Below are 70987 nucleotides of genomic sequence, written 5' to 3'. Positions count from 1 at the left end.
CCCTCCATTGCAAAATGGCCAGACTCACTGCCTTCATTTACCAGAAGATCTATACATCCCAGGCTGTGAGGGCCTTTAATGGAATTACCCCTCCTGTCTGCCTACCATGCAAAGCTATTGGAGGGCATGGGCCAACAGCTAGTCTTGGGTACCACTAACCCTGCTGTATGGAAGGAGCTTTGCATCACAACCGATCTCATCCATGCCTCTTGGGGGGCCGTCCAGGGCTTGGGCCACACCATGGGCCTCCTCGTAGTGGCAGGGGAGAGGTTGTTGTGGCTGAACCTATCCAGCCTGGCTGATAAGGTGAAATAGGTCATCATGGACTCTGAATTCAACGTGAACAAGGGCCTGTTCTTATCCCCCTGGGACACTTTCACCCCTCCGTCCCCCGGCGGACAGAGGAGAGCGCCTATTGTTTCACACTGTCCTCAAGACTACTGTGTGGCAGCCCATTGTGTTCCCCCATCCCACAGTCGTTCAAGCACAAGTTCCCCCAGTGCTCTCTGTCCCACCCCCTCCCCAGCCCTGTCTAGGCCTGGGAGGAGCAGGCTATTCTCCACTCCCATGTGGCCAGCAAGTACAGTCCGCACACTGTGCCTCACCATGCCATTCTCTTACAAGAAATAAAATGTCAACTGTTGAATCCACGCAACCTGCCGAGGGCACAGTTTTTATGAAACCAAAAGAAAGTCCCACATCGGCACTATAGGGCGCCATAACTCCATTAATCTCCCTTGCCAGCTGAGTGGAGTACTATACTGAGCAAAGGGACAATCAGAGTCGTACCAGGACAAAAACTCCAAGATGGGTCTACAGTATTTTCAGTATTTCATGGTTTCAAAAAGGGGAGAGGGCTGCACCCTGTCCCACACTTACATGTCCTGAATAGTTACTTCAGAAGGTCTGCCTCCACAGTCTGCCTCGTTTTGCTCTGCCAGTGGAAAGAGCCAACCCTTCTCAGGCTCAGCACACCACTGGGGGCAGTGTCACAGAGGAAACCGTTTCTTCCAGTTCTCCTATCTCCTATCACTACATGTGACCCGATATGAATATGAATACAGGAGCAGATCATGGGGAAGTCCCATTTATGGGGAGTGGGCTCGCAACCATCAGGTGGTCATACCGGTATGGTGGAGATACGGTCAGACCCAAGCAAAGACCCAATGCCCTCTCTTCTCATGGGCAAATGATGTTGTACCAATAGGTGTGGATGTGGATAGTCAGCCTGATATCCAACACACCAGGAATTGTTGTCCCAAATGAACAAGGAAATTTACCATCCTGGTCTGGAGTGTATGGCTCTTTGGACCTGGCCTGTGAGAGGCTGAATTTAACAGGCTGGTAGAGACTATCCAGAGTGCTCTATGCATCCTCTTGTCTGTCCTCCTCTTGTAACCTTTTGCATGTCCAATGAGTTCTGTAAGAAGCACAACACCTTGGACACACAACACCGGAATAACCTGGAATTTGCGAATTTGTGAAATGGTGACATTTCACCCCCTTTCTTTCTCTTCTCCTGTGGAGCAGTCGCTGAACTCTCCCTGCCCAGTGTGCACTTTACACACACAGGACAAGAAAGTTTGGAGGAGGTGACCAACTGTTTGTGTCTTGGGTTTTACCTCACACGGGTATACCCATTTCATTCCAGCAGCTATCCCACTGGATAGCAGATGCTATTAGGGAGGCGTATGAGAGCAAAGGCTTACAGGCTCCAATGGGTCTTCATGGCTCAGCTGCAGCGGAGTTTCTGTTCTGTCCACTTGTTTCGGAAGGGTCAGATCAGATACGCAGCCATTTACTTCAGTGCAGCCTTCTCCACTGGCCATGCAAGTTGCCGGATCTGAAACAGATTGGAGCAGCAACTTTGGAGATATGCATATCTTCTATTTTTGACGGACTGAGCGGTCTGTTGAATAATTGAGCCATATAAATGTATGTAAATGCCAAGTTTTTGATTAGCGTAGTCATTTCTCACCACACTAGTAAACAAAATAGAGGATACAAAATCTGAAGAGGGGGCGTGGCGCAATTCAGGAGTCTGGAACCAGGCTAGAGCCCATTCCACATGTGGCATGACCAGATCCTGGGCCCTGTTCAGAGGAGTTTCTGCTCAGGACATTTGTGTTGCGGCAAATTGGGTGTCACCACATACATTTGTCAGATTTTACAAATTAGATGTTACGGTGTCTTCATTGGCTCATTCTGTTCTCATTGTGGGGGAAGTCTGACTTATACCTCTGTTGTTATTCCTGCCTGTTGGAGATGGCGGTTTGGCTCTCCTTAGGCCGAGATACCAAAATAGAATGTAAGGTTACCTGATGTAACCTCAGTTCTGTGATATAATGAGGTATCTCAGCACACTTCCCCCCATGCTGTGAGCAAGGAAGATGACTGTTTGAGAATGCCGGTCCTTTGAATCGCAGTGATTTATATGAGGGGAGGTGGGCTGCCCTGTCACTGCTGGAATTGGTCTGTCTTTGACAGACAGGGTGTCATTGGAGCTTCCATGTTCAAAACGCAAATGCAAATTCAGGTGGGGTGTGTACCCCGGCACCCGCTACAGGTCAGTTGCCACTGGTTTCTGGCCAGTTAGAGATTGCTCAGTTGCACTCATCAAGCAATTTCCCCAGTTTGAATTTAACACAGAATATAGCTGAACTATAGATTTGATTGCTACTTTATGTTTCAGGAATGATTTCAATGGATTAATTTCATTCCATGTTTGATCAGTGAAATGGAGTATTTGCCCTGCTGCAGAACCAACTTCAAAGGCAGTGTGTTTTTCAAAGTGTAGGGCATGCCACCTTGGTGCGTAAAGATAAGGTGAGAGAGAGACACAGAGAGAAAGATAGCGTCAAAGCCACATTCTGATCCTGAAATTGTTGAGAAAATATTTTATACTCACTTGTTTACTTTGTAAAAAAAAAAGGGTGGGTGTGTGTGTGTGTGTGTGTGTGTGTGTGTGTGTGTGTGTGTGTGTGTGTGCTGTGGAGGGTTAAGGACCTCTCACTGGACCTTCTATTTTGAAGCCTGTTGTACACAACTGGTGAAAAGCGGCACCCACTGCGGTGCCTTACATTACATTCAGTTGGCTGTAGACTTACTGTAATGTAATGTAATACTATAATGTAAGCAGTTTTTTCATTTGATATCTAGGTGGTAGGCTATAGGCTACTGTCAAGAAGAGGCAGTGACATACAATCCCCTGCATGTGTATTTGCTCCCCAAAATGTGCGTTCTCTGAATTTTTCGACTTGGCTGCTGGCAATACTGTCATTCACACTTATTATATTAACCATAATTTGGCTGCTATGTTTGTTGTTATTGATCGTTTTACTTAGGTTACCATTATTTAGATACTGTTTGGTTTTCTTTGATGAAAAATATTGCGTTCTCCTCATAAATACGCCCACCACCTAGCTTCATGTTACAGCAAGAAATGAAAAGGTGAGCTGAGACACACACACACACACACACACACACACACACACACATATACGTACAATTCTCCCTAACTCAGCACTGTCGCCTGAAAATATCTCCCTGTGGTGTGAGCACATTCCATGACAAGCACTTTGAGCTGCTTCATTATAATGTGCTATACAAATTATAGGAATTATATGAAAGGTGTGAGGTTGATTATAATTTATTATTATTATGACGCACATGGACACATCATCAGTGACCTCAGGGCACTAATGTTGTTTCCAGCAGTTTGTGGCATATGGACCCATTGGTGCAGTCTCAGATGCTTTTCCATGCCTACTTGATCGCATACAATACAAAAAAAATATCTTTCCCCTCAGTGCTGAACATATTCAGTCTGATTACTGTAGAACTGTCAGGAGGCTATACAGTCAGGGGGAGTGAAGAGGAAAAGGAAGGAGGGATTGAAGGAGACTGAGAGAGGCGGGAGAGGAGTGACGCTGATGGAGGGAGGAGGACATTAGCGTTTTGGGGGACACGTTTGAAGCAGCTAATTTCCTCTTGTTTGCTTCCTCTCAATCTCTCCTCCGCCCATCTATTTCCTTCTCCCCATGGCCTACAATCTCCTCTGCCTGATGGAGTGAAGAGGAGCCACCTGTGGCCCCCCGCGCTCATGATCCACCGGCTCTCATACCTCTTCAACCCCTCCCCATCATTCTCTCTTCCCCCCCCCCCACTGGCCTCCATTCATTTATCATTTTTGTCTATTTTCTTCTCTTAATCTCATTCACTTCCATTTCCCTCCTCTATTTACTCAAACACCTACTTACTTTGGTATTAATAACCTCCTTCTCCCTTATTCCAGAAGCTCCACTAACATCTCATTTGCTCTGTCCGTCCCTCATTTCTTTATTTTATCTTCATCCTCTACCCCAGACCTCCTTCTCTACCTCCCTCACTCTTTTATTGTCCGTGCCGCCATCCCTTTTCTACCCCCTCTCTGCCTTGTCGCACCAAATGGGGCATAGAAGTAGAGGAGTGCCACATTCACTCGTAGAAAACAGCAGACTTTATCTTCAAACTCCAATATGGAGGATATGTTTATGCTTCCCTCACTCTATGCCTCTCTCATGCTCGCTCTCTCTATCTATCTTCTCTCTATTGCTTCTGTGACACAAACACCATAACATTAGGATTCCTGCTGAGCCGCTCTTGTTTTCTATATTACCCTGCATGTGTGCAAGTGTGCGCGCACACACACACACACACACACGCACGCACACACACACACACACACACACATTGACGGGTATGCATCTCTGTTTTAAATGAGAAAAAAAAGTAGATGAAATCTGAGAAAAACAAACATATTAGCTTCATGTTTATCATGTATCATGCAGTTCACGCTGTTACAGATTGTGTGTGTGTGTGTGTGTGTGTGTGTGTGTTTGTGTGTGTGGTGCCTGTATTGTTTGTAGCCATACAAGACACAGGACACTGGCGTAAGTACAACTCAATCCTGTACTGCCTCCTTGAGGAAGAGATTTGTCACTACTGATCATAACAAGCACTCTGCTTGTGTTTCTCTCAGTTCTTCCTGTGTTTTTAGCCCAAAAAAAAAAGACATTTTTGTGACAATTTTGCCTCTGGGGATGTGATTGAATTTTGAATGTTCTCTGCACAAACCTCTTGCTATACCTGCACATGATCAAAGTATATGCTTTCAAATGGTGTTCAAACTGTTCAAAAATAATGGAAATTTATACAATGGGTTATTTTGTCCAAACAATATATTTTGTTAAATGCTGAGAATTCCCATGAAACCATACTAGTTTACGCAATTTCAATCAGGAAGACTACCTAAATCCACCCACCTCTCTCTAGTTTCATTCATGTTTTCTCTTCACCCAACTAGAGTTGCTGAACACTTTCCCCCTTTTTTCCAGAGAACCAATCAGAGTTAGCCGTCACTTCCCTCTCTCTTTCAGAGCCAGTCGTCTAAGTGACGGGAGTATAAACACGTCACCTACTATGCTGTTGTGCTACTCACAGATCTATGTTGTATGTTGCTGTCAATCCAGTCTCTGTGCTTACCTTTATCCCTCCATCACCCCATCAAGACCAACGTCCAGGCTCCAGAGGAACTTCCCAGGGGACAGAGCTTCCTAATTCCTACGTCCATCCCAGATGTACTCCTAACTTCATGAATTGGAAGAGTTTCTACGTGGAGCTTACACCAAAGTTTCCATCATGTTTCGCTTCTGAATAAAGCTAAATGTCCCATGTGAACTAAGAGCCAGCTCTGTGTGTTTGTTTGTGCATTCGTTCATTTGTTTGTTAGTCTGTGTGCAACACTTTTTGCATGCTTAGGGGGATTACGGTTTGCACTATTTAGGCAGCGCAGAGTCCCAACAGCCCTGGATAACAGAAATACAGCGTGCGCTCGTACACCAGGGAGTACAGCAGAAGTCAAACAAGCATCAAGCAATGCAAGGCTGGTGCTCCGTACACCCACATACCAGGAAGCAGCTCGCTGATTTTCTAACTCTTAGTGGCTAAGTCAATGCATGAATTAAATATTTTGTTCAGAGTTGCTCTTCGTTAAAACACTGCACTTTGGTGTTAACAGGTTTTTTTTAAGTCAACATAGTTTTCCTCGCTCCAATCATGCATACCAGGTTCTTCCTGTTGGCAGTCTCACTTTCCGCCCCCTAGGGTTCACACTAACTACCTGTTGGCAGCTCTGTCTCTTCAGCAGTGGTGGAGACACTGATTCTTTTACGTAATTAACTTGTTCTGAAACTCTTCAGTCTGAAACAATGTTCAATTCAGCAAATAAACATTATTACCTCCTTGGCGGAGGTAATAATGTTTATTTGCTGAATTGAAGGTTATGTTTTCGGTGTCGTTTGATTGTTTGTCTGTTTGTTTGTCTGTTAGCAGGAATATAGAAAAACTACTGGCCCGATTTTCATGAAACTTCGTGCAAGGGTGTAGCATGGGCCAAGGAAGAACCCATTAAATTTTGGAGCGGATCCGGATCCGACTCACGAACAAGCAATAACAGCACGAACCTTGGCGGAGGTCTGCGCTCTCCGAGTGCCCTGCTAGTTTTTAAATCTTATTTTGATTTAAAAATAATACGTAGTACGTACTGTTTTATGTACAGTAGGTACATAAAATGTTTCTAAGTGTTGGTAGTAAGGTAAGTTCAACTCCAATTACATGTGTAGAAATCAAAGGTGTTCATAGATAATTTAACTTTTATTCAGAAATGTGTAACTGAGGACCAGAATCTGCCATTTTCTCAGGATTTGCCTCAGGATTTGTTCTGGATCCACCTTTATGTCTGTGGCTATGGTCTGTGGACAGGCATCACAGCATTGCAGCAAGGCCAGTCAGCCTCTATGCTGTCATGCTTGAACGCCACCATGTTTTGAGCCTCCTTAAAGCAGAGAATGATCTCTCCCAAGAGCAGGTGCTCATGAAGGTGGAGACAAAGTTAGAATGCAGAAGATGTTTGGTGCTTCGTATCAGTTGTTTGTAGACTTTACTGTGCTGTTGTGGCCAATGTATTCTCATCTTGGCTTTGGAACTTAAGTTTCCATCTGTGACGTTCTTGCTCAATGACTTCTGGATAAGGTAAGTCAACTTTGTACCAATTTATCGTCTTCTCCTTTGTCCGCTTTGACAGTTGGCTAGGAACCGGGTAAAATGCCAATGAAGCAGGTTCAGTTGAAAACCTAGTCCAGTGGTTAGTGGTGATCAATGAAAGTAGAAAACAGGTTCAATCTGTAATGCTCATCAATTGACTGGGGAGGTGTTCTCTCTGTGCTGCTGTCTCACTGTCACCCTCTTTTTCACAGAGACAACATCAATGGACTTGGACAGCTCTTCTGCTTATTTATAATATTGAGCTGAATCCCTCCTCATTCCGTAAACTGGCGACACACTGAATCACCTCTTCTGTCTCTCGGTAGGCTGCCTTTTTTTTACAAAGTCTGGTTTGTACCACATTTCGCCCAATCATATGTTTTTTGTTTGTTTTTTTGTTTGTTTTTTCTTTTACAAAATTGCAACACTTAACATGCTGAAGTTTATTTGTTTTACTTTCTTGCATCACTGCATTATTCAGGCCCAGCAATGTATGCACATACAGGATATGTGATGTAGTGATCTGTTTTAGTTTCTGTTTGTTTATGGAATGTGTCCTTGATCAGGTGTAGTCCTGTAGGCTAAAGAAGAGGACACATGCTCTCCCATAGCCTACCACACTCTAGCAAAGAGAACCTTACCCAACTTTACTGTTACACTGAGCATTTAAAGTACAATCAAAACTACATGCAACAACCAATGAGATTAATGAAAACAATATACGTAATATAGAATTTGTGTTTCATTATTTTTCTTCTCCTCATGTATTTGAGAATATATTAGGCTATAGTCATACAGCCTTCAGTATAATAAGCTAGCCAGTTGGCTGACATTAGATACCGACAAAAAGAGAGGCAAAGGGTTTCTCTATGTGTAATCATTCTTTTTTTCTTCTCCCACCTTCCTGAAGGACCGGAATGCCCACTGCCAAGGGCTCATCGCATGACTTGGGTCTTGGATCTTTCTATTGCTGACCCTCATTCTGAACCTTCTCCTCATGTATATCAGAGATCACCTCCAACATTTACCAAAACTGTTTTACACAAACTATCATTAAAAACACCCACTTGTACATTTGCTGTACACCAGTTTTGTTTGTTCATAGAAAAAAGAAGCAAAGAAACACTTTTGAAAGATTTACTTAAAACAGACCACGAAAAGTACAACAAATACAATGAAGACTTAAAATGTAGAAATATAGATTTTTCATACAACTATTTACAGTAAACACAGAATAATATATCAATACTTTAATAAACAATATTTAAACTATTTATAATACAACTATTATTTACAACTATTAACTATTTACAATACATTTCACATTATTATTTAGGGAACTTTTTCCTCATTTCCTCCAACCACTGGTCTTTTGGAAGAGATTCAGACAGAGGGCAATACACTCTGCCACGGTACTGGCTGTGTCCAATGTCAGCAGTGCAGAACTGGCCACACTTTTTACAAGTATTTGCTTCTACAGTTCGCCTATATGGCCTCTTTGGAGCTTCCACTGTGGTGGTAGGTGCACTGGTTTGTGGGTTGGTGCCCTGAACTACTGACACAGAAAGGACGACTGGCACTAGACTTACAGTTTGTCCTGTTGGTGTGAGCATCTGAGGTGTCAGAAAGGGTCCTGGTGCTGGGGGTGTGGCAAACAACTGCCTACAACTGCTGACTAGTGGCTGTCTACCTCTCTTGTGCCTGACCTGCTGTACTCTCCGGCAGCTGGTACTGATGCTCCTGTCGTACTGGCATGGGTTCAACAGGCAGTACTCTTGCCTCCTGAAGAGGCTCTTCAGACTCAGGGAGGGCTGGAGGCAATGCAGTGCCCTGGAGCAGCACAGAGAGCTCCTGTCTCTTCTGCGTGTTGTTGTGCCATTGGACGAGAGTGTTCTGGTTCACTTCCACCAGCTGAATCTCTGTTCCCTGCATCACCCAGGAGTTACCAACTACAAGCTGCCTAATCTTATGATAGTCCCTCAGAATTAAGGACCACCTTGAACCGGCCCTCTTACCTTTCCTTACTGGGCTTGGGTGAAGATTGCAGAATATATATATAGATTGCAGAATATATATATATATATAATTGTGCTCACCTGCTGGTTGCTGAGACAGAGAGAGGTCTGATCCCGAAGCTCCACCAAGTAGTCAGCAAGTCTGTCCATGTGCTGGTATCCAGGAACATTCTGGTCATCAACAGCCTATGCAAATGATGAAAGAGTTTAGAAAATAGCAATGTAAAACCTTCACTGACATTGACCTTTATTGACACTTTATTGATGATCTGGATTTAATAAAATATGTGTGCATATGTACTCAAAAAATAGTGAAGAGCTGGGCTCATATCTATATACCTACATATTCTAAATTGATCACAGTGACACTTACCATATCTTTATCTTCAGCTTGAATATCAACTCCAGGCTCAGAGGACGAACTAGAGGGCAGAATGGACGCACCCGAGGCCATTGCAGATGTGCCGGGAACCAGGGTGGACTAGGGCTGCACGATATGGTAAAAAAAATCATTGCGATTATTTTGACAGCTATTACGATTGCGATATAATTCACAATTAGTGTGAATGATCATTTTTGCATCACAATTCACAATTTCACTGAAAAAACTATTAAAATCATGATAATGTGACATTTGTTGGGGTCTGTACCAAAGAAAGATGTTTTTTTACATCTGGAGAACAAGATTTGTAGGCCAGGGCATCTCTGCAGCACTACAGTACTTCATTTTTGTGTGAGGATGACCCGAAATTCTGATCTGTGAGCCAAGTCCAGTTGCGTAAGTCTGGCTCCAATACCCATGGGTGGATCTACATTTGGTGCAGGTTGGAGTCTCTGTCACAATATTGTAGATCCTGTCCACCTCCAGGACCCGCCGTGCCCTCTTGTGCAGCCCCGCTCCTGTGAGTTGGTGCCGCCCACAGGCAGGGTTGGGACAGGCCACCTTCACCTTCCACAACTTGTAGGGCATCCAGACAAGAAGTGGGTGGGCAAAAAAGCGGTCTGGAGCAGGAGCCTGGTGGTACAGATGGCTTGGCTGTGGTGGAAAGTACCAGAGCTTCAGGTTGTCTTGAAGCTCTGGTCTGGCTTCTGTTGAAGCTTCAAGTGTCTCTGTCCTGGAGTCAGCAGTCTTTGCAATAACAAAACAATGCATAAACATACTTTATACTGGTAAAAGACACTGCTGATGCTCTACACAGTATGATATTAAATGTTAAATTACTTACTGACACAGTGGCACACACTGCTATGGGACTGAGGACAGGCACTGAAGCTTGAGCATCTGTCTGAGGGTCTGGAGCCTGTAAAAGCATGGCAAGGAATATACTCACAAAAAATCATAGCATTTACAACACAATCAAACCTTAATGTAGGAGCCATTTGAACTTGAATATTAAATGTGTCTGTATATAGCTCACTCTGACCACTAGGGTGTAGTATAGGTTCTGTTCATGTGGTGATAGGCAGCACAGCAACAGGTGTTTTAAATGAACAGGAAATCAGTATGAGCCTGTAGGTGGTGGGGAGCACACGGTTCTTACTGTAATCCAGCTTTGTCTCAAACCCAGCATCAAACAAGACTTCATAAGCGGTAAAGTACTGATTTTGTAAATATTCAACCTTTGCAATAAATGGGAACATCACCCAAAGAAGAACATTTTTGGACATTGTTTATTTCAAGTGGATACGCGTCAAGAACATTCCTCAAGCCACCTATGTTAAGTGACTAATTAAGTTTGTTTTTTGGATAGTCACTACACTTAAGTTATTATTTCATACAGCTGCTCTACATGAAACACTATTATTTAGCTTTCAAGTGTCATTTCTATCTGTCATTTGAATGGTTCTAATACTCTTAATAATCTTGGGAGAAATTGTGTGTAGAAATACAAATACTTTAACTGTATTCGAAAAGTGAGCTATATCATTACTCACTGTCTGAGACAGCAATGCTGGCTGAAGAACTGGTACTTCCTTCAGTGGGGTCGGTGACTTGGGTCTGTAAAGCATTCAGTCTAAGGAACTTGTATTAATAACCCAATTTAAACAGTTGCTATTTGATCTCTATTTACCTTGGTTACTTTTCTGGCTGTACTAAGATTTGGCTTTGAAGCAGCAACATGAGCACCACCAAATCTTGGCTTGTTAAACTGAAAGGCAATAAAGCAAAGGTCCATGTCATGAGAGGACTATATTGTCAAACTATCATTCAGTGAACAAAATGTCAAATATTCATGGTCAATTTATGAGTGTTAATAACTGTCCAAATACCACTGACAAATTCAATGATGGTCGCTGCTCCCAGCACTTGTCCCAGTGCTGCACTCTGCTGCCCTACAGCCCTTTGGACAGGACCCACTGCTGCAGTCTGTTGCCCTGCGGGCCCCTGGGCAATACTTGCTCCGGTTGGCTGTTGTTCCATGGCAGAGTAGATACATCACTAATTAGTTTGTGTACTGATATGCATACACACGCACACACACACACACACACACACACACACACCACTTGAGTCTTTAATTGACCAGTGTTACCTTCTGAGTGTGGAATCCACACATACACTTCCTCACTTGACCGAACAAGGACTTCTGTCCATGTGTCTGCATTGGACATTTCTCAATCTAAAAATAATAGTTGTACATTTGATTGAATTGAACACGGATTAAATCATTGATTTTCATTTGCATAGTTACAGAGATCTGATGTAAATTATTTGCTCATTACATGTTTACTAGTCCATACCCGGGGATGCGCGCACCACAACTCCGTGCAGACTTGCCAAAAATGCGCATAAACAGTTTAAATTTGGGAAAATGGAAAAATCAGCTTCGTCAGTCCCTGCCTATGCCAATGCTCAGTGCCCATGTGCAGTTTCAGATTGATTGGCCAACCCATCGAGGAGCAAAATGGATGCAGACAGTTTTCCTCATTTTATAGTAGGATTAACTCATAGGAACCTAGCCTTTTATTGTATTTGATACAAGTTATAATGAGTAAAATGTATTGTGAAAGTAAATAACAATTAATACAATATACTGTGCCATGTATATACTCATACCCTTTGATAAAGCTCATACCACTTCTGCTGTCTGGGAGCTGGCCTGTTTCCTCCACCTGCAGGCCAGGAGCCAGTGCTAGCAAACTTCCTCAGATGTGACATCCACTCTGAGTCTGCCATCGCCTTGTGCCATTTTGATTTTGAAGACATTGTCTTTGGTGACAAAAGTGCTGGAACATGAAAGCCAGACCATCGGCCTTGTAATATTGTAATAATCCTATGAAAAACACAGTGGTGGCATAAGCCACCTAGGCTATATTGCGTCCGTGTTTGAAACACAGTTCATGAATTGACCTGATTTCCATTATACATATGTATTCTTATAGTGTGTGGTGGAAAATATCATGAATTAGAAAGCTAGCTGTATACCTTCTTAGGAAATTCTTTTAATGTTTGGTAATATTAAGTAGCCTGTAGTAAATAGCTCAGCAGTTTTGCTCCCAATGAAACAGAAGAGACAGTGTAACATAACATTGTCAGTTTGAATATGAAAAATGAAAATTGTGTCACTTAACCTAAGTTAGATACCGTTACGTACACACCGCCCGTCAAAGGTTTGGGGACACCTTGCCTTTTCTAAATTTTCAAACCACTATTTGATTCTCTGTGTTATTTTTCAATGAAGAAGTGAGGAAAATGTTCACATAAAATAGCTATTTCCTAATACTTCAACATGTTCATCAGAGTGTCTTCTCTGGTATGAAGAGAAGGTTTTTCCTCTGGGACGTCCTGCAGAGGCAGAGCATCTCAGAGGAACGCCTGGAAAAACTGACTCTTCACACAAGGAAAGTGTGTGCAGCAGTCCCAGCTGCTGAGGGGGTTTTTGTGATGAATGTACAGTTTCATTATTTTAGTGAGATCATCACAAATATTTGCATGTTTGATTTTTTTTTTCTCAAACTAAATTTGGTCTTTACTGGGGTTAAGTTATTGCAAACCGAAAAAGACCAATCCAAGTGTCACTGGACTCTCTGGTGATGTGTTGGGACGAGTCATTAATTACTTTTATTCAGCTGACTACATGCCTTTCTTGAAACATGAAATTGTAAACATAGGATTTTTTTTTTTTGTCAAAGTATTACTTTATCATTTGTTAGAGATATGATGCCAAAAGAAAAGTGTGACATTAACACCTGAACTGTCGAGCCACACTTGCCAGCTTAATTTAAAGCCTATTTGCATGTCTACTAAATATATACAAAGACACATATGGATTAATACAACACCTAATAGCCTATTACACCTTCACTCATATATACAACCATCAGTATCATTCTCAACATTAACACCCGTTTTGAATGTTATGGATAGATAACATTAGATGATGATGATAGATGCTGCTGCGATTAAGCACTTGTCTCATGTTTAATAATTGCTCATTACATGCATTTGGATCACATGCTTTGAGTATGCAAATCATCTGCTGACTTATAGCCTACATGTAAAAAAAAAATACACAGAAAACGCACCAATTGTCTGTCACATCTCAATGTTCTGCTCACATCACAACTGCTGTCAATCATCCTTGACATCTAATACTATGATGACACCACTGATGCAAATGAAGCTTCTTTCCAAACCTTCCCTAATGTGAGCAGGGCCACTGTGCACAGCAACAAACCTTTGAGTAGAACAATTAAACACATCCATGAAACATTCTCTCTCACCTTTTGTTTCTGAGAATGTCTCTACAACAAAGATTGTGTGGCGACAGCTCTCGTGTGTGAAGTTTCAGCTTTGAAGGCCTGGACTCAGAAGACGCTTTAAAGGGCCTTTTGTAGTTTCTAATCCAGTTCTGAAAGAGGAAGGATGGATTTATTTCACATGTTGATTTTTAGTGCAGCACTAAAATGAACCTTACTTCTATGGCACAGGTTTCCAAACCAGCAGCTGATGCAGCTCTTGATATTAAAGGTGAACCAACAGGTGTCATTCCTTCCTTAAAAAAGGACTTCAAAGTTTCCCTTTGCTCCTCATGTATCACTGTTCTCTCTTGTTGAGTAACAACAAAGAAAAAGCTAATCAGTAATAAAACAGACAGTGTTGAGGGGAAGTGTGGATTTTCTTGCTCATACACACCAGATAAGCAACTGTAAGGCTTTCCTCTCTGAGCCATCTTCAACCTGAAGGAGAAACAGAGAGAAACTTAACAAAGCTGTCTGTATATTTAAGAGAGGGCCCACTCTCTCTATGCAGCTTGGTCCAAAGCCTCATTTTGAACTCGTTCAGCATAAACAAAGTGCATGGTAAGTAATACAACTAACTTACCATATTAGTCCTGGGACTGACAGGAGACAGCTGGGAATTGGAGCTGTAAAGGGAGACAAAAAGAGACACATAAAGAGATATTACACAGACAGAGAGACAGACAGACAGACAGAGAGAGAGAGAGTATGGTGAAATGTAGTTATCAGGCCAGATGTATTGAAGCAATTATCTGTCTAATTCTCTATCATCCCATCAAGAAGTTATGTCTATAATAAGCACAGTATGGATTTCTGATAAAAATCTTGATTAAAATTAAGGATCATGAGAGTCCATGTTCAATTCAATTCAACTCAACTCAGTTATATTCAGTTCAACTTTAGTCACTCCTCTTTACGCAGTGCATTACCAAGGCGGGTCTAAATGTTACCAGATCACATTTTGCTGACTTGTGATCGGATGAGTCTGACACATTCAGTCCATGTACAGTATAATGAGAAATAACATGTAAAATGCATTCTATTCCTGTTGCTATAGATGTGAGTGGTCCAAGACCCGGTCTTACCTCCAGCTTGGGTGGGTGCTCCTCATCCTTCTGGACCCGCTCCTCGGCACTCTGATCGGCCTTCTCCTCCCTCAGCACCTCAGTGTTGAGCTCCTCCCTCCTCCTCTTCAGCTCTGCATTCTCCTTCTCCTGACAGGACACACAGACGCAGCAATGATGAGACAGAGCAAGTAGAGTACTGCTTGTTTTTTATCCTACCAGGTAGTGAATTGCATCACCTGGCGTCCCAGGTCTAAATCAGTCACTATTAGACTCTATAATGAATCTAATGCTGCCCTCAAGTGGTCATTGTAAGCTGCTACCTCTGAGTTTAAAAAATAAATACAACTTGTTACAGAAACATACCCCATAGGCTACGAAAAATGTGTTTTGTTGGCAGTTTTAGTAATCAAGTGGCACAGTGAGAAAATGTGCACTAGGCATGTAATTGTTGTTCTAATTAATTTTTGAGTCCAAAGTTTTTCTATAACTAATAGGTGTGCACAAAATTGTGTAATGAGTTAAACAGTGAGTGAAAATAGAAAAATATAACAATATTAATTACTTCCGTAGATGCCAAACAATAACATAATAATACATATGTCACTTGCACCATCAGTTACTAAGCTTTATGCTCTCTGCCCCTCTATATGTCAAGTCTCGCCAACTCAGGTAAAGTCATAGAAAATTCCCACTTTCCCACTTTGTTGGATCGGTCATCTATGCTTAACTCATATCAGATATATCAGTGTATCACAACTCACTCTGGCTACCATATCTATAGGCTACTATTACGATACATAACTCTAAAACCTTATTTACAACTACAGTCTTATCACTATCATTTTTCTTTTTCCTTTTCTTATTCTTTTTTCAATTAAGCACTTTGTAACTTCTTGTTTTGAAAGGTGCTATGAAAATAAAACTAAGACCCCGATGAAACGCCGGCCCCCCCCACTCTATCATATCGAAATTCAATATAGAGACAACCATTTCAATTATTAGAGTCAAAAATAGCAGCAGAGGGAGCTGAAGCAGGCTGAGCAGCAGCTGGAGAGCCACCTCCTCCAGTGGCAGGAGGAGCGGACCTGTCTTCTCAGGGATACAAACAAGAGCCAGCAGGCCCTGGAGGAGAAGGAGCTGGAGTGGACTGAGGCAGAGGCCAGCATGACGGACAAGATTGATGATCTGGAGCGTGAGATCCGTGGGGTTAAGGAGAAAAGGAAGAAGAAGAAGGGCAGCTGGCTGAGAAGAGTCTTCGATGCCTTGACCCCAACCCGAAAGCAGAAGTAGAAGAAGGAGAAGGAGAAGGAGAAGAACACGGAGTCCACTTCCAACAAGGACTCCAACAAATTCCTCCAGTGCTTCAAGCGAAGAGCCTGAGCACAATGACACCTGTGCTCACCCCTGACACCCCCCACTCACCATCAAATTCCCACAAACCCCTTTCCCTACCTATTTTTCCCTCAATATAATTTCATCTAAAATCATGCGCTGGCTGTATAGTTTTATTTCTATAGAGAATTGTAAACAGTGTATACACATAACTAAACTATCAGTTGTTTGTGTGGTTTTGATATTTAAATGCTGTTTAAAAAATGGAGCAAGTATAGAAAAGGAAGATATGGAGAGATATTGCAGTGTGGGATGTGATTCATCAATCCTAATTGTAATCAAATGGTAGTGTGTTTGAAACTGTGTTTGCCTTTACAGTCATGACACCACTACAGAAGGAAATCAACCTGTATGTGCTCTAAAGTACACACACACACACACACACACACACACAGTGAAGAGTAGCCTGATTTTTCAATTTTTCTCCCTGTCTTTTCAAATATGGAAGACCTAAAATGACTTATCCGTTTATTGGATTATTATTATTAAATGTAATGTCTTGGTGTGTGTTGTTGCTTAATGGAGTCCTTTTCTGTAGAAATGGATGTACAGAAGAGGATTCCATTGGATTTCTGAACTAATTATTTAAAATGAGTTGAAAGTTGAAAAATGTCTGTAATTTACAGCCATGCGGGGACTATTTGAATAATTTTCTAAAATGCTGCAGTGAAAATATTGGAGCATTGTTATTGTTTGAGACTTGGTGAAAAAGTTTTTTTTTTTTTTTTTTTTTACATATTGTGTTTTTATTGAGATTGAGATTTTCAAGCAAGTAAAACAGCAAGAAAGCGTTTTTTCCTGCGTTTTTTAAAAACAGTTTTCACTCACGCTAATTATTGCAGTGTTTCTCAACCAGAATAAAATATATAGAAAGCCATTAATAACCCGATGTTAACATGAGCGGGCCCGCGTATCTCAATTTGCCCAAACTATGACAATAAAGTTATTTTGAGTAAAATAAAAATAACACGTAATGCCCCTTTAAATCAGCTTTTATAGCAAGTCAGGATGGCCGAGCGGTCTAAGGCGCTGCGTTCAGGTCGCAGTCTCCCCTGGAGGCGTGGGTTCGAATCCCACTTCTGACAGCTAAGTTTTTTGGACTGCAGTTGCGTAAGGTCATGTAGTGCTGGGAGATCAGACGGCGAGGGAACTGTGATCATCAGAGGGTGAACATCCACCAATAAAACACCAAATTCACTGTCACAAAACCTTGCAGCCCGCAACCACCATTCATTGTTCGCTGAGCAAATGACATTGGCAAAAATCGTCCTCCTTTCCAACCTCACTTCGCCTCGTGTTTGTCTGCAGTAACTAGTTTGTGCCACAAGGTGCCGCTAGTTACTTTGATTGGAAATCAACAAGATGGCGAGGATTTCTTGACGGCGGAGTGATATGATTAGACGTGCAACAGCAGTCTGTTATGTGAAACGGTTCTGTTATCCAGAAATAATAGACCTCAGGATGGCCAATCAGAATTGAGTATTTAACAAAAGAGTGAAATAAAACGGTTTAATAAATAAGATAAGATGAAATATGGTATGAAACTGGGGAAACTGCATTGTTGCAGTACCAAAAGGAATACAATTCAGCGAGGGAAAAGACAAATAGAATATAAGAAATAAAAAAGCAATATAAAAATAGTTTTAAAACTGTAAAAGAATGAAACATTGTATTCACATTAACAAGTCTACAGAAGGCCATACATATGTACAGAAAGTGTCGTGGCTTGCTGACTAGTGTTATAATAAAGGTATAGCTACAACTTATCAAATATATTCACTTAACAGGTGTAGATAGCATAATGTATGAAGGATATGTATGGATATGTGCATTATCAGCTGCTCCAGCTCCCATATGTACAGAGAAATGTCAGTGTGCATAACGCATGTGCATTATCATCTGTTCACATCATCACTATATGATCAGCACATGGAGAAGGAAAAGTGTCACGTATGTCTTGTGCAGAGATATGCGGATATGCAGTCAAGAATTCTACCAGTGCGAGGTCAAAGGTCAAATTTTACCCTCAGAACTTGACTGACAGCACCTTAACCTCCCAAGAACACATGGGCACTTCACCATTACAGTGCTTAGGTAAATTAATACGGCATTTAGAATGTTCACTTACTGTGAAAGTAGACGAGCACTTTGTTTACATCTGCTCTGCACCCTAACCTCCTATGTCCTCTGCATCCTAACCTCCTATGTCCTCTGCACGCTAACCTCCTATGTCCTCTGCACCCTAATCTCCTATGTCCTTGGTATGGCCTGAAGTAGGCTACTGGTGTAAAAATCGACTTGCGTAAACGTAAAAAGTAGCTAATTTAAAAAGTTACTCAGGTACTTTTTTTGAAACATTTTAGATGTGATCTTTTCCATCCAACTCTGAAAAGATGAGAGGACAGAGTTCAAACTAGATTCTAGTGTTTTGGATAGCCAAGTACAATATTTCAGTAAAAACATACTTAAGTAAAAGTAAAATCACTGGCTGAAAAAATACAATACACACACAATACACAAGTACACAAAAAGCTACTCAATAACAGTCAATGGAGTAGCCTAAGTGTAATTAGTTACTTCCACCCTTGAATACCATAATCTTCTTTGTATCTACAGTACAGTCACTCCATGTTCCCCTTGTTCTAATGCAGTGATTCTCAACCTTTTTCATATCAAGAACCCTAATTTAGTACATATTACAACCAGACCTCCATTTGATGAAATTTTGTCTCTCGGACGTAAATCTGAGAATATTATTGTTAGATACGATCATGTCCAGATTTCCATGACTATCTGTATTGTAGGTAGAGAGATAACAGTGATGATCAAAATAGTCATTCCTCTACATTCTCTAATTGTGTTAACTTCTTGTGAATTAAATAATGCTGAAGTTTAATAATTCATCAGTTTGCTGGGGACCCCCTGGAACCCCCTCAAGGACCCCCAGTGGTCCCCGGACCCCATGCTGAGAACCACAGTTCTAATGTGTTATGTATATCACAATAGTAGTTAGTAGGCCTAATTTGCAAAATGAATGGAAACAAGTCGAGATGGGGGTTGCTCTCCTAAGAGATCTTGGGTTTTGTGATCATTATTAGCATTATGAGCTGTATTAAACCACTTCCAAACCTTTGCTTCAGAAAGAGTCAGTTTTCAAATTAAAATGCAAGTTGCAAACTTGTGCAGTGCAATGTTGGTGAAACTATAGCACGGGTCATGTTGCCGTAATTCATCCCATTGCCATTCATAAATGTCCCTCCTCTCTGTTTCCCACGAAGGAAGCCCCGCTCACTCGGAGAGAGGCTTTACATAAATAAGGCGCACCCATCTGTAGCGGCTGGTCCCGGTCTGAGCTGGATACTTGAGAGGAAGCTATCAGTCCCTCCAGTTAGTATCACAAAGATATTCATGTTTACCGTTTCACACTCTACTGACAAAGGAAACACACACATATGTAACAGAAGACACTGTTGACACCACGTCAAGCTATGGAAGTCACAAAATAGGTGTTAAGATTTGGTTTGTCGACGCTATAAAAACACGCTGTTTGAATGGGATTCCCTGAGTGTGTACCCCGCTAGCGTGTTATTTCCTGGTTACTCGCTTCGCTTTTTTTCGCTCCTTCCGGATTAAGAGAGGTCACGTGACCTTGCTGCTCCTTGTGGGAAAACTATAACGTCGCCCCCTGGTTGTTGCGTTCAGCGACAAATGCGTATCTTATCACTGTGGCAAAAATGATGTGAATCTATATTACAGAGTGCACTAAATTAAGTATAACCTAGAATACATGTCCATTAAAATAATCTTTCGTTGTTGATTGTAATTATTTGCTGGCTGATAATGGCGAAATTGAGTTTTTACAGTGTTTTATTGCAATGACCGCTGTTGAAACTCGTAGTTCATTACCATATCTATTGAAAAGCCGCTGCTCTGGCAAAGTCCGTGCCGTTAATTACGCGTGAGAAATTATTTAGCATTCGCCAGTGGGAAAATGAATGGGATTTTTCCTCAGCCATGAATGCAGCCATGAGGGGCGCTGTTGTCACTTTCCATCCCCATAAGCGGGGGAGTGAGAGGTGCATGAAATGGAGAAAAATGGCGGATCATGTGCAGGTAAGCAGAGGTTTATGTTTTTGTAATCAACACATTATTGATATGCATAAAAATTAGTCGGTGCACGGATTCAGGTGCTTTATTCATCGCGCAGAGCTATTATGTGCCCAGTACGTGCAGAAAGTGGCCGCGCTTTGGCTGTCGGCAGTAATAAAAGGATGTGGCTGCTTGTGTTGACTTGTGGCCTGTCATCGTGCAGGCAGCTTATTGCATTAACGTAGTTAGCTGCTGTTAGCTGCAAGGTTACTTTTAGGCGTGAAAACGAAAACAAAACACTCATACCCGTGCATTATCACGTGTTTTATTCCCGATGTTAGGCCCGATCGACCGGAGGGCGCCGCCGGGCTCCCGGTGTATTTCCCCAGATTATTTTAACGGAGTAAACAATAAAGGCATCCACAGATTCAAATGGGCTGGCCGCGGACGTCGTTAGGGATGAGGGGGAAAGAGCTGTCAGGCTAGCTCTAGTAACTGGCTTGAAACGTTTTGGCGCCAGTGGGTTTCGTCATGCGGGAATTAGCTATGTCCCCGTTAGGAAAAGCTGAGTTTTCATCGGTGCTTTGTGCGTAAGATTTGAAGTTTGGTGACCGACCATTTGAAAACAAGACAGCTCCCCCCCCAGCAAGCTAGCTAGGCTAACGTTAGCTTCACAGACGTCAACTTCTCCCGCCCGACCCCGTTTGAAATCATGTGTCGTTTTGTTTAACTGTTTGTCTCTAGTATAAGCATCATGGCTATTGTTATTACCATATAGACCATTCAAACGCGTGTATAACTGGGGTTTTGTCCCTATGTTATCTGTGTGTGCGTGTGCGTGTGTGTGTGTGTGTGTGTAACCAGTGCTGCTTTCTTTAGCTAGCCTGCCTGAACGTTAGCTGCTTCGAGGTCTGGACTGGACACATGTTTTGGAGAATAGCTGCAAGGTGGAGAGGGCTCTATGGATGAAGTTACCTGGCAATATTATACTCTCGCAGGCTTACATTTCTCCTAAAAGGCCCACCGGACGAGAACCCATGTCCTAAACAAGACCCACGACTCGCTCTTGCAATATTAACGTTACAGCTAACCATATTCAGCATGTTATTGTTGTACTGGCAGTGGCTCGCTGTGGTGTGTGGTAGCTTAGCATGCGGTAGGGACGCCGACGAGTGGGCACTGAATTTTATTAACACACAATTCCTTACCAATTAAATGGTTATTGGATTTAGAGGGTAATACCACATTTATAGTGAAAACAGTCCAGTTCATAGCTTTAGCCCCCGAGCTAGAAACGAAGAAGAGCGATGCTGAGCTGTGTAGCTCGAGCTGCATTTACTGACACTGAATGTCAGACTAACTTCTTGGAAACATACAATATTTGTTGTAACTTTTACATGCAAACAAGGTTTATTTAATGGGTTTGTTATCAGTTCCAAACAAGGGAATGAAAAATATTCTTGAATAAGGCCATAGTCTCCCCGTTATCATCTTTTGCAGTTCATGTAACTGTACTTACACGTGTCATCACATATTGAGGGATGAGACGAGCTGTTTTGTTGTGTGTTGTCATTGGAAACAGTACTGAAGTCTAACCAAAACAGAATGAACTATTCTGAGCACAGAAACAACATATTTCGAAGTTAATACCCAAAGATGCATGGCACATTGGCTTGATGAATGCCTCATGTTTAACACCTGCTTGGTTCATACCTTGATATTGAGGCCACAGTATTATATGATTTTGGTGCTGTGGTGGCCTGTTTTTTTATGGAAAATTGATTAATCAAAACTGAAAATACCGCCTCCAAAACAGATCAACGTCAGAGTTTTTCCTCTCTTGTCATTTTGGTATCTTTTAAAGCATCACAGAGCGGCCCGGTTGGTAAACATGAGCGTGCTGTGTGCAGTTTACTGACATCACTTTACTGGATTTCTGGGTATCGAAGTTCAAATTTTTCAAACAGTTGCCTCTCGCTGCCATTTGGAGCCGCCAGCATGCAAAGTTGCCTAGTGCAGCTTTAATTAATATGTAATGTGTTTCAAATTTCCTACCAGAAAGTCGAGCCTTTTCTCATCCTCGCTGAGCTTTAAATGGAGACACCGGAGGACAGAATTAATTTCACTCCTTATTGCGATGAGAAGAAAGGCCTCAGCAATATTTCATGCAGGCATCTGTACCCTAGTGCTCGTTAACACTAGTGAGCAGAGGTTAGCAAATGCTGCTTGTTTGTTTGTTGTGGAGGGCACAACAAAGGGATAAACCTATCCAGTTGTAAAACAAACTCTTTTGAAATAACTGCCAGTGTTAAGTGTTTATTCATATCTATTCACAGAGCTTTCTGGAGACTGATCTTGATGAGTAAATTTAGCAAATGAGTCTAAAGTCTTTCACTCTATTGTAAATTACTTGGTTATTATATTCCCATCTGATTAATGCATGGTTTGTGAAGTAAATATACCACACAGCTAATTACAAATTGATTGCATCCTCTATATACATATAATGTAGGCTTGGCATGGCTCAGCATGGCAACACCAGCAGCACCAGCACCATGTGCGGCATCAGAGGTGCAATGGATTATGGTCACTGTAGTTCACAAGCAGACTTTCAGTGCATGACAGATTTTGTTGTTTTCAGCAATCATTGAGCAATTTTTTTTTTTTAAATACATGAACTGGGAAACACCAGGTTTGAACTGCAGATTAGCCCCAAGTGAATTCAAGTAAATTAAAACCAAAAAAAAAACATTTACTTGGGTGGCTGATAATTTAGGTGGGCAGGCTGCCCTAATATAATTAGTATAGCAGAAAAACATTGGCTTCCTTTGGAAATGACTAAACAGGTGTTTTTGTTTCCCTGCTGAACCTTTTATCTATTTATATGTATGTATGCATGTACATATACGTGCATATGTACTGTATATACATATGCATATTGTTTATGTATGTATATACCTGTGTGTGGTGTATGTGTGTGTGTGTGTGTGTGTGTATGTATGTATCCTAACCAGTTCCCAGTAACGGTGGTAGGACATTTCTTTTTGTTGGCCATGCTAGTTCAGTTCTTTGTTTACATAAGTAGCGTGCTAAACTAACATCCTGTCCCTTATTGTAGTGAGGTCCCCTATAGTGGGGGAAAAGGGAAGCTCATTCATTCACTCATTCATGGTCTTCTGCTTATCCCAGCATTGGGCGGAAGGCAGAGAAACACCCTGGACAGTGGACAGGTCACCCGTCCATCACGTGACTAACACAGACACTCACATTCACATTCACAGCTGTGGGCAATTTAGAGTGTCCAGTCCACCTGTCCTGCATGTGTGCGGTGGGAGGAAACTGGAGCACCTGCTGGATATCCTATCTAGTTTGGCCTTTTGTAAATTACTACCATGCATGACACCATTGGCTCAGTGTATTTGTGAGGGAGGGGTTTGAAGGAAGGTTAGCAGCAAAAGTTTGGTGAAAGCAGTGAGTGTTATGAAGGCTATGATTAATGTTGTGACTGGAAATTATGTGTGGATTATAGGCTACATAAATGTCCGCAATGTTCCTTCATGATAAAATTTATCTCGTCCCAATATAAGATTGTCAGACCGCCAGTTCTTTCTACGTGTACCTTTCCACTCCTCCTGTATGTGTATTGGAAGCCAAGATGAATGAGTGTCGATCTCGTAACTCGGCTTGCAGCGTGATGCAACTTTGTCATTGTGCATCGTAAAGCCATTATGCTTGGGAAGGCTTCGTTCAATAGAGCAGACAGCACATGTACACTGGCGGGGTTTGGTATCCGAACTCTTATCTGTGCCCAGCAGAGTTGCACTCCCGGCGGCTATCTGCTATCCGTATACCGTGCGCTCCACACCTCGTCCCTCATCCCCGGGACGTCCCGCCTCGACCGGGATAACCCTCTATTCTCGCCTGGGTCGGTCCTCCCGGCAAACACCCCTTAACACGCCGTTCACACGCCGCCATTTAAAATAAACCACATCTGCACCGTGACCCAAGAAGACGCCCCACCCCCACCCCACCCCACCCCGGACCCCCACCTCTCCCACCCCCAATCCTGTTCCCAAACCTGATGCCCCCACCCTTTTCGATCAGCAGTTTATCAGTAGCTAGCATCGCACTGTGACTGTGCATGACTCAGCACTTTTTTTTTTTCCCCTGCCTGCAACATGGGTGGAACTCAAAACCACTGGAGGTAATGGAGGTAAATCTCTCCCCTTCGAGCTCGCGTCCTTCGAGCCTTCGAGCTTCTTCATGCTTGTAGACGGAATACAAATGCATGCTTTATTAGACGAGTCGGAAGAGTGCCAGTTGTAAAAGGTGAGGCGTCTGGCTGCAGCGGGGTGACTTTGTTATGAGTTATTATGAGCTACCCCGACTACTGACTCATGTCATTTCACTTAACATATCAGGCGCGAATTTTAGGCAACATCCTAACGATTCAAAATAGATTCAATGAAATCTAAATGAGAAAAGTCAACTCTGGCAGCTGGTTCCATAAAGTCTCAAGAAAGCCCTTAGGTAATATGCCAATGAAAAAATTGAGGGAAATTAGATAAACGGTCAGTAAACAACAGAGTTTTGCCTGACCACTGTGACTAAATTGAGGAGATGATTGACAAAATGCAGTGGGTACAGACCGGAAGGAAGAACTGTCAATCACAGGTGGACATGGCTGCCCAGGCTGGACAGGGGGGAAAAAAAGAAATAATTTTGTCTACTTTTAGAGAATAGAGAAAGCTTCAATGTTATAAAACGGCACATTTACGCTGCAGTAGCCTTTAACAAGGTTACAGAATTGCATGCAGAGTAGACAGTTAATATACTCGCTAACATTCAAGATGATCATCTCAGGACCCATGAAGCAATAAGCCAGGATTTTAAAAAAAACACACCAATTGCTATCAGCTGGTGTCGGAGGCACTATAGGGGTTTAACCCTTACAGTCTAGAACATAACAACACTAGACAATATTTAGAGGAAGTTGTTGAAATGAATTCATTCCAATTGCGTAAAAAAAAAAGGCCTCTCTTTTGTCTTCTAAGAAAATTTAGATTGCTTCCTCTTGTGCCAAGACAGGCCTTCTCATTGCCTATGAAAGAAAAGGCAGCCTTGGGATGATTAGCGTCTTTAAAGGGGAGCGCCACATGATTCTAGACATCCTTTCTCCTAATAGAACTGCAGCGTTTGGCAATGCAGCATGTCATATAGGCCTATACATGTAACATATTTTGAAATTCAACACTTCCACTGACAGTATGTTCACTACTTATAATATGGCAGTATTTAAGAATAACATTTGTTGTTTTAGGTGTGTATTGTACAGTATACCGGATGGTCTGTTTTATGTACTCTTCTAGCTTTCATTCAGTCTCCTGGAGCCATTCCCTTTTTATATCGTCCATCTGTAAACTTGCTCGGCGTAATATTTTTATTTGTCTTGTTCTCTTCAGATCTGGCATAAATTCTTTCAGCCCTGGTGAGATGACTTCCTGGAAAGCTTTATTTTCCAATGCGGTAGAATGGAGGCTATTGACATGCAAAAGGATATTTCTAACAGTGGGCTTGTACACATCAGGAGTTAAAAAAAACCTGCCAATTCTAGTGACCTTCAAATACAGAAAGTTCAGTCAGCGCTTTATTGTACGGCTGCAACAAACATTTATTTTGATAATTGATTAATGATTACTCAATTAAAAAATTAATTGGTTCAAGAAGAAATCTAAACAGTGCTTTTGCATCATCATCAAGCCAGGTTATTGAAATTGAAACCATCATCTTTATTTCTGCTGCACAGTAGCCTAAGATTGCACTGTCTAGCACTCTGTGAGAGTGCTGCAGTGTACAGTAGGCAATAGTCCTTTCCTTAAACATTTAGGAGACTCATTGTCCATATAGTGCCCCCATGTTAGCATGTGAGGAACAAGATTCTTCTGTGCATCATATAAAATATAGGCTAATATATATCACTTTTAAAACAAACCTAAGCCAGATTCAACAGAAAGCTGGTCGAGGGTATCTGAGGTATCTAGGCTTTGTTGATGTGGGATACTAATGTACAAAGCCTCAACGTCCCAAGTACACAGTACGGCGTTTTGTTCTCCCGTCTGTGTATCTGCCACACTCCACTGAGACTCCTTTATGAATTACACCATTAACGAGTTGATAACTTGCCTCCATTGCTCTTGGAGAGAAGTGGAGCAGTCAGTAGGCTGAGCCCAAATAGATTACAGAGTTTGATAGTTTTCAATTAGAGTCTTGGTTTCAGCAAGCTGAAATGAGATGTCTACAGAAAATGCAGACAGAATTCACCAGTATTGTATTTCTTAACTGTGTTGTCCTGAGTGGTTTTGTGAGGTAATTTTATTTGCAAGAGCTTATAGCTGCTGTGAGATGGAGTCATGACCTGGTTATAGCCTTCAGCCTTGAAATGAATTGATTTAATTCAAATGAATGGTCGTTTTGTGGCCACATTTTGGCTTGGAGTAGGGGTGCAGGGTTTAAATAGGTCTCCAAACTTAACATGAACAAATGAAAAACTGATGTTCATGTGGCAGAAATGTTATATAATGACACATGGTGTGGGATACCTGTCACTCATGGATGACATTTGATTCCCATTCCCTATGAGGAAATGGGACATAAAATACAGAAAAACACTTACTTTGACGCACAAGAAAACAAAAAGTTAAGAGGAGTTAATATTTTTCATAGCCACTGTATGTGATCCCTGCTGCTGTATTAGTCAGGCCCAGATCAAACTGAGGGTATAATGCTACGCCTACACAGTCAATTAAAAAAAAACGAACGCTAATTGCAGTGTTCACAATTGCAATTACCAAATTTCAAGGGGATGCACTTTCATTTACTAAGGAGAAAGGTGTTAAAGATGGCGCCATGCACAAGCGTTTTGCAAAATCCTTGCCCTGCAAATCAAGCTGCGTATTGGAGAAAAACTTGCATTATATTTTTTGTTTGTTTCCTATTTTACAATCATGAACGTTTGTTGATTTTGTTGAATTTCAGTATCGGTCAGACTAGCCACTAGGTCACTGATAACAACTTTTCTTTGTCTCTGTGTGTGTATCCAGGGCCTTGCCCAGCTGGAGATCCTGTGTAAGCAGCTGTATGAGACTACCGACACAGCCGTCCGGCACCAGGCAGAGAAAGCTCTGGTGGAGTTCACCAACAGTCCCGACTGTCTCAGCAAATGTCAGCTACTACTGGAGAGAGGCAGTGTGAGTACCAGGCTGGACTGTGATGTGCCAAATGACAGGCACAGCTAATGATTATTACTTGGTATTAGGGCAGAGGGATAGTGTGCATTGTCCTGTGAACTAATTGTCGTCCCATTTATAGCCGATCCCAGATGCTTTCATCCACTCTGGACAGACACACAGTGTTTGTGGTCTAGGTGTGACGACTTGGAAGTGAAACGTGCTTTTAAATGTGCAAGGAAGGGGAGGCATTTTTATTTTTTAAATTCCAAGTCCTCACAGTCGAGAGCAAAATCGCTGAACCAGTGTGAGGTGGCGGTGCATTGATTCCCAACAAGAAGCAGTAGCACAAGACTCTCAATGTGACAAAAAGCAGAACACCCTGAAGAAAGCTCCGGGCTGTGTTAAGGCTCTAAATGCATCTTAAGTCAACTCGAGCGTAATTTTTTTATTTCTTCTTCCTGCTTCCCTGTTTCGGCGCCTCGCACTAGACTACATTTTAAATAACCGACGATCAAGGTAATTTAAATCGGCAAGGGAATTCCCACCGGCAGTGGTGTTTTCCCCCCTGTGACGATGTGTGTGAGATTTATCAACCGTGTCCCTCACATCCTTCCGAACCCATTCATGTACCTGCAGTTATTTGGAGCGATAAAGTTTCCCCCAGTGTGCTCACTCTCTCTGAGTCTGGCTCACTCACTCCATCTGACTGGGATCTGAAATTCCCTTTTTATCAGTACATCTGATCTCAAGAAAAGTCGTCACTGGTGATTTCTTATTTCATTTTGAGGCCTTCCTGTGTTTTGTTTTGTTTTGTATCAGCAGTTAAAGCTACACTAGGCACGATTTTTATGTAAAAGTACACTTTGCATTTTACATTTCATCAGTCTAAATCACAAATGGGGCAGCAACAGAGAAGAGCATCCCATCACCACTAACTGAGACCCATCAGTTCACCCTATATGCACGAGTGAAATTTGAAACAACGCGTCCAGGATTGGCTGAACAAAGCCGGACTCAAGTTACTGCCTGATTCCGGTGGGGTTATGGGGGATGCGGAGAGCCGCTAAAGAGCTGGGAGTTTTCAGGTGTGCGGTCGCCACGGGAACCGCGAGAAGCACGATACACGCCAAGATACGCGGGCGACACACGTTTTTCTTGCGTCTAGCCGTGCAGAAAGCATGAACCGAACCTGACTCTCTCTCTCTCTCTCTCTCTCTCTCCCTCTCTTCCCCACAGTCATCGTACTCGCAGCTGCTGGCTGCCACCTGTTTGTCTAAACTGGTATCTCGAACCAGCAACCCTCTGCCCCTCGAGCAACGCATCGACATCCGTAAGTCTCTCTCACACACCTTTACACACCTCGCGTTCTTTGTTTGGGAACAGAGCAGCATCTGACACACACAGGTCTGGTTGGTCACTATAGACCAGACTGGACCAGGTGGGGCTGTTATGCATGTGGAATAGTTTTGGTATGGCCCTATGATATTTGGGGGAACTGTATTCTTTTCAGGGTCTGCTTTCTTTTATTAAGAAGAAGCAACTTGTTGTGTGTGTATTGGTATATCGGCCTGCAAAACATAGTAAGAGAAGAAGAGGTACAGTGTAGAGGCCGCTTTTAAAATCATTACTTCTAAAACATTTGGACTACATTTATTTTAGTTTGAGATGAGAGTAAGACTAAATTACAATGCTACAATTTCACAGTGTCTCTAGCAGTGGGGGTAATTTCCTTGCTGTGGATTTGCACCACTGCTAAATGAATACAGAGGACACTGAGCTATATTTGCTTTCAAAACCAGTGATGGAAAATTCGGCATCTTCCTTTTAAGACACAACCTTATCAGTGTTAACCCCACATGGAGGCAGAAGCTATGCAGTGCTGCCACCGAATCTCTGAAATGGCCAATTAGTTCTTAGAAGTTTGTTTGGAACCTGCATTACTACTAACCCGCATTATTTTGTAGGCCCAATTAAACAATCTTCTACCCTAGAATCAGCAGACAGTTGTTCTTTTGAAAGCCATTGTTCATATCGGGACATGAAACTGTATGACAGTTGGGTTCATGCTGCCTGGGTTTCAGCTTTCACTTTGAATGTCACCTCTTGCTGGCAAAAATGACACACTTTTTATTTGTTTAAAAAAAACAGCAAACCAGTGGCTAAGGGCTTTCTTTTGGGGCCGGGCCGGCAGCTTCACAGTTAGATGCCGACAAGCTACAGCTAAACTCTTCGTGTTTCCGAATGCAAAACGTTTTTCAAAGGCCTGACATCTAACAAGGGACAGCTTCTTTCCCTGAGTCAATATTACGTTGGATCACTGTAAACAAAATGGTTCTGGTCTCTACAGTCTGCCAGCTAGTTACTGAAGTCTGGTCTTGTCAGGTTCATGCTCCCATTCTGCTCTTTTTTGTTTGGGCTGCTGAACATTAAATAAATACACGACACCTATTTCCCTCCACATGGAACATCTGTATGATTTTCAGCTTGAGACACTGTTTCTCTTAAATGTGAGAAAATAAGTTTAAAAAGGCAATTTTGACTTCGTATTGCAATATAATTTAGTACATAGAATAGATGAGGCTTCTCCATGGCATAATGATGTTTGTCACTACAGCTATGATGTAGCATGGAAAAATATCTTTCTAATAGAAGATGATGAGAGGTGAAGTCATTTGCTTTTTAAAATAAGTTCTGCTTATAGTTAAGTTTCCATATCTAACCGCTACTGGAAAAAAAATCCACGGGGAAACGCTGTTTATGCTCATTTTTATAAACTTGCACTTAACTTCACTAGTGTCAATTGTTTTGTATTTTCTAGGTTTTGCTTAATGGACTTTAATGAGTTATGAATGTTGTTGGATTCAGCACTTCCATTTTTATTATAGCTGATTGTTTGCTGAAATGTTTTGTTTTTGTTCCTTTTTTGCCATATTATTTTTAAAGTTCTCTACAAATCTAGTTATGATATGCTGAAAGTTTAAGGTGGGTGTTTTATTTCAGTTTCCTAAAATCGATGTGATTGTGTGTTTTTGCTGTACAGGGAACTATGTGCTGAATTATCTGGCGACACGGCCAAAGCTAGCGGCGTTTGTGACCCAGGCCTTGATCCAGCTGTACGCCAGGATCACCAAGCTGGGGTGGTTCGACTGTCAGAAGGACGACTACGTCTTCAGAAACGTCATCGCTGATGTTACACGCTTTCTACAGGTGTGTGTGTGTGTGTTCAGCCCTTTGATACAAAGGTTGACAATAATTGCAGAGATGATGTAAGACCCGGGTTGGTGTCTCTGTGTGTGTTTGAGCCAGAGGTGTGTCCCAAGTCAGTCTCAAGTCTAAATGTCAAGTCCATGTCATTAATGTCAAGTCTCAAGTCTGAGAAATGTGTAGCAAATGTAGAACAGCAAGTCAAGTCAGAACAAATCAAGAGTCTAGTATCAATTTAACATCTTAAAGAAAACTAAATATCTAGGACTTTTCAATGCAATATGGTTTTAATAGGATAAAAACTTGGTGAGAGCATCATGAGTTTGATTTCTAGAATCAGTTTCAGCTTCAATAAATTCAATCATTCCATACAAATTCAGAAAACAGAATTGAAATTCAGTCGTCTGCTGGAACAAATCTCATCACTTTCAATCTAAGTCATTTACACAAACACAAGATCTCAAGTCGAGACTTTAGAAACCTTTTCAAGTCATCAAAGTGCAAGTCAGAGTCAAGTCCCAAGACACCAGAACCCAAGTCAAGTCTCAAGTCTTCTCTTCATGCAGCAAGTCAAGTCTCAAGCGATTCAAATTGTGACTCAAGTCCCCACCTCTGGTTTGAGGTCATTTATTTGATTGGCATGTTTGTTTGCGGCTGTACTGCTGACACTGTGTAACTGTTGTGTTTACAGGATAGTGTGGAACACTGCATCATAGGAGTCACCATTCTCTCCCAGCTGACCAATGAAATCAATCAGGTAGGCTGAGGCTCCTTCTCATTTCTCTCCCCTCAATTCTTTACTCCTCTCTACATAGCGTTTGAAATGTTAATATTGTCAATTTTATCCGCAGGCTGACACAACGCATCCCCTGACCAAGCATAGGAAGATAGCGTCGTCATTCAGAGATTCCTCCCTGTTTGACATTTTCACTCTCTCCTGCAACCTGCTCAAACAGGTACATCTGTTACTTCAGCTGTGGTCCAGTTTTGGGTGAAGGACAATAATCTGGAACTAGTTTGTCTGCGTAAATCAGCATTTCACTCTTGTTTAAAAAAAAATTAAAAAAAATGAAAGAATGAAGTTAGAAAAGCGAGAAAAAACGTCTGTTGTTATTGTTGTTTGTTGGGTTTTTTTTTTCTGTTTTTATTTTCCCAGATTTTTTGGGGGGGTATATTATTTTATTTATTCCGAATTATATCAAATTTCTAGGTTTCTATAACAATAATAATAGTTATTATTATTAACAGCAGGAAATAGCGCGATATTCACGAAATATTGCAATGTTCACGAAATATCGCGATACTTGATAATATCGAATATCGGCCCAAGCCTAATATCAAATCAATCACAAAAGAAACTATCTATTCATAGGTGATGCATGCGTGTGTGTGTGTGTGTGGCTCTGATGTCATTTGGTTCGGTTTGATTCTGCAGGCGTCGGGGAAGAACCTGAACCTGAACGATGAAAATCAGCACGGCTTGCTGATGCAGCTGCTGAAGCTCAGCTACAATTGCCTCAACTACGACTTCATAGGAACTTCCACAGACGAGTCCTCAGACGACCTCTGCACCGTACAGATCCCCACCTCCTGGAGATCAGGTAGCTGATTCAGGCTGTCTGCGGGTCCTGAAAAAGTCTTGAAACATTTATACACAACAGTTATACAAGCCAAACTCAAGGCCTTAAATCATTGTAAACTGTTAAATTCTTAGGAGGTTTTAAAAATGTTTTGAAACATTTATACACAACAGTTATACAAGCCAAACTCAAGGCCTTAAATCATTGTAAACTGTTAAATTCTTAGGAGGTTTTAAAAATGTTTTGACTTCTTGGTTCGCTGCTTATTCCTGTTAGAAATTAGTTAACTGGCATTAAAAATACTTAAATACTTAAGAAGACTTAGAAGTCTTAAATTGCAGACACCCTGTGATTGTCAACTAGACTTCTGTGGTAAATACTTGAATATTAACATGTGTAGCCTTGTGACTGCAATACATTTTGACACCTTCTGTTTCCCTTCTGTCCTGCAGCGTTTCTCGATTCCTCCACCCTACAGCTCTTTTTCAATTTATATCATTCCATTCCACCGTCCCTTTCCCCGTTGGTAAGTAAAGGAGGCGCATTGTGTTAATATATCCAGAATAAAGCTTAAGTTCCCCCTTTGTGAAGACTGAAAACCGTGTGTGTGTGTGTGTAGGTGTTGTCATGTCTAGTTCAGATAGCCTCTGTCCGGAGGTCTCTCTTCAACAATGCAGAGCGAGCGAAGTTCCTTTCACATCTGGTGGACGGAGTTAAGAGGATACTAGCAAACCCACAGGTACGTACGCATCTCCTTCACCCAGATCAACTGTCCATGACACTGAATTTTATGGCTAATTGTTAGCTGCCCGGTTGTTTGACGCGTAAAATGTTTGTGCTTCAGTGTTTGCCGGATCCTAATAACTACCATGAGTTCTGTCGTCTGCTGGCGAGGCTGAAGAGCAACTACCAGCTGGGGGAGCTGGTCAAAGTAGAAAACTACCCCGAAGTCATTCGCCTCATAGCCAACTTCACTGTCACCAGTCTGCAGGTGGGTGTGCGCAATTTCATGTCTGTTACTGCTTTTTTTTGTTGAGAAAATGTATGTTTTTTGACTAGAACATAAAGCTTGCTACGGTTTGATATTGAGTACTAATAGTGTTGGATCAATTTTCAGTACTAAGCAGCCTGGTTTTAGGCTGTTTAAATTAGAGCTAATTGTAGCTTTTGTAGCTAGCCTAGCCTAGCATTGGCTAATTAAGTTACAAAATACGTCTAACGGTGAAAACAACAGCTTCTAGAGTTACTTTGACTTACCGACATGGTGTGTGTGCGGGTCTTGTCTCTAACCCCGCAATGTATTCATGACAATGTAAAAACAATTAAGTACAGAAAGGAGATGATTTTCTGCGTGTCGCTGTACTAACTAAGACCTTTCCGTAAACATATCTTGCGCATGGAAGTTCAAAATAACAGTCCCCCGTTAGTCCTTCTATAAAGTTGATTACTTCATGAAGTACCGAAAAAAGTATTGATTTGGCATCAAAATCAAGGTACAGGAACCAGTACCAGCACTGAAAAATTTCAAAAAATACCTGAATGTTAGATACTTACAAATGGGTCTCAAGTCTCAAGACAGTGGGCATTTCAGCGAAGAAAATAAATCAAATGTCAGATTTTATGTAGGAAGTAAATTGTGGGTAGAAATGACAGAGAAAGAAAGACCTGTGTCATTTTTGAACTTTGAGCATTAGATGGTGGTTTTCGGGTCAAGTGCAGTGGAAACCAGACTTTTCACCCCTTTAGAAAAACAACCAGGAAGGAAGAAAATCTTTAGGTAATGGAAGTTGTGGAATTTTGCATCAGATCCATGGTGGAAATGCTCTAAAACTGGTTAAAGTGTAGAAAAACTTCCAATAGTTAATCCTCACCTGTTTATCATCTCTTTGTGCATCAGCACTGGGAGTTTGCCCCCAACAGCGTTCACTACTTGCTGAGTCTATGGCAGCGTCTGGCAGCGTCTGTCCCTTACGTGAAAGCCACCGAGCCTCACCTGCTGGAGACGTACACTCCTGAGGTCACCAAGGCCTACATCACGTCGCGGCTGGAGTCGGTCCACGTCATCCTCAGGTAAGACCTGCTCTCGCTCCGCACACCAAACAACGCAGGTCCTCTTTGTAGGGTGTGTTCACACTGTTCCACTGTTTTCAAGCTGCCACCACCTTTTTACCACGATGCCACATTCAAGTCATCCTGTCAGTTTGAGGCACCTGGGCGCTATCAGACTTCTTCACATTTTGTGATTGTCCTATCTTAAATTTTCCTCTATTCTGCATTTCTTCATTTGTTGAGGTGGGTTCTGCTGGGTTGCAATGAAAAAAATAAAAAATTGCCATATTTAGCGTAGCATTCCAGCATTTTGGGGCTTTGTGAAGCGAGGATAACACAACTTCTGCACAGTGGTTGCTAGCAAAATGTATAAAAATTCTGTATTTTTATACATATATATAATATATATATATAAAAACATGAAGATATGTAATAACTTCGCCATATGTCGTTTCTACTTGCATTTCACCCATTTTAAGAACAGACCGATTGGCAAACGGGACCCAAAAATCCCATTCATTTTCACCATAGGCAAAAAAAAAAGAAAAAAACAATATATAATCCGAAAGCCCCAAAATGACAACCGCCTTTGAGAGGACAATGGGACGTTTTGGAAAAAGCTCTCTGCCTCCCATACTCCTCAACTACTATTCATCCTACCATTGGTTTCAAGTGCAGCTCCGTAGGAGGTGAAGCATTCTAGGGAACAAAAAGCTACTTTTACTGAACTGCATGTCCAAACGTGTGTTTGCTCCACAGAGATGGTCTAGAAGACCCTCTGGATGATGCCGGCCTGGTTCAGCAGCAGCTGGACCAGTTGTCCACCATAGGGAGGTGTGAGTACGAGAAGACCTGCGCTCTGCTGGTCCAGCTCTTCGACCAGGCAGCTCAGTCCTACCAGGAGCTACTACAGTCCACCAACTCCAGCACGGCAGACATCACTGTGCAGGAGGGTGAGGGTAACGCACTGTAATCAAGGGTTTGGGATACGTTTTTATATTTCATTTTTGAATAGGTGTCACAGTTCAAGCTTTGAATTTGAATTGTTTTGTAATATTTAATTCATGTAATTGTCTAGCTGATGAATGCATTATTAATCATATTAAGGATGGTCACTAAGTCATTTCAGTGGTGTTTGAAGCATAGATATGGAACGACAAATTTTAAAAATAGCTCATTTAAAAATAGAAAACTGGCAGGGAGGATTTCCTGCTTCCAGCTGTCTGGCATCCAGTTAACTAATGGCACTTCTGGCACCAGGAAATAGTAGAGTTTCTCAGAATATGGACAGTCCAATTCAGACAATGCAGCACACACACATAGACAACTCTGGTAGAGATAGCAGAATCAGACAAGGGATCAGTTGCTTTGTGAAATCAATCGACATGCAGGTTAAACAATAAAATAATTGAAAATGCACACCATGACTATAATTTCTATGTTTGCTCTTTATCCTTTAATTGTGGTTTTAGGATTTTAAGTCTTAGAGAGAAACCCCTTTTTTGTTTCTTTTTTTTTACATTTTAACTGATGTTCCTCTGCCTCCCTGTGCAGGTCGGTTGACGTGGTTGGTTTATATAATCGGAGCAGTAATTGGCGGACGGGTGTCATTCGCCAGCACAGATGAGCAGGACGCCATGGATGGAGAGCTAGTCTGTCGGTAAGGATACAAGAAGATACGCTGTAATACAAAACCTCACTATATCTGGTCTGCCGAAACTGTTAAAAATATCTGTGTGTGTGTGTGTGTGTTTCAGGGTGCTCCAGCTGATGAATCTGACGGACTCTCGGCTAGCCCAGGCCGGCAACGAGAGACTGGAGCTGGCCATGCTCAGCTTCTTCGAGCAGTTCAGAAAGATCTACATCGGTGACCAGGTGCAAAAATCATCAAAGGTAAATACTGCTTTCGAAACCCTCTCAGAATATCTCTGTCGTACTTGATGGTATCGCAGGGAGCAGAGCGCGAGTAGCCGTCTGTAGCATGTGTTAGCCCACTGCTAATTTAACCCCGGCCTGGCTGACACGCTACCGTCGGTTCTCCCCCCCCCTCCCCCCTCGCCCCGTCCCTCCCCCACTAGACCTGTACTAACAACCGGTGACAGGGGGCCAAGTTGATGGGAACGAGCAGGTCTTTTGTCCTGAGCACCGTTTGTGTCTGACAGTGCTGATCGCAGCGTTTCCCATAGAGCCGCAGAGTCTCCGTCCGCTGCTACTGATGTGTGCTATGTTGTTTTACCATTGTTAAGCTTCACATGGCCTCGTCCACCAAGGCATGCTGACTGACGGGAGTGTGTTCTCTTTGTTCTGGGCAGAAACTGCAAAATGTGAACGGCCCAGATAAGTGGCGGACTGTAGAAACAGTAGCTTCTCCCCACATGCTGTCTGTCTGGTTTGGTTTTAGCTCCCCCTGCCCCTCGTCAAGTCTCACCGCAGAACCCCGAGTCAAAGTTTTCTCAGTCACACCCTTAGCGGAATAGCGGGGGGGGGCTAAGCCTGCTTAGTATCGGCTTAGCAAACAGATCAGTAGTACAAGTGGCCTTACAGTCAATGAGTATGTTTTACCACACTAGTAATTACATGTTTAACCTGATTAAGGCAATACTCCAAGTACTGAAACTGTCATGTAAACACCTTAATCTGATTAATCGGAGTAAGGTCATAATCGGACTAAGCAAAACCCAGTTTACCGTAGTCGTGTATCCAAAACAAACAACATGGAGCAGTGGAGTATGGAAGCCAAGAGCGACTGTGGTTGCTTAATTTTGTTTTTTTTATCCTTTTATAATTATCTCATTATCTCGAGACAACAAATTAATGGTTTTGCCAAGCCCAGTAAGCCTGATAGTGTTGCCGATGTGTGGAAAGACTAAAGTGGAATTGACAAGTGTCAGAAGTGGAGATCACAGTCGACACAGGCAAAAAATTGCAACCACAATCGGTAACATAGCCTAGTTAAGTCTTGATCTCGAGGAAACCATCTCATGAGATAATGAAATTGCGATCACGAGGACTCAAGATAATTCAAGTGATGATCTGGAGATAACAGGATTAAAAAAAATGGATGAGGAACCACAACAAACATTCTTGGCTTCTGTAGTGCAGTAATAACCGATTATTGGATGAGTCCATGAAAACCAGGTTATTAGAGAAATCGCGTTACTTCGAAACTTTATCATCGCTATGCAGTAACAAGGTTATAGTCATCACAACACCCAGCATGAGAAGAGTTGGACATACACTGTGCGCTAGAGTCTAGTCAGATCCAAGTGTAGGACGGGCCCCGTGTCCTGCCAACTTCCCCTCTGTTCCCCAGCTGTAGAGCCAGCCTCGTCCATAGAGACTCACCCAGCTCTTCCCTCAGCTACATGCCTGGTGTTAGTCGTCCTTCAGGCCCGTGTGCTTCTGCTTAGTGCCTCGCTGTGCCCTGTACTGAGTGTGGAGCTTGAGTACTTAGATCCGTAGAGCCTGTGGCCTTCTAAAAAATAAGATGTGTTCAAATTGTGTAAATTCTAGTAGATGTGAACATGGTTGTGTGGTTTTAGATGACCTGTGTGTGTGTGTGTGTGTGTTTGTGTGTTTTCCAGCTTTACCGGCGGCTATCAGAGGTTCTGGGGCTGAATGATGAGACGATGGTACTCAGCGTCTTTATTGGGAAAATGTGAGTGGCAAAAATGAAAACTGTTTTAAATATTTGTGTATGTATATGTGTATCCAGAGGTAAACAATTGGACTTTTTCTCTATTTTGTTAATCAGGTGGTACACTTTTCAGGCTTAGGTTGATTGAAAAATTGAAGTGTGTTAGTAGTTCTAAGAAAAACTGAAAATTAAAAAATTGGAAAGTCAACAAGTTTAACTAAATACACAAAAAGCTGATTTAGATTATTGATAAGCCGAAGTGTAAGGATTGCCTGATATTTCATTGTGAATTATCTTTCTTTTTTGTAGCATCACCAATCTGAAGTACTGGGGCCAGTGTGAACCAATCACTTCCAAGACGCTTCAGCTACTCAACGACCTCTCCTTAGGATATCCTTTGTTTGTGTGTGTGTGTGTGTGTGTGTGTGTGTGTGTGTGTGTGTTTGTGTGTGAATATATGCAAGTTTCTTCAGAGTAAGTTTAGGTCCCATATCTATCTGTCTTCTCCTTAACGCTACATTTGTGCACGTACAGCAGTGTGAGGAAGCTGGTGAAGCTCAGTGCAGTCCAGTTTATGTTGAATAACCACACAGTAAGTACATCAGTGACACAATACATTACACAATACACATACATACCTATGAAGGTATTATAGTAGCAGAACTTCTTGTCTTTGAATTCAAATTTACGACACAGGTGGGTGAGTATTTTCTCGTGTCAATTCCAACATTCAAGTTCTCAGGAGTTTTTCTACTATAATACCTTGATATCATCTCCAAAAAAATGTTTTATAGACAGAGGTGTGACCAAGTGAGCTTTGCTCGAGTCCCAAGTCAGTCTCAAGTCTTGAGGCACAAGTCTCAAGTCAAGTTTAAATGTAGAAGACAACTCAGAACAAATCAAGAGCCCAGTATCAATTTAATATCTTAAAGAAAACTAAATATCTAGGACTTTTCAATGCAATATGGTTTTAATAGGATAAAAACTTGGTAAGAGCATCATGAGTTTGATTTCTGGAATCAGTTTCAACTTCAATAAATTCAATCATTCCATACAAATTCAGAAAACAGAATTTAAATTCAGTCGTCTGCTGGAACAAATCTCATCACTTTCAATCTGAGTCATTTACACAAACACAAGATCTCAAGTCGAGACTTTAGAAACCTTTTCAAGTCATCAAAGTACAAGTCAGAGTCAAGTCCCAAGTCACCAGAACCCAAGTCAAGTCAAGTCTCAAGTCTCGAGTCCAAGTCATGTGACTGGAGTCCCCACCTCTGTGTATAGCAGATGTGCCTTGTAACTGTGAATCGTATGAAAAATGTGATGCAGCGATGGGAACATGAGGTCACACTATCTTGTCTACCTCCTGTCACACTAGAGCGAGCACTTCTCCTTCCTGGGAGTGAACAACCAGTCGAATCTCAGCGACATGCGCTGTCGGACCACCTTCTACACCGCGCTGGGACGCCTGCTGATGGTCGATCTAGGTAAACACACACACACACACACTGCCGTCATCCAGAAAATCAAAAGGAACTTGAGTGGACGGTGTGATGACTTGTGTGTTTTCTCCGTATGTGTGTGTGTGTGTGCAGGCGAGGACGAGGACCAGTTTGAACAGTTCATGCTGCCGCTGACGGCCGCGTTCGAAACCGTGGCTCAGATGCTCAGTACAAACACCTTCAATGAACAGGAAGCCAAGGTGACACACACACACACACACACACACACACACACACACTCGTTCACAGCATGCATACCAACCGACCTGTATGCATTTTGCATGCCGCGCACACATATACGCTGGCAACGGTTTCTGGTTTCTCTTAAGCGCATACAGTGTGCGGGTCACCTGATAAAGAAAAATACATTAGAGGCGATCCAGGCATGAAGCAGGGATTATTGGCAATTATTTCACAGTGTCACTCGCTAGTTTGTTTGAGTATATATTTCACAGTTTTGGCTGTGAGTCTTGAGAGATGCCTTGGTAGTAAATCATCATTCACTTTTACATTTTATTCATTTTATTCATGTAGCTGAATGCACAGAATATTAGGGACACTTAGTCTCTTCATGAAGAACACTGATGAGGTGAACCCAGGTAAAAGGCCTTTATTGATTTCCCTTATTAAATCTATACCAATCACAAAGGAGATGTAGATAAAGAGAAGCAGAAGGATTTTTAAGCTTTGAGACAATTGGGATGTGGATTGTGCAAAAGGGGCTGCAACTCCACATCAGAACGACGTCCCTAATATTTTGTCCGTTCAGTGTATGACGATGGCCTGTTTGCACCAGTGTGCCGAATGCCCTCCTTTAACAGTGTCCTTCCTGTCATGCTGTTCCTTGCAGAGGACCTTGGTGGGTTTGGTCCGAGACCTGCGGGGCATCGCGTTCGCCTTCAACGCCAAGACCAGCTTCATGATGCTGTTTGACTGGATGTATCCTTAACTGACCTGCGACCCCCTTCAGCCCCCCATCCCGTCTGATCTCTGGGTAACATCACTGTTGAGAGATGCAGGGGACTTTTTTTTTTTTTTTTTCCTTATTTGAATTATTGCATATTTTCTTATGGAGGGGGCGGGGACATCCACCAAGTCTGTTTGTTCCCAAAATGGTATTTCCATATTTAAAAGGGATAAGGTAAGTTTTGCCATCAACCTGCCAATCAGGGAATGATATGTGTGGGGGAGACAAATTGATAAAAATGTATTTTAAGAACAATAGTCATCTGATCACACATCCTCGCATTGTTACAACTGACATAAAATCAGACAAATCTCTGCTGTGTATTGCTAAGCAGCTCTCCCTGTTTCCACGGCCTCAGCTGGCCTCCATTCCGGAGCATCCACTGAGTCGCTAAGATGATCTGTGTGTGCAATTACCCTAACAAAACGGAAACGAAAGCCTACATTCTTGCTGGTGACTGTCGACCCAGTGGGCATGTAATGTGAGAGGCCGACCGTTCATGAACTCTAGGGGTACGAGTCTTAAAAAGTGAAAAAAAAACGACTTAAGTGAAATATCACTTTAATAACAAAGGTGCTTAAGGAGACCGGCTTACCGTTATGATCCCTTTGAGTGTTGTCCTTCACTTCAGCCCAATAGATATCCAGCTTACATGCCCATTTTGCAGAGAGCCATAGAGCTCTGGTACCACGACCCAGCATGCACCACGCCCGTCCTCAAACTCATGGCTGAGCTCGTTCACAACAGGTAAAGATGCTCATTGTTACAGCTGCTGACTCGTGCTGCATTCACGTCCCGTGGGAAAGATGGTAGATGTGCACTTCTTACTAGGGCTGAAAGATATTGACAAAAATTTAATTTTAAGATCTAAGATTACCCAGAGCTCTAAAACTCATCGATTGTTTCAATTGTTTAGTTCTACTTCTTATTAGAAATGACTGTTCATCTCAGCTTTCAGATGGCAAATACCATATGGGAACTGAGAGTTGTCAAGTGTAGAGAATTCATTATTTTTACACCACATTATGATCACGTTTTGTGGTCATAAGACCATGGTAGGCCAGAAGTTCTTGAATTTTTTATTTGTGGTTGACATTGTACTGTTTGGTTTTGCTGACAGTATCTGAAATGTATAAACTCACATGTTAAGTACATGTTAAACAGCTGATGTGGGTTTCCCACACGATGTGAATGCAGCATCATACACAAAGTCCTTTGTTTCAAACTGCTTTGGGTGGGGAGGATCTCTCATCAGTTTTAATAGAGTGGTAATGGGAATGAAGTTGAGGTTTCTGAGATTAATCCTTAATTTGACACCTAACCTGTGACTGTGTTGTGTTTTTTTTGTTTTTTTGTTTCTAGGTCCCAAAGGCTACAGTTTGATGTGTCGTCGCCCAATGGGATCCTGCTGTTCAGAGAAACCAGCAAGATGATCACTACCTACGGTACCTTCACCAGCCTATAACCCCTGACCCCCACTCCCCACCCCTAATCCTCCCACCACCTCTAACTTTCACCCTGACCTTCTCATCCCGGCTAGGTGAGGTGTCTGACGCAGCGTTAGTTACTGTATTGTAAATGCTTGCCTGGTCATGCCAATGCGTGCATTTGTGTGTGTGTGTGCGTGTGTGTGTTTTGTGTGCATCAGCATATCGCTGTTTTGTGGAAATATTATAACTCCAACATTTGATTTTCATGATTTTGAATGCTCTGGGCGAGCCTTAGGCTTATGAAACCCTTTCAGCACCTATTGGATAAACTCAAAAACGCATGGTTGTCAGCTTAGAAATGAGGGTTCAACCAATATGGGTTTTGAAGGCATATAGTTTTTTTTTTTTAATTGAAACTACTTGCCACTATTTTGTTCCAATATTCCAAAATTCTAATTCCAATATTTCTTTATCCAATATTCAATATCTTTAAATGGGAAAAGCCTCTGAAACAGCATTTAGATTATAGAGACACTAAAACTCTCCATTGAAACCCAGTATAATAAAACACATTCATGTATATTTTATATTTATATTTGATGAAAATGTGCATTGGAATCAATTCAGGTTATGAGCTATTACTATTGAACAATTATACAATCAATATTACTTTTAATAAAAGTGCAGTATGATATATCAGCAAACCCATATATTGGTCTAACCCAACTAACACAAGTCTGTTTTTTTTCAAGTTCCTGAAAAGTTAATATTTTGGAGTTTCACCCGACAGCGGCGATATGCCAACCGCCCCCGTCTCTCTGTGTGACACCTCTCGTCTCCCTCCGTCTAGGGAATCGCATCCTCACGCTGGGGGAGGTCCCGAAGGACCAGGTGTACGGGGTGAAGCTGAAGGGGGTCAGCGTGTGCTTCGCCATGCTGAAGGCCGTCCTCAGCGGCAACTACGTCAATTTCGGGGTCTTCCGTCTGTACGGCGACGACGCTCTGGACAACGCCTTGCAGACCTTCATCAAACTACTGCTGTCCATCCCTCACAGTGACTTACTAGTACGTCCGTGCACGCATCTGCTCATTACAGCAGCGTCTCATTTATCAAAACACAGAACACAAAGTGATAGCGACTAGCATTATTATATGTCCTGTAGATTTAAAAATGAAATATTAACTCAGTATAGCTGATGTAGCAGGTTTATTTTGGGATCTGTTTCATGTGAGCAATCGCGTATTCATCCGCTGCGCAGTGATTTTTAGCTGTACACAGTCTACCATTGCCCAACACCTTTAATTCCTATGGAAACAGAGAAAGTAGTCCCTGCTATTTCGAATCAGTTTGCTATTTTTGTATCATATTTCCTGTCATTTTTACAAATCCTACACAAAACAGACTTAGGTGCATATCATTTAAGATTACTTACCATTTAGCTTTAGAGCTGCAACAAGTTTTTTCTCACTTTTGAGATAATGCTAGTGGCTGCTATCACTCAACATAAAGTGAGTAATAATAAGGCTCCAAGCTAAAGTTTTGATCTACTGGGGATACATGGATGGTTTTGGTGTCTGTTCTCATCACTCAGTGTTGACCAATGGGCTAATCTACCAAAAACAAGGTGTTTTCAAAACTATTTTCAAATGGTTTTCAAAATTTTGGGTTGCATGTTAAACAATACTTTGCATACAATTTGTATGACTTTTGCTTGATAAATCAGCAATCAGTCATTTATGAATATTCTATATGAGTATTGCTTGATAAATCAAGCCTTTCGTAAGATGCAAATCTTCTCTTCCCGTGCCTGCAGGACTATCCCAAGCTTAGTCAGTCATTCTACTCTCTGCTGGAAGTGCTGACTCAGGACCACATGAATTTCATCGCCAGTCTGGAGCCACATGTGGTCATGTACATCCTGTCCTCGATATCGGAAGGACTCACCGCGCTGGGTAATACCTACAGACGCACCTGGCCTGTTACGCACGTACATTTTATTTGAAGAATTGTGTCTCATCGTGGCTGGTGAGGTTGATGGCAATCGCTGACTGGCTGGCAGTTAAATCTGTATTTGTGTTTTAGATACGATGGTGTGCACAGGATGCTGCTCTAGTCTGGACCACATAGTAACCTACCTGTTCAAGCAGCTGTCGCGCTCCACCAAGAAACGGCCGGCTCCAATGGCAACAGATGATCGCTTCCTACACATCATGCAGCAACACCCGGAGATGATTCAACAGGTGGGATGACCTATATGTCCGCTTATACACATATTTCCACAAGATATTGACTCTCTCCAGTAATGTAAGACTCTCAGCAGTCAACCATTCAGCAAGTCGTAAAACAAGTGATTCTTTCGCAGATGCTGTCCACAGTTTTGAACATCATCATCTTTGAGGACTGTCGGAACCAGTGGTCCATGTCGCGGCCTCTATTAGGCCTGATCCTACTCAACGAGAAGGTAAACCGCGCACTCCCACCTCGATCCTCAATATGAATAATCTCTGACACAACAGTATGTCTACAATGTCTGTTTGGGTGTCCTGCAGTATTTTGCTGACCTGAGGAACAGCATCGTGAACAGCCAGCCCCCAGAGAAGCAGCAAGCCATGCACTTATGCTTTGAGAACTTGATGGAGGGAATAGAGCGCAACCTGCTAACCAAGAATCGGGACAGGTCAGTTACATGTACAGATTATCATTTTTACAGGAAAACAGTCTGCAAAACCTTATATTTATTCATTTAATAGTTCAGTTATATTTATTCATTTAGTAGTTCAGTAATGTTCAGTAATTAATAGGGGTGGTGGGTCACCCTGTCTTAAAGCTAACGCAACTGTTTGCTAACACAAAGAATCTCATTAGTATGGTTTCAGTGGAGAGTTTTAGCATCCCATGATGGTCTAAATGCTGTTTCAGAGGTTTCACCCTGACGAGAATAATATTTAGGGGGATTTTTGGCATTAACATTTCCAAACCCTAGCCCCTTTGGTCCTAGTCTGTACTATGCAGTATGAATTGTAGCTTTGACTTTCTCTTTTGGGCATTGTTAGCTAGCTAACTAGCCAGCAGGCTAATTTAGCAAAGCAACTGCTGTTCATATTACTTTGACTACCAGCCATTACTAGCTCTAATGTTAGCTTCTAGTAGGTGCTACTAGTGTGAAAGTCAGGTGTGTTTAGAAGACACTGATGGTTAGCTGACCAGATACTGTGGTTAGCTAGCTAACAAGCTGACATGAAATACAAAATCAGTCACATTTGTCCGTGGCAAAATGATAATTTTACAGTCAAAAACGGCACAGAATTTAGCATGTGTTTTGAATTATGTTGACCGCCAAGTCTTTTATATTCTGTTTACTTTTAGAAATGCAATTGTTACTTAAAGGTCCCATATTGTGTAAAACAGGATTTCCCTTGCCTCTTTGATTATAAAGGAGTTGGATGGTCTATCTAAACCTGGTGAAAGTATCAAAACGGTCGCCAACTAAATCCACACAATCCATATTAGAAAAGCGAGCCTCTAAACGAGCCGTTTGGACTTCCGTAACTTTGTGGCGTCACAAAGGTTCGCTCATTAGCATTTTTGTAAGAAATAATAGACTAACAAAGTGGTTTTTTTAAAGCGGTTGAGCGGTTGTCATTGTTTATTACCGGAGAGTTTTCCCTACCTGTAGCTGCCGGGCCGCAGTGTCTCACGTTTCACTCTTGAAACGGTTAGCCAATCAGAAAAGAGGGTCGTTAATATTAATGAGCCTTAAAGACACGGCGACAGAAACAGCCTGTTCTTGGTAAGGCTCAGAGAGATGCTGGGAAATGAACGTGTAAAAATGGATTGAGAGTGTTTTTGGCACATGACACCACACACACAGCTTTGAATGGACCTCAAGACAGAAAATACAACACTGGAAAGTGTAGAATATGGGACCTTTAAGAGAGACCTACAATATGGCCACCAGAGGGTGCGTCACGGCACCTGAAAGCCACCGGCCTTCAAAAGCCCATATCGGTCAAACCCTGCACATAGATTGCCATGATACTAACTCTGGTTGTTGTTGTGGATTATCTTGTCTCCCACCTCACATGTTGAATAACCCTCTCTCTGTGTAGGTTTACCCAGAACTTGTCAGTATTCAGGAGGGAAGTCAATGACAGCATGAAGAACTCGACATACGGGGTCAACAGCAACGATATGATGAGCTGACATTCCACACAGCAGAGTCTTATCCAAACGCACCCAGAGTCCCCCCTCCTCGCTCCTCCACATCCTCTCTCCCCCCCACCAGCACCTCCCCCTCTGCATCAGCCCCCTACCCCCCCTTGGGCCAGGATGCCCGGGGATCATTTCTCAACCCCAAAACGACTAGCTGCTGCATGTGCAGTAGCTTACGGGGGTATCGATAACAATACAAACGAATAAACCACCTTGCATCACTTCTATGTTGCACCTGCCCATTCCCTATTTTTGGTCCCTCTCCCGCCCCCCCCCCCCACCCTCCTTTTTGATATAAGCATATATAAATATATACAGATCTATTTTAAAGCCAGTCCGAAGCGGTCTCAAGGGGCCGCTCGTCTGGCTGTCCTAAGAGTGGAGGGGTCGGGGTATCGGAGGTCGTGAGGGGGGGTGGTGGGGGGGGGGCGGGCGCACCTCTTCGTACTCTGGAAAGGGAGTAAATAGTCGCAAGAGGAAGGAGAGTGCTCCGGAAAAAAGGGGGGGGGGGGGGGAGGGGACAAACGCCGGTAAACGTAGTAATCTGCTTCTGCCTGCCTTGTATAGAAAAACACACAAAACAAGTGTACATTTTTTTTTCGTAACATTTTGAACAATGTTTATAATGATTGAATTTAAAAAAAAAAAAAAAAAAAAAACACAAGCTGAGTTTAAAAAAAAAAAAATTGTGTGAGTGAGCTTTTTACAGTGTAGTGAGTTAGTGCAACTGTCTGTCTGTGTTGGGGGGAGCGAGCTCTCCACAGGAGCCGGAGAGCTGGGGAGGGGGGGAGAGACCGAGAGAGAGAGAGAGAGAGAGAGAGAGAGAGAGTTGGAAAGGTGGGGGGGAGTGTAAACCCGAGCTGTGGAGTGGCCAGGAACGTACAGAGCACTTAGGCTACGGAGGTTAGGCAAGATGAAAGGAAAAGAGGTACATACACTAATAGAAATGGAGTCAGAGCATCCATGTTGTACATTTTTCTCAGTCTCTGGTCGGAGTGATGTAAATAGCCACTTCCCTGAAAACGGCGGCAGGCTCGGCAGGGTTTCGCCTCCCTGACTCGCCTGTCACAGCTCTGCCCTTCTCCTCGAAGCAACCTGCTACACACCAGACCCCGGGTCTTCTGTGCATACACTTGCTTGGTCCCCTTTTACAGTTTGCAAACGATTGACGTGTAAGCAACATGGTAATAGCTACATTTTACCCTCTGGTAGGCTGGGTGCAGTTTCCACCATTTTGTTTACACTCTGGATCCCTCGGACCAGGTTTTCGGGACCGCCCCATTCTTAGGACTAGGGTCCCGCAGTGGAGTCCTCTTTTGGGTGTGCGCGTGCGTGTGCGAGTATGTGTCCTCGTCTGTGTGCGGATGGGTTTGTGGTGAAAACGGCTCTCTGTTGCCTGGTGTGTATGTGGCGTCCCATGGTGCTGCGACTGCTAGAACCTCCGATGGAGCCGTGGGCTCAAACAGCCGGGGTCTGGGCCGGCGGGGAAAACAAAACTAGTTCCCAGTTCTGGCGCATCAGCATTGAAACGCGAGTTCTCGTCATCAGAGCTCCCTGAAGGAATCCAGTTTTATTTTAAAAGTATCTGAAGAATATTGCATCAACTTTGGTAGAAGTCAGAACAGTGTAAAAAGAGATACAGGAATGGAGTATATTAGCAACTTGTGTTACTCTCTACGATGTTGCTGCTAACTGTTTGTGACAACTAGCTCATCTCTAACCATGTCAGCACTCATGGATGTTCATTTGAGTTTCTAATTTTTTGGTTTGTGTCCCTGATGTGAATGTGTTGGGTCCATAGAGTGAATAGCTGTTTGAGTTGTTTGGATGTCTGCTACATATAGTGTAAGCATTGTGACTGCAAATAAACCTCATTGGTTTGTACGTTGCTGCCTTTGTGTCTTATTGTTTTGATTGAATTGAATTTTGATTAGTTTTTGCTTAGTGACATTTTCTGAAACTAAGGCTAATTTTCTCAAAACTCTAAACACAAGAACGCTAACACAAAATGCAAATCTTGAAAAAACGAAACTGCATTCAAAACGCTTCTCTTGCAACAAAATGACACACAACCATCATATGAATACATCTTTCTAACAACCAACTACACACTGATGTGTTCACTGGAAAACACTACTTTGAATATCTTATCAGTAGGCTTATGCCTTTTGCATGTTCAGAGTTCCACTTCTGCACAGTAGCCTGTTGTAAAAGACTTTAACGACAGTAATGTAGGTCTGTGATTGAAATACTTTATTTCAACACTTGGATATGTGAAGTGTTCTACATACAAAGCACAATGCAGTAGGAGAAAACAGAAAAAAAAAGGTTAAAAGTTAGGCTCCATCCTGCCTCTTATTTGGGTCTGACCACAGCACCTCATTCAAGTTCAATATCTTCATTGTTCCAGAGGGAAATTGGTTATACAGTCAGGTAAACACCAAGGGTAAAAACTACATGGAACAAACACCGTAGATAAAAACCAAACACCTAAAAAAACATAAGCAACAGAATCCCTAAAATAAGGTCATTTATCATTCATAAAACAGTCCAGTCCAAAAATGCAAGTCAACTGTGTTTGATTGTCTCCAATGAATATCTTCTCCATCACAAGCCATGTTCACACAGACTGTTGTCTCTCAGTTCTGCAGAGGATCCAGAAACTCCAGAGAAAATCCAAACATGATGTGATTGGTTAGGGTGCAAGAATATTTATATTTTTCAATATGAGATCAGATGAGATGATGAGTCATCTCAGATGACACATTACTGTAACATTGGCCAACCATCACTAGCATAGGCCTACTGATATGTAGTACTACAGGATACTATAAAGAACAGTAGCATGGTGTAGACAGCAGCTACTTGCCTGTTCTCTTTCTGAATATCTGGATGATGGAAGCGGCAGTGAAGCTCAGGTTGGACTGGACTCTGCCCAGCCTCCCCCATGCTCAACCCATGTGGACCACATGGTGATCCAAAGTGAATTCTTCAGACTACACACACACACACACTCACGTCAGATCCCTCGGGCTATAGCCTGAATGATGGGGACAAACAGAGAGGGCCTAAAAGCACCCAGTGAATCCAATTCAAGGCTTGTTGCTATTAGAGCTTTCTTCTTCTATCCGTCTTAGCGATGGATAGAAGAAAAGAGGGGAAGAGGGGGAGGGGGGGGGGTTCTCACTGCAGGTCACTAAACAACTTTGAGGAAAGGAACCTTGCGCCTAAACGTGAGAGACGCCGCTCCACAGGATTCTCCTCTTCCTCTAGCTCTCACTGCAACATCGGCTTCCATTGCTCTAAAAAAAAAAAAACCCTCTGATTTCTAAGATTTCTGATTTCTATCAATTCAACTATTAGTGTTTATATCTGTGAGAAGTGGATGTTGCCAATTGCTATATAAAATGTAGCATTTGGAATGGCAGTACTTCTAAATGACCACAATTTTATTTTTGAATGTTGTGCCTAATGCAGAGAACAAAAAAGTGTGACACATTTAGAATTGCAAACTGAGTTAAAAACAAATGTGCTTGTATTTTTGCAAACTTGGTTTAAAAAAATACTTTCAGGTTTTAGTGACTGCGTCTCAAGTTCCAGGTTTAGTGTGTAAACAGTTGTAAATAACGAATACCTCCATTAACAGTGGCAGAATGTATGACTTTATTTGCTTCCTCTGTCATAGGCTTCCATCAAACAAATGCCATTTTCAAGGTTATTACAAAACAAACAACCACTCGTATGATTGGCACAATAAGAATGTACAGTAAATACAAAATGTAAAATTGGGATTGAAGTATACAAACAGTGCTGCTGAGCAGGTAGCACTTGGGGAAGGACCGTGTTTTAATCTCACCATTACGCATCGCGCCTGTCTCCCAATTCAAGGTAATGTGACACAAAGATATTAAAGGGAGATTTCCACATAACTCGCGTTACTTATTAAATTAAAAAGACAAGGTACACCCTCGGAAGATGGAAAATATGACAATTTGAAGATAACTGTTTTTACTTAAGGAGGGATACTTGTGTGATAGTCCTTGGCTCCTCGGGTGGTGGTACAGGGGGCGGGCCGGGTTAGTTCCTGGTTCAGTCGGAGGCTAGCTCTTGGAACATTTGGCCATGTACACCGGGCTGTTGAAGCCCTCTCTGTTGCGGGCGATCTCCACAGCAAAGAACTGGATCCTGGTGGCTGAAAGAGAAACGGTAAAAGATGAATTGCCTTAAGTCTGACTTTTTTCAAATGATAATGCTTTTCGGTCTATAATGAGAACATACCGAATATGGTGTTCTCCTCTGTGTAGTCTTTTTCACAGTCCAGGCGGAGCAGGGTCCCGTAGTTGAAGTCGTCGATGACCCCTTCAAACTGGTTACAGAACGGACGCCATTGCTGCACAGGAACAGATCAAGTTAGTTAACGAACAGGGAAATGTCTCCCGTTATGTTTTTTTTTTGTGTGCCATTTTAGCACTTTTAGCACACAGATACAGGTTTTGTAAAATAACATGGATATGACACACTTGAAATTTCGGGGGAGAGAGATTAAGCTCAGATTAAAAAATTGACTTTGTAAATGTTACGAGTCAAAATTAATCCACCAAGGGGAAACATGTCCAGGCATGGATTTCACAGAAATAAACTTCCTGCAGTACGAAACATTTACTACTTAATGCTTGTTAGTTGACATTATTTCACCAAATCTCATAGACATGGAGATGCAGTTATGAATTAGGGGTTCACCCCATGTGGGTGGGTGGACAGACAGACAGATAAATCAATGATATTTAATAAGTGCCACTAAAATTGGAAAAACCAGCCTGAAGAAACACAATTAATCTTCATTGAAGGCTCAATTTATGGTTTATTATTATTATTTGATAATATTTTATAGCCAATTGATTATTGATGTTTTGTTCCTTTTACTTTACTTTGTAACTTATTGGATGTCATTCTTGTAATGGCCACACTGAAAACTCATCCTCATGAATAACCCTCATAACCTATAAGCAGCTCCATTATGGAAACAAGCAGCTGTATGATATTGTCCCTTGATGGACCGGTTGTGTCAGTGGATGTCTGCTCATATTAACGGGCAGGCTGCCACATCTTCACATGTTTAATTGATGTGCTGTCTCTTCGTGGCTTGCAGAAAGAAATTAATATTTAGGCTGGATATTGTTTGAAAATTTCCAGTACCAATACTAGTATCAGGACTTTGAATTCAATACCAATACTGAGCTATAGGCTATATTTTTGCCAATACTTTGCATGAATGTTTTAACCTTGTTTTTCATTAAAAAAAAATTAATGTCAAAATATTTCTATAGAAATATGTTTTGACAGAGAAATTTTAATTCTGATGAGTTCTATTAATGAAGCCAACGTATTCCAACTAACTGGACTGTTTGACCAGTCCCACATTGTAAACAGTGGAACAGATAGGACAGTCATCTTGTTACCAGGTTACCCCCAAAAACACTTCCTTGTCTTTAAGTCATCAGTGCAGTTTCATTGCAAGTGACACCGTCTGTATTTTCCAAACAAACGAACCTCCTTGGCCTCGTCGGACTTGAGCAGGTCTGGATTGAGCATCTTGATGTCGAGGTCCTTGAAGCTTTCCCTGAAGGAGGTGTAGATTTTGTCGTCCACCTTGGTCAGCTTCAGGAACTTGGGGTCGACTGAGGAGATGAGCTGAAGGCAGAATCAAAGTAGAATTTCAATTTCCCCTCTGTTTACATACATATGTGATCAGAAATGTTTAACGAAGATATTGTTAACATTTGATTTTGAGTGGGTAGATTTAAAGTTAGTGCATTCTCAAAAATCAGGCCAATCAGGGTCCAGCGTTATGAGGACTTAGCTTAAAAAAAAATAAAGGGACAGTTGAGTGAGGATCTTACATTGAAGTAGACTTCTGCGTGGTTGTAGGCCTTCATCGCCCACATGACTTCGAGCTGAGGCTGCAAGGGAGGCAGAGGTCAAAGGTCAATACACTCACTGAAATGAAGTGCTGGATGATACCGCCTGCTTCCACCCTGTATTGACATTTACCCTAAGCATTGTGGGATGTTAACTGCTTAGTTATCATAGAGACCGGACCTATGTGGAAAAGCCAGCTTGCAATATACTTTATATAACAAAATCGTAGATATTGGCATTCAAACTTACATCATTTCCATATGCTTCAGCTGGAAGAGACAGTGCATGGGCAGCTGCTGCGGCTCCCCCCACACCCTGTGAACCCAAAACACAACCAGCTCACATCAGTAACTGGCAGGAAAGATAACTATTCATACATGATACTTAGGTGTGGATATGGACTGTCTGTAAAGCAATTTGTCAGCTGATAGCATGCATGTAAAAATACATACAGGTAATCAGATACAATAGCCTACATGGGCAATAATAACCAGGGAGTGATGGGGGTCTACCCCCTCTTGGATGACAATTCAAACGAGATTATCAATAACTCAGTTCTGTTAGTTTGCCATGATGTGAGACACAGTTATAGATCTGACTGGACGATATCAGTGGAAACTGGACTGTCATATACAGGTCTGTTTCTACACGTGCTTTCCTAGTTAGCATAGCAGAGTTAGCTAACAAGCTAGCAGACTTGGGTACAACATTTTACACTCGTGTATTCATTTCTGTGATTCGTTATGAACCGTTTAGTGTAACATGAACGCGTACAGTCAGTACATGTAGATAAAGTGGAGTATAATTCAGTGCTTACCAGAGAGGCCAGTCCATTATTCGACGCCATTGCTCTCAACCAAAGATGATATACACTGTAGATAAAGACGAACTGGTCCAACTTCCTGGCTTTGTAAGTGGGCGTTACCCTCACGCATGCGCTCTTTTCCATCTATGCTACCTGTGACAGCAGGGGCACGTTCAAAGTTTGCACCGTTCTGCTGCGGTGCAAAGCGTTTTGCTCATAAAAACCTGCTTGGTATTCCTTTTAAACTTCCTGTTTGCTCCGTTTTTAGGGCAATTTAACGTGCCCCAGAACACACATACCGCCGTTACCATAGCGACGAGCCAAATTGGGCCGAAACTAGTAAATTGGGGCGTTGCAGCAGCTGATACAGTTTCAACACAAGAACATGCTAAAACATATTAATGCATGAAAAGCAGGCTATGCATTACATTATTAAGAGGGTGTGCAAAATAGCAGCACAAGCAGCAGGAGTTATTCAAACCAAGAGAAAAACATTTAAAAAAAAAAGACTATGTGAAACATGAGACCATACTAAAATATGGAAAATATGTACAGTATGAAATATGTGAAGAAGTATTGTAAAAAAGCAATATATAGCCTACATAACAAATGAGAGGAACATGAGAATATAAAGAAAAGTAATGCCTCGCGTACATGTGCTCATATTCACTTTACAGATCTACAGAAGGCCATTATATGCAAAGAAAGAGTATAGTTGTGTAGATGTGTGCTGTAAAAAACTACACCTTTTTTCATTAAACATTAGCCTCCTCTAAAAGATTTATATTTTGGCTTGTATGCAATTTGGCCCAAAATTAACCTTAGTTAGATGTTTTTCAAATATCTGCAACAGAAGACCATATTTCTATATTTTTCCAAACAAACTGTACCAAAAAAAAGCCAAAACATTGAGAACAGACTATCGTCCCTTGGTCGTACCCGGAAATGGACGTAACCATCTTGCCTTTTTTTTCCTCTCAACTTTAACACTTTTGTGACCTCATCCATCTTAAAGGGCCATAGCTGGAATCAAAAAGAAGTTCACAAATATATCATTTTACACTTTTACACTGTATATAAGCAGTATTAGACATGATTGACAGGCATCTATGAGTTATACCCGTCAGTACAATGAAAAGGCATGAAGTGGACTCAAAGATGAAGTATACAGCAGGAGAGTTTTGAAAAAACAACCTGTGGTTTATGCTGCCCCCCTGTGGCCATACTGATACATTACAGCTCCTGCCATTCCTCCTCATCCTCTATTGGCCTCATATTTCGATTTCTTAAAATGTTGTTTTGCATTTGTATCAATATAACAATATATATATATAGAAGACAGGCCTTTATGGTACTCCTGCTGCTGAACTGGTTTCATAACGCCCTGACTCTCTATCTATCTACATGCAGAGTGCTTTGGCTGCAGGACAGGCTATTAGAGCATGTTTTTAGGTATTATGCAATGTCATAACAGTGTGCTGGTTGTTCCCCGTCCCCCAGACTAGAATGGACTGTTCCACTGGAGCAACAGGAAAACAATTTCCTCCTCCTCCTGCTGCTGCTATTGGGGACACACAGCAGCCCCCAGCACAGGCTACAGCCATATCATACTGGCTGTTAACACCAGACGCCCCTTCACCTCCTCCTCCTCCTCCTCCTCCTCCCTCCATCCTCCTCCTCCATGTCTACAGGCGAGGAGCGTCATCGACGGTCTCCTGGATGCAATTTAAACGGAGCTGAACCAAACACTTTGATTTATTCTGCGTTGTCTGGAGGTAGGAAGATCTTTTTTTTTTAATCTACATTCAAATTGCGAGCAGATCCTAGTCCTGTTATTTCTAACCCGTTATGAAATTGTTTTTCCGCAGACGCACTTGTCTCTTTACCCTTCATCCGCGCAATTAAGACACAGATAGGCCACATGATCCCGCATCTACGCCCGCGATGCTGCTTTAACGCTGCGGGCGATGATGTTAGAAATAAAATAATAATATCGGCAGTTTTCTAAACACCTAAAATGTAGCCTAACTGTATTTCATATCCCTTATATTTATGATATGCTTTCCAGAATCTACCTAGAGATCCTCGCCTATATCGCTGTGCTCAGGCTATATGCTCATTACTGTTTCATTTTTAATATTGATGTAGATCTATAAACAGAAATAATGCGCTTCTTCACCCAGCAAGTTAAAGGCCCATTCCCGTAACCTAGAATATATCCCATCCTTAGAATATAGCGCCACGTGCGGTGCCAAGAATTATCATTTCACAATGTGTAGCCTACATGTATTCCTTTTAATCTCATTGACAAGAGACATCAATTGATGATTTCCTTTGCCAAATTGAATTAGTTCAGATATATAGCAGGTGGCCTACAATTTCCAACCTCTCTCCTGCTGTTTAGATTGTGACAATGAATGTTGAACTGTAAATATCTGTAAACATAAGAGAAAAAATAACTATAGCATGAGTCACAGCAGGATCTAGATCTAAAACTAAAACCAGGGAAAACTAAAGTGATTCATTAATATCAACAAGTCTTTAGACAAGAAATCAGACTAACATGCTCATGTGGTTTATGCGAAAATTCCTCCAAGTAATGGTGGTATGTACATAATCAATTACAAAGTATGGGCAAAATAGGTATGTGTGTGTGTGTGTGTGTGTGTGTGTGTGAGAGAGACAGCACTAATGGGCCCACACAGAGGCTTCAACTCCATTGATGGCTCCCTGGCAGTTAAAAGCTCTTAGTGATAAGACTTTCTCCTCCCCCCACTGACTGCTGGACACACACACACACACACACACACACAGCTGCACTCAGGCCTGTTCAGCCCCCCGAATGGACGGATCACTGTCAAGCCAGTGATCCATCCACTGATACAGCGTCCCGGGACAGGGGGGCAGAGGCACTGTACTGTTACTGGGAGTGTCGATTGCAGTCCCGCTGTATAGAATTTGTTGCTTTTCCAGGGTTTGACAGATATATGATGCCTTAGACTTGCCGGAGACTTGCAAGATCCAGTTTCCCTGCATATAGGCGACTTGTGCTGATCTCAGTTTTTGTGCTGTCTGATAGTGTGTGTGTGTGTGTGTGTGTGTGGTTTTAGTTAGGGATGCTCAAACAAACAATAGGTCCCGGGGTTAGAAGTGAGGAGGGAAGGTAGCGGCTCCCCGCGGTGCGCTCTCTGCTCTCCGGAGGGAGGAGTGTCACCACAGCAGCGACTGTTGAGGGCCCGGCTGGGGCGTCGGCCCCGGCTGGGCGAGCTGATAAACAGTGAGGAGGAGGAGGAGGAGGAGGGAGGGAGGGAGGGCGAGAGGAAGAGGAAGGGTGATGCAGATGAAAGAGGGGGAGGGGGGGAGAGAGAGAGAGAGAGGAGGGAAGTTGGGATCATTCAGCGGAGGATATCCTCTGGAGCGGAGTCTCTCGCGTTGTTTAGGTTCCTTTCCTCAAAGTTGTTTGGTGACCCGCAGAGTGAGAGCCCCCCCACCCCACCCCACCCCCCCTCCCTCTCTTCCCCTCTTTTCTTCTATCCATCGCTAAGACGGATAGAAGAAGAAAGCTCTAATAGCAACAAGCCTCCAATCGGATTCACTGGGTGCTTTTAGGCCCTCTCTGTTTGTCCCCATCATTCAGGCTATAGCCCGAGGGATCTGACGTGTGTGTGTGTGTGTGTGTGTGTGTGTGTGTGTGTGTGTGTGTGTGTAATCTGAAAGCAGCTCAACATCTAGCAAGCAATACAATGCATTAGCCTCTGCAAAAATGCAATTGTAACATAAATTATGACTTTGATGGAGGTAATATGCAACATGTTCCTTTCCTGGAGTACCTTCTAACTAACTTGTGTGTGTGTGTGTGTGTGTGTGTGTGTGTGTGTGTGTGTGTGTGTGTGTGTGTGTGTATGGCGATGTTGAGGCTTATGGAGATGTTGCCAGGAAATATCCAGTCAAGCACTAATGCTCTCCATCAGTTGATATAAAGAATATGCAAAAGATATAGATTACACACTTTATATCCATCCTTTATATCACTTTATTTCCATCAAACTTGATTTTATTAGTTTGCTTTTTTCTTAGTAGCAACAACAACAAAATAACTGAATCATGTTCCTAGACTGTTTTGTAAAATGTCAGTCTGTAATGAAATATAATAGTAAATGTGTTTCTTTTTTAACCCTCTCTCTCTCTCTGTTTCTCTCCCAGAACCATCTGGTTAAAACAAGAAGAAGGTTTCTCTCCAGTCATGCAGAAGGTAAATCGTCTGCAACGAACACTCCCGCTAACAATATAGATCAGTGGTTCTCAACGTGGGGTCCGGGGACCACCAGGGGGTCCTTGAGGGGGTTCCACGGGGGTCCCCGGCAAATTGAATGAATTGTTAAACTTAAGCGTTATTCAGACACTCAAGTCCCAGTTTGAATTGCTTGAGACTTGACTTGATGCATGAAGAGAAGACTTGAGACTTGACTTTGGGTTCTGGTGACTTGGGACTTGACTCTGACTTGTACTCTGATGACTTGATAAGGTTTCTAAAGTCTTGACTTGAGATCTTGTGTTTGTGTAAATGACTCAGATTAAAAGTGATGAGATTTGTTCCAGCAGACGACTGAATTTAAATTCTGTTTTCTGAATTTGTATGGAATGACTGAATTTATTGAAGTTGAAACTGATTCTAGAAATCAAACTCATGATGCTCTTACCAAGTTTTTATCCTATTAAAACCATATTGCATTGAAAAGTCCTAGATATTTAGTTTTATTTAAGATACTAAATTGATTCTGGACTCTTGATTTGTTCTGACTTGACTTGCTGTTCTAGATTTAGACTTGAGACTTGACATTAATGACATGGACTTGACTTGGTGATCTACATTTAGACTTAGGACTTGACTTGAGACTTGAGCCTCAAGACTTGAGACTGACTTGGGACTCGACAAAATCACATCTGACAATAAAAATATTCTCAGATTTGGGACAAAATCTCATCACCAATCAAATGGGGATCTGTGGCTCTAATGTGGAAAATTAGGGGTCCTTGATAAGAAAAAAAGTTGAGAATCACTGATACAGATGATTCCATAAACATTTGCATGAACCGATACCACACCCCATCCCCGTTTCTCTTTTCTGCTCACTGCACAGGTGGAGGGAGGGGTCACCCCGGTTAAGCTGCCTTCCTCCCGGGGGCCCAGCACCCCCGGGTCCCCCGCCACCGGCATCACTGTAAATACACACACCCCGGTATCCAACATACACACATTTCTTTTTTCATCTACCTGCACACACACACACACACACACACACACTCACCTGACCTGTCGTCCGGTGTCTCCAGGCCCGTGTCAACGACCAGGTGGTGGGCTACAGAGACCTGGCGGCTCTGCCCAGGGACAAAGCCATCCTGCAGGTGGAGAGACCCGACCTGATGACCTACCAGCCGCACCTCAGCTTCTCCTCCCTCGACCCGCCGCGCCGAGAGGTACACACACACACGCACACACACACACACACACACACACACAGCAACATAAATCGGCATGGTGACATCAAGTGTGTTTTTTCTGATCCACAGCGATCTCTGTCTCCTCCCTCCACGTCTCCTCCCATGTCTCCCGAGGTGAGAGTCTATCTACTGTTGCCAAATTAATATGTACGAATATATGAATATGATTTCATTGAGTTGTTTCACCCGTGACCCAGAGATCACCTGTCAATCAAACCAGTGCGTCCCGTATCTTTCTCCTTGGATTTACCTGTTGATGCAGTTTGAGTTCTCTTCTCTCGGATATAGGTGGAATCACTACTGTGTATTGTGAAGTATGATTTATGTGAAAATGTTATGGATTAATACTTGAAGCATCCTATTGATCTTATCCACAGACTCTGATGAAGTCCAGAGTGCCAAAGATGTTTTGTTCATCGCAGAATAAATATTGTTAAAACATCCTTGCTTATTCTTTTGAGCAAATTGAAAATGTCCCTAAAACACTCATGTGATCAGGGTTTTTTTTTTAATTTCTGCTAAAGCAATACATGCATGTAAGTCATTCTTAATCCGACTTATTAATACGTCACTGTATGTATTTATGTTTCTATCGTTAGATGAAGGCTCGCAGGGCAGAAAGTGAGAGCGGCTCTCCTGGAGGATCGACGCTGCAGCTTCAGCCCGAGCGCAAGATCAGCACCAGCCTACAGCACTTCCACAGACCAGGTGCACACACACACACACACACACACACACACACACATAGATGATAGATAGGCAGGTATAATAGGCAGGTACAGTATAAGACAAATATATACAAAAAAACATATACAAAAAAAGTCACATGTGAAACCCGACATGTGAATTCAAAGCACATGTGCATTCTGGAAACATGTTGGTTTTTACCAAAAAAAAAAAAAAAAATCTGTTTCTAGATGAAGTGTTGTTGTTTTTTTCACATTTTCACCTGAAATTAGATATGCCAATATTTGTTTCACATGTGAAAACTTCAGTTCACATGCAAAGAGACAATTAGAGTTGGATGTAGTCTCCACCATAGTTTCAGCCACAGAACTGGTATTTGGTAGTGAGTTCACTTTGCTCAGCATCTACCACAACTTATCCTGCACTTTAAGAAAAATATATATATTTTTTTTCAGTTAATGGCAACAACATATACAGGAAACCTCCCATCTACAAACATGGTAAGCACGCTACGGTCTCATTTTTATCACCAATTCCTGTCAATTCCACTGTTTTCCCACTGAAACAGGCTTTTGCTCTCTCTCTCTCTCTCTCTCTCTCTCTCTCTCTCCCTCTCTCTCTCTCCCTCTCTCTCCAGAGATGAGCAAGCATGTGGAAGGGAGTATCATCCAGTCGTCCAAGTTCCCAGCGGCTCAGCGACCCGATCCCAGCCTCCCATCCAAGATAGAGACAGAGTACTGGCCCTGCCCTCCCTCACTGGCTGCTATGGGTAACACACACACTCACACACACACACACACACACACACACACACACAGTAAGTAAGTATATGGTCATCGTTAGCCTTGACTTTAGTGTGTCTTTCTCTCTCTGCTGCTTCCACAGAAATCGAGTGGAGGAAGAAGAAGCTTCAAGAGGAGGATGAGTTTGAGGACCTGACGGAGGACGCCAAGACGTTGCAGGAGCAGGAGCTTGAAAAGGTTCGTTGACTCGCATCCAGACAGAAGTGATAATAACAAGAGCTGATAATTGATGACTTATGTGTGTGTGTGTGTGTGTGTGTGTGTGTGTTTGTGTGCAGATCAAGTCTAACCTGGGCCGCCTCATCCTGAAGGAGGAGAAGGAGGAGAAGGACAAGGCCATTCATTTCCGCAGGAAGACACAGTCACTGCCTGACAGAACGCACATGCACACGAGTATGTTTATTATGTTTTTTTTTTTTTTGTATTACCCAGAGGTGTGACCAGTCCACTTCGCTCCAGTCCCAAGTCAGTCTCAAGTCTTGAGGCACAAGTCTCAAGTCTAAATGTAGAACAGCAAGTCAAGTCAGAACAAATCAAGAGTCCAGTATCAATTTAATATCTTAAAGAAAACTAAATATCTAGGACTTTTCAATGCAATATGGTTTTAATAGGATAAAAACTTGGTAAGAGCATCATGAGTTTGATTTCTAGAATCAGTTTCAACTTCAATAAATTCAATCATTCCATACAAATTCAGAAAACAGAATTTAAATTCAGTCGTCTGCTGGAACAAATCTCATCACTTTCAATCTAAGTCATTTATACAAACACAAGATCTCAAGTCAAGACTTTAGAAACCTTTTCAAGTCATCAAAGTACAAGTCAGAGTCAAGTCCCAAGTCACCAGAACCCAAGTCCAGTCTCAAGTCTTCTCTTCATGCATCAAGTCAAGTCTCAAGCGATTCAAACTGTGACTTGAGTCCAAGTCATGTGACTCGAGTCCCCACCTCTATCACCACTGCCTTGTTCTCATTGGGCTTTGTTGCTGGCAGGTTTGTCCGCAAGCGTGTCCAAGTCCCCTTCACGCTCAGGCTTGACCAGGGTAAGTGTGTGTGTGTGTGTGTGTGTGTGTGTGTGTGTGTGTGCATGTGCTTCCCAAACACAGTTGGCTTTTAACAGATTATATGCACTGTACAATTAATTTGGAAGGCAACGGAATTGAGAAGTGCCTTAAAATAGCAGATAGTCAACAATCTGAAACATCTAAAACCGGATTACATTTTACAACCTTCCTAAACCAGTTCCTAAAATGTTTTTTTGTGTTTGCAGATGCAGTCTGCTGAGTTTTCAACAGATGGAGAAAAGGGGCAGACAGGTAGGTTTTCCTATAAAGTCATCCAAGTTACAGTTATACTGCCAAAATAAAGGGAACACCAACATAAAGTGTCTTAAGGGGCGTTTGGCTGTAGCTTCAGTGCACCTTGGTATGTGGTCTACAAGTGTCTGGACCCCTATTGGAGGGATATGACACCTTACCTTGCAACAATCGCCCATAGGTGCTGCCTAGCTGGTTTAACCGGACAGCTTTGACATTTTTATCTCTGTTCCAAGTTAATGTGCTCAAGATAATCCTTACATTAGGTGGTTCAGTGCCTTTGGATATCTAAGTCTTTGGAGTCCAAGTCTTTCAAAATGCCGGACTCCAGTACTGCAGCACTGTGTAAATGACAGGATGATCATTTTTCTACCAATGTGCCGGACCTCATTCTCTTATCGTCGTGTTTCCGCAGGTGCTCAGGTAAGCATGGTGTCTGCTCACACTCTGTCTGTGGCATGTGCATGGCCAGTGGCATCAGCAGCTCACCTGCCGTCTTTACTTTAACAGCCGCATGTCTGCAGTTACCTTTCCTGCTTTGTTTCACTTTGTATGGAAGCCCATTCCAGCCACTCAGTGAAATTAAAAAAACAACTCATTGTGAGTTTTTTTTCTCAGAATTCTGACTTTGTATCTCACAATTCTGACTTTTTACCTCAGAATTCAGACTTTATTTTGAGAGAAAAAAACATCAGAATTTTGATATATAAACTCAAAATCATGAAAAAAGTTATAATTCTCAGATATATAGTCAGAATTCTGAGAAATAAAGTCAGAATTCTGAGAAAAAACTCACAATTGTGTCGTTTTTTTTTTTTTATATAATAATTTAATAGGCTTCCATAAGTTTGTGCACAACTCTGCTTCAAACCTCTGTTCCATCTGAAAGTTCCTGTGTGTCCCCTGAAAATGTGTGCTTGAACAGTGTGTGTGTGTGTGTGTGTGTGTGTGTACTCACTGCACTGTATGTGTTAATGTTGCACCTTTACAACATTGGCACTATGCTCATGTACAATTTCTGATGCTGCTCACTTCTGTTCTCGGCATTAGTGTGTTTTGTATGGGCATGTGCTCCAGGCTGTGCAGGAATATCTTTACATACAGTATGTCTGTGGTTTGCTGGTATGTGTGTGTGTGTGTGTGTGTAGAATGGAGAGGCACGGAGAGAGCGGATGGACAGAGGGAACTCACTGCCTAGCATCCTGGAGCAGAAGGTGAGCGCTGCTCAGCTGTCTCTCCATCAGTGCCGCTCATCAGAATGCAGCAAGCGAGCATTTAACAAGCTTAACCACACTGACTCATCTCTGTTACAACTAACAATGCAGCTGCCAAGCCATTAACTCTCTCTCACCCTCACTCATTGATAGACAGTGGTGGAAGAAGTACTCAGATCTTTTACTTAAGTAAAAGTAGAAATACCACAGTATAAAAATACTCTGTTACAAGTAAAAGTCCTGCATTCAAAATGTTACTTAAGTAAAAGTACAAAAGTATTAGCATCAAAATGTACTTAAAGTAACAAAAGTAAAAGTACTCATTATGCAGAATGGCCCATTTCAGAATAATACAGTATCTATTATATTATTGAATTATAATTATTGATGCATGAATGTGTAAGCATCACTTTAATGTTGTAGCTGGAAAAGGTGGGGCTGATTTCCACTACTTAATATACTGCTGGGTAGCTTACAGTAATCTATAATAATACATCACGATTTATTAGTTGATTATATTTAGTATTAATAATCTGAATCTGCAAAGTAACTAGTAACTTAAGTTATCAAATAAAGGTAGTGGAGTAAAAAGTACAATATTTCCCTCTGAAATGTAGTGGAGTAGAAGTATAAAGTAGCATAAAATGGTAATACTCAAGTAAAGTACAAGTACCTCAAAACTGTACTTAAGTACAGTACTTGAGTAAATGTACTTAGTTACTTTCCACCTCTGTTGATAGATAAGGTGGAATGATGTAATGATGGGTAGTCACAGCAGCAAATAGCACTAGGATACAGCAAACAATATAATAATAGAAGAAGAAAATAAGAATATAGCAACTGGAAGGTATTAAAGAACTGATCATTTAAACACTAAATAGGAATCAATAGGAATGTATGAAAATGAAAGTATGAGGAAAAATATAAAATACAGGCATGCAGAAGGGTGTAAAAAAAAATGTACATAATGAAAATATGTACAATATGAAAATATACCCAAAGCAGTATGAAATGAAAGGAAAACATATACAAATAAGAAATGGTGGTCATATGAAGAAAACAAATACCAAAATACTTAACCATTTTTTTTTTTTATTATTACACAGTATTTTGCTTTATTTGACCTCAGTTAAGCTGGATCATACAGCTAAATGACGTTTTGCAGAATCCACAACAATAACCTGAAAGAATGAAAAATGAAAAGAAAAGCTTATGAAATGACCCAGCATCATGCCGCCTGTCTCTGCAGATCTACCCCTATGAAGCGCTCATTGTGACCCACAGGGGGCGCTGCAAGCTGCCGCCCGGAGTGGACCGGACCCGCCTGGAGGTGTGTATCGGGGAAGCAGAGTTTGCCATGTGAAAGTGTGTGTGTGTGTGTGTGTGTTGGATTAGTGGTTTTTCATTCAGTCATGGTGCAGTATTTTAGAGCAGTGGTTCTCAACGTGGGGGTCCGGGGACAACGGGGAGGGGTCCTTGAGGGGGGTCCCCAGCAAATTGATGTTAGAGACTGTAGAAGAATGACTGTTTTGATCGTAGTTTCTCTGTTATCTCTCTACCTATGATACAGAATATCATGGAATTCTGGGCAAAATCATATCTGACAATAAAAATATGCTCAGATTTGGGTCCGAGAGACAAAATCTCATCAAATGGGGGGTCCTAATGTGGACTAAATTAGGGGTCCTTGATGTGAAAAAGATTGAGAATCACTGCAGTCCTGGTTTTGGGGGGTTTTAAATTTGAAACTTATGCTCATCTTCTCTCCTCTCCTCTCCTCCCAGAGGCACCTGGCTCCCGAGGCCTTCCAGGAGCTGTTCGGGATGCCCATCGGGGAGTTCGACCGCCTCTCGCTGTGGAAACGGAACGAGCTGAAGAAGAGGGTTTCACTTTTCTAACACCTCAGCGCCTCCTCCTCCTCCTCCTCCATCGCTCTGTCCCCCCCCCCGGAGGAGGAGGAGGAGGAGGAGGAGACACCAGTCCACAGTCAGAACAAGGATCCAGAGTATAGTATCTGCCGTTTAACACTCTATACTAGTCCAGACCAGACCGACATATCCATCAGACTAACTTTATCATATCTCTCTATGTGGAAAAGACATGTAGTAAAGGCTGACTAACCCTTTACCCCTCGACTCTACTAACCTTAACTGATGCACTGAACACACACACACACACACACACTCATCCATATTATCTGTGCTGCACATGTAACCACCACTGCTTGCAAACCACCTGGAACATCTCTGCTCATTCTCTATGTATTTTACGTCACTACATACATCATCAAACTCAGATTTTTTTTTTTTTTTTAATTTTTCTGTTGGTATTTCAGTGATTCGGACCTCCAGACGATGTATTACTGTTCTTAACTCCGATGACAGCTCATTAATCTCATGCACCGCTGTCACGTATTAACATGTTACTGACTTGTATGGACAGAATGTAATAATACCCCCCCCCAACTATTTATGAATGATGATGGCGCATTAAGGAGGATCTGAATGAGATATTTATTTGACGATTGTAATTCTTCGCTACTGTGAATTGTTATCGTTCGCTTCTTCTAAAATGTTTCTGCTGTACAGATTGTTTTTTTTGTTTTTTTCTCACTGACCTCCTTGTTCCTGGCTTTAATCCGCCTTCTTGCACATTTCAATATAGATCAGAAGAAATCATATTGTAATAATAATCCACATGGTGGCATCTTTCTTGGCTCTTGAGGTAGAGTAGCCCCCCCCCCCTCCACCCCCGCCATATTAAATATCACTTCAATCCAAGATACTGGCGATGATGCAAGACCTTCACACTCCATCCTCACTATTCAAGTGTCCGTCCATCATGCTTTCTACCTTGCTTGCTTTCTGGTTAAGACCTTCACACCATCCAGTCCTTTGTTTCTGTTGTACAATGTAAAGGGAGTCCAATAAATCAGTAAAAAAAAAAAGAATATTGCTTGTCGAATGTCTTGTGTGATTTTTTTCCACAGCGAAGTACATTAACATTACAATATAGTGATGATAGAGTGATATGTAATCATCACTAAACTCACCACACTACTCTGAACCAATGAGAAACCAGATTTTCTACACTGCATGTTTTTTTTGTTTTTTTTGCACATCCTGTATATATGCTGTAAATTCACACTTGTTTCATATTCTTCTATACTACAATATATTGCATATATATTTTAAGATTTTTTCATTTACACTGCCTGTCAAAAGTTTGAAAAACATGACATTTTTCTTTATTTTTTGTACTATTTTCCACATTTTAGAGTAACAGTAGACATCAAAACTATGAAATAACACTAATAGAATTATGCAGTGACCAAAAACGTGATAAACAAATAAAAACTCTTATATTTTAGATTCTTTGCCTCGATGGAAAGACAAAGGCTTTGGAAAGAAATTCATACATAGGATCAACTTCACTATTTATATTTATCTAAGAAACACATTTCAAGCGTTTAAGCAGAAGCCTTTAGATCAAAATGGCTTTAAGAGAATGAAAAACATAGAATATTCAATCAGGTGTGTCCAAACCTTTGACTGGCAGCATATATTTCATACTTTGGTATATTTTCATATTTTCCATTCATTTATTCCTATCTCTTGCTTGTATTATCCTCAAATACTCCCTTTTTTTTCGAGATTATTCTATTCATTATTCATACCTTTGTAGCTGATTTGAGGGAAAGCAAGCCTAAGCCGAGGAAATACTTCAGCCATGGACTGTAGGTAATAATCTGAAGGGCTTGTGTTGCTAAGAGACATATAGGCTACACACAAAAGAGTGGAGCTTGGCAGTTTCCAGTGTCACACACACACACTCTCCCACCGGATGAAGCCCGCACAAAGCGAGCGCCTCCCACGCCGGCCTGTGATTGGCAGACGCTCCGCACCGTCCTTGAGCGTCTGAAGCGAGAGAGAGAGAGGAGAGAGAGAGGAGCCGCATTCAACCAGACAGAAGCACCGTGAACTTTTCTGTTTTTTATTGAATGGAGTGAAACATCTACATAAATGAGAGGCCTCGCAATACAAGTACTTGACAAAAAAGTTCTCTTTTTTTTTTTCCTCGAATTTAGCTATAAAGAAAAAAAAAAAAATCTCGATTAAACCTGTTTTTCTGTACATTCTGTGAGATATGTTCTGAGACCGAAAAAAAAAAAAAACAGAAGTCAGAAAATGAGGCCTCGCTCTCCGCCCTCCCACCCAAAGAACACCCAAAAAAAAAAAAAAAAAAAAAAAAAAAAAAAAGAGAAAACCTCAAACCCACCCGGTTCCCAACCGTTGGTATCGTCATACAACACACCCGAAACAAACGCACCTCACCTCCCGAGCTGAAGCAACCGCCTTTCTCTTCCCTATCTCTCTCATTTCTATTAAAGCTTCTCTCCATCCTCATCCCCTCCTCTCTCTTAACATCGCTCTCTCTACCTCTCTCCCTCTCTCCTCCCCCATCCCACTTCACTCCATCAGCATCTCCCGACCCTCTTTCTCCCTCTCTCTCTCTCCTCTTCTGCATCCCCCCCCCCCCGCCCCCCTTTTCCCGCTCTTGGGGAGATTACGCCTAAATCTATGTATTGTAAAAATAAAAAAAACAAAAAAAGAACAAAAAACAAAAAAATTCAACATCACATTGAAAAGAGGGAACAATTAAAATATACATATATAATATAAATGTCAATACTTGCTCGTCGGAGCTCAGTTACACTATCATTGGCATAAGAAAGGATGGATTTTTATGCGAGGTTTCCCGATTGATTTCTCTCGTTTTCTATTCAAGTGCTTTTTTTCGCTTGCTCTTTTTTTTTTTTTTTTTTTGTGTGGGCACAAACACAGCGGTAGGTACGTTAGATGAGTATACAGCATCAGTTCTTCCTTTTTTTGCCAAGCACACAAAACTAGAACTCAAAAGAGCTGATAAAAAGGTTTCTTAACGTCGCCCCGAATACCAACTCATAATTAATATAAAATGGATTTGCCTTTTGATTCAATTGGGGCAGTGATTGCCTTGAGCAAGTCCATGTAGAATGTACAATTGAGATTTTATCCTGCGTCGTTTTTGTTCAGGTTCAGTCTTAAACTATGATATTAGATCTTTATAGATGATGAAATAAATAAGCGCGGTGAGGAGTCGGTCGGACTGAGAGTCACACTGAACGACCCCCCCCCCCCCTCTCGGCCCAGCCCGCCCCCTCCCCCCCTCCCTCTCTGGCCCGGGAGAAAGGAGGGGAGGAGATGGGAGAGGACGGAGGGAAGGAAGGAAGGAAGGAAGGAAGGAAGGAAGGAAGGTAGCGAGGAGAAGGAAGGGATCAAAAGGAAGGGCAAAGGTGGTACACAGGGGAGAGGGGAGGGGGCAGCAGAGAGTGCTAGCAGGAGCTGGGAGAGAGGAGGAGGAGGGGAGAGATGAAGGGGGAGAGGAGGGCTGGAGAGGGGAGGGGAGGAGGGGGGGGGGATCTAGATCTAGGCCTGCGCGTTGGTGCCGTTCTTGTCCGGCGGGCCGGTGCTGGCCGGCAGGTTGTTGAGGGAGGGCGGCGCCGCCTCCTGCTGCTTGCTGTCCCGGCGGGGGGGCATCCTCTCGTTGATGCGGTCCAGGCCCCGGGCCTCCTCGAAGCTCTGGATCTTGTGCTGCGGGTTGAAGCCTTGGATGGCTGCGGAGAGACGAGACAAGGGGGTGAGAACGAGGGCCGCGGGCAGACGGCAGGGGGGGGAAAGCAACTCAAGAGCTAACTAACAGGGTGGGATGCAGCTACAAGCACCAGGGTGAGAAATTAACTTGGTTTTTCCAGAGGGAACTTTTTCCAGATTTTTTTGGGGGCATTTTGTGTCTTTTGTGAAGGCAATTTCACTGAGCTATGCATACATGTGCGTTAGGCTTGGGCCGATATTCGATAGTATCGATATTCTATATTATCGGATATCGCGATATATTGTGAATATCGCGATATTTCCTGTGTTAAAAAAACAAAAATAATCATACTTGAAGTGAAAAATGTGTCTTTTTAATTCAAGTGGGTTCCCTTTTCCACAATCAGCCTGTTATTCTGGAAATAGCAGGAATGAGCAAATTCTACCAAATGGCCATTGTTTCCTCCAATGCTTGAATAGTAAGATCAAATTTCTAGACTATACTTATTATTATAACCTATAATTATTCTTATAGCCTAGAAACATTATGTAATTTGGAAGAAAAAAGAAAAGAAAAAAAACTTAACAAAAAACGACCGCCGGCAATAATATCATATATCGCGATATTTTGGCAGGACAGTATCGCGATATTATGATATCGACCAAGCCTAATGTGCATTGCATATTAGCAAATTATTTGTATTCTACTTTCTCACCCAGAACACACTGGAGTGAACGGGGAAACAGTAGTCGCATTCATGTTTGACTATTTCACAAAAAAATGCGATCAGGGTGAAATGCAAAAAAAAGGCTACTCCAAAATATAGGGGACATTTTTTTGCCCCATCATTTTATTTTCCTGGGCGTTATATGAACTTTCTTGGGCATTTTTTGCCCCGAGGCCCCTGTTAATTTCTGACCCTGCTGCGCACAGTTTACTGAAGTATCAAGTGAAAGAACAATCTACAAGGGGAACTGAGAAGATTGGTCGGACCAGGAGAAAGAGAACTTACTTTACGAGAAGACAAAGACAGCGTGGAGACAAAGAAAGAGAGATTTTTTTTTTACTTTAAACATTAATGACAGATAACACTTTAAACTCAACGGGTGTTTGCTTCTGAACAAAAAGAAGGGCAAAGCATCAAAAGCATCCACAATCGTTCGACTACTTGAAAAATACGAAGTTTTTGGGGGAGGGGGGGAGAAGGGGGAGAGAGAGAAGAGAGAGAGAGAGAGAGAGAGAGATCGTAGATGACTTGCATACCTCGTGCCTCTTCTGCCTCTACGGTGGCTGTGTAAGCGTGAGTAGAAGTGCCATGCCCAAAACCGATGAGAGAGAGAGTGGTAACGTTATCAATGCAATCAGTCAGTCCTGTTATCATTTAGTCAAAAGATCATCACACACCCCCTCCCCCCCCCCCCCCCGCCCCACCCACCCCCACCCCCATCCGATATGCTAGTAATGACAAAGGTCAGAGGTTAGAGCAGGGGGTGCAAGAACTACATGGGACTAGATGATTTCAACAGGTAACACAATAACAAGGGATAACCTACAGTGCTGCGAAAAAGTTCCTACCCCCCCTTGAGTTTTTGCACAATTTCTTGGGCTATGATATGATTTTAAAATGAAATTATTGGCATTCCTTTGTCTGAGACCTATGCAATGTTTTCTAATGCACCAAAGTAATAACAAAATTCGACATATTTTGGTTACTCAAGTTGTAAAATTCAAATAAACGAAAAACAGGGTGTGCAAAAGTGAATACACCCCTCGTTTCTTTAGAGCTAAATTGTGGCACTGGCAAATATTCGATAGACATTTCATATCTTATGCTACTCATATCTCATATTCAGGTTGTGGCTATAGGATTTAAACATTAACTGCCATTTGAAATTGTAGTTATTCTGCAGGTCTTCATGTTTCAAAGAAAAAAAATAATTATCAAGCTCCCCTCACTATATCCGAAAATACATACAGGTGCACTTTCACTGGAGTTTATCTTCTCAGATATTGGACATGTTAAACTCCAGTGAAAGTGCATCCATGTGCATTTTTGTGTGTGTGTATGTATGTAAATGTATTCTTTTTGATGTATTAATTTTATTTTTTCTTTGAAACATGAAGACCTGCAGACCCCAATGCCATCCATAAGTGAACCTCACATTCCACATTATACTCATGTTTTCTCAGATTGAATCCATCCTACACCCTGAAATCCACTGAGATTCCATTGACACCTGTTCTCAGCTTTTATTGTCTAAAAAGGGAAAATTACTACACTGAATGGTAAATACTGTTTAAAACCCATAGCTGCAACCTTAACATGACATCTGAGCAGCATAAGATATGAAATGCTGATGAAATATTTGTCATTTATTAGGATTTTATAACTTCATAAAAATAGACAGAATTTCCTTATTACTTTAGTGAAATAGAAAACATTGTATAGGTCTCAGACAAAAAAAAAAACATAAAATAATTTCATTTTATAATCATTTTGTAGCCCAGCAAATTCTGCAAAAACTCAAGGGGGGGTACCAACTTTTCCACAGCACTGTATAAGGGAAGATGTTATACAGAAAGTCCTGTCAGGTGAGGGTTTTACTTTCAACAGGATGGCTCTTTTGAGGCGACATGGAGCAGACAGGATTCAATTTAAGGAAGGGTAAAGAACATTAGATTTAGTCATTTCATCTGCTCAGTGTGTGTATGTATGAGTGTGTGTGTGTCTTTGTGTGTGTGTGAATGTGTGGGTTTGGGGGGGGGGGGCTGTTTGTTGTTTATGAGTGGTTAGTCTTGGAGTGTGAGTGCAGGCACAGGAGGTTAGTGTTAGTTGGGGGGGGGGGGGGGGGGGTTGTGTTAGTGTGTGTTTATGTGTGTGTTTATGTGTGTGTGTGTGTGTCGGGAT

General features: G+C 42.0%; 4 protein-coding genes and 1 non-coding gene across 7 annotated transcripts; 3 read left to right on the top strand and 2 right to left on the bottom strand.

The window, feature by feature from the left end:
- Positions 1-17302: 17302 nt before the first annotated feature.
- Positions 17303-17385, top strand: trnal-cag (transfer RNA leucine (anticodon CAG)). Its single transcript has one exon. It is a non-coding gene; the product is annotated as a tRNA-Leu (tRNA).
- A 2995-nt stretch (positions 17386-20380) lies between these two features.
- xpo7 (exportin 7) lies at positions 20381-46606 on the top strand. Of its 3 annotated transcripts, none has more exons than XM_071515977.1 (28): positions 20381-20413; positions 27490-27636; positions 28855-28948; positions 30659-30825; positions 31514-31579; positions 31674-31778; positions 32258-32423; positions 32855-32928; positions 33022-33141; positions 33247-33393; positions 34300-34472; positions 35211-35404; positions 36006-36111; positions 36209-36344; positions 38036-38109; positions 38398-38478; positions 38617-38680; positions 39467-39575; positions 39684-39790; positions 40441-40529; positions 41197-41304; positions 41920-42002; positions 42838-43052; positions 43802-43940; positions 44071-44228; positions 44351-44449; positions 44538-44665; positions 46098-46606. In XM_071515977.1, exons 1-28 carry the CDS (start codon positions 20381-20383, stop codon positions 46189-46191), a joined length of 3276 nt encoding a protein of 1091 aa, XP_071372078.1. In that variant the 3' UTR covers positions 46192-46606. The 3 variants fall into 3 exon arrangements, with proteins under 3 accessions (XP_071372078.1, XP_071372079.1, XP_071372080.1); XM_071515978.1 differs by having other exon boundaries at positions 20389-20413; positions 38398-38487; positions 38626-38680; XM_071515979.1 differs by lacking the exon at positions 31514-31579 and having other exon boundaries at positions 20389-20413.
- A 3133-nt stretch (positions 46607-49739) lies between these two features.
- Positions 49740-53013, bottom strand: pbdc1 (polysaccharide biosynthesis domain containing 1). The gene is made up of 6 exons (XM_071515982.1): positions 52937-53013; positions 52369-52434; positions 52101-52160; positions 51751-51891; positions 50479-50590; positions 49740-50392 (listed from the first exon to the last, which is right to left on the bottom strand). Exons 1-6 carry the CDS (start codon positions 52964-52966, stop codon positions 50301-50303), a joined length of 501 nt encoding a protein of 166 aa, XP_071372083.1. The 5' UTR covers positions 52967-53013; the 3' UTR covers positions 49740-50300.
- Positions 53014-54609: 1596 nt separating this feature from the next.
- On the top strand, positions 54610-65389 carry dmtn (dematin actin binding protein). The gene is made up of 16 exons (XM_071515981.1): positions 54610-54699; positions 57128-57176; positions 58066-58146; positions 58259-58402; positions 58496-58540; positions 59026-59134; positions 59569-59613; positions 59751-59882; positions 59999-60093; positions 60195-60309; positions 60909-60958; positions 61186-61231; positions 61647-61654; positions 62380-62445; positions 63695-63775; positions 64230-65389. Exons 2-16 carry the CDS (start codon positions 57168-57170, stop codon positions 64341-64343), a joined length of 1140 nt encoding a protein of 379 aa, XP_071372082.1. The 5' UTR covers positions 54610-54699; positions 57128-57167; the 3' UTR covers positions 64344-65389.
- Positions 65390-66991: 1602 nt separating this feature from the next.
- On the bottom strand, positions 66992-69460 carry ppp3ccb (protein phosphatase 3, catalytic subunit, gamma isozyme, b). The gene is made up of 2 exons (XM_071515980.1): positions 69343-69460; positions 66992-68101 (listed from the first exon to the last, which is right to left on the bottom strand). The coding sequence occupies exons 1-2, from the start codon at positions 69458-69460 to the stop codon at positions 67914-67916; spliced, it is 306 nt and encodes a 101-aa protein (XP_071372081.1). The 3' UTR covers positions 66992-67913.
- Between the last annotated feature and the right edge of the window lie 1527 nt (positions 69461-70987).

The sequence above is a fragment of the Centroberyx affinis genome, unplaced genomic scaffold (assembly GCF_046629955.1).
Source record: "Centroberyx affinis isolate AG114_WGS23_722 - 3 ecotype Tasmania unplaced genomic scaffold, CSIRO-AGI_Caff_v1 ptg000389l_1, whole genome shotgun sequence".
Lineage (NCBI taxonomy): Eukaryota > Metazoa > Chordata > Actinopteri > Beryciformes > Berycidae > Centroberyx > Centroberyx affinis.
This window is presented reverse-complemented; position numbering and strand designations above follow the sequence as displayed.

Coding starts and splice junctions, on each gene's coding strand:
- xpo7 (XM_071515977.1), top strand. CDS start 20,381: ATGAAATGGAGAAAAATGGCGGATCATGTGCAG. Junction 34,473..35,210: donor TCGGTCCACGTCATCCTCAG/GTAAGACCTGCT, acceptor TTTGCTCCACAG/AGATGGTCTAGAAGACCCTC. Junction 38,681..39,466: donor TTATGTTGAATAACCACACA/GTAAGTACATCA, acceptor CTGTCACACTAG/AGCGAGCACTTCTCCTTCCT.
- ppp3ccb (XM_071515980.1), bottom strand. CDS start 69,460: ATGATAACAGGACTGACTGATTGCATTGATAACGTTACCACTCTCTCT. Junction 68,102..69,342: donor AGAGGCAGAAGAGGCACGAG/GTATGCAAGTCA, acceptor GTCTCTCCGCAG/CCATCCAAGGCTTCAACCCG.
- pbdc1 (XM_071515982.1), bottom strand. CDS start 52,966: ATGGCGTCGAATAATGGACTGGCCTCTCTG. Junction 52,435..52,936: donor ATAATGGACTGGCCTCTCTG/GTAAGCACTGAA, acceptor TTGGGTTCACAG/GGTGTGGGGGGAGCCGCAGC. Junction 50,591..51,750: donor AGTCCGACGAGGCCAAGGAG/GTTCGTTTGTTT, acceptor GTTCCTGTGCAG/CAATGGCGTCCGTTCTGTAA.
- dmtn (XM_071515981.1), top strand. Junction 58,541..59,025: donor CTCCTCCCATGTCTCCCGAG/GTGAGAGTCTAT, acceptor TTCTATCGTTAG/ATGAAGGCTCGCAGGGCAGA. Junction 63,776..64,229: donor TGGACCGGACCCGCCTGGAG/GTGTGTATCGGG, acceptor CTCTCCTCCCAG/AGGCACCTGGCTCCCGAGGC.